The following is a 72,089-nucleotide window of genomic DNA, read 5'->3' as shown; positions in this document are numbered from 1 at the left end:
GTAATGTATACAAATCCACTTCTTGTGGTTTAAATATACAGCAGAAGCCAGCTATTTTAGTCTTTGTTATAGTAAAAAATAAATGAACCATTGGAAAATAATTATTTATTAGCTATTATACCACATTTCTTAAAAGTACAATATAGTTTTAAAGTAATTACACTTTTGTAATTTAAAACGAAGCTTAGAAACCAATTAATATTTATCGTTACTGTAAATTTTTTTAGCGTTTTTCTCATTGTTAAAGAAAATATAAATACTCATCATCATGTAAGTTCATCTTTTATCGAAGTATTTGTAATCTAGGTTATGCATGCCATAATAAACAAAATTCAGCTACTTTATGAGGGTTTGTTTTGGTTATTTTTTTGACAACTGTAATTTCTTTAATCGTGATCAAAAGTGATACTCAAATTGAATATTTTTTTCCAACAAAAGACCACAAATAAAAATTGTATTATTCAAAATTTTTTAAAGTAGAGGCATTTTCATTGGTAGAATATTTTTAACTGAATATTTTGCTTAAATATTTTATTTAAATATATTTCAAGTAACTATTATATTAACTATTTTGATCGTTCTGGTAGAAATAAATTTGCAACTGTGTCATAAGAAGAATATAGGTAAAAAAAGCTTAATTATTATAGTATAAATATTATTTTTTACATATAATTATTATGCATGCACAAGTGGCAGCCTGACCCTTCAGTGCAGCAGGCGGGATCAGACGGTTATATCAAGATTTCGAAGCGGTCACCTAAGAACTATGTTGTTCAGTAATGGTTCAAGAGTTTTCCCTGCTTGTACTAAGTGTAACGACCAACAAGCTACTCCTGAACATATACTTCAATGCCTAAATATCTCTAAAGTGGACCTCTTTTCAGATCCACTTTTTGTTACAGACTTGCTCAGAGTCTCTGGAGTCATGGACTTGGTTTAGCTCCGCTAACCGTGTGGGCCAGCAACAACAACATGCATGCACAAATATATAAGTGCAATTAAATGCAATTTATTGAAAAAAATAAAGTGTAATTCATAAAGTAAACTTATTCTAATTAATGATCTAATTAGTAACTGGAAATTTTTTTTGAGAGATTTGAAAAATATGTTTCTTTTGCCTCACAAAAATGTTTTTAAAATAAGGGTTTATGTAACCTTATACTTGACAATACTTTTTCAATATTGCCTTAGTGAAACAGGTAAGCGTGATTTTCTCTTCTCTTATTCAAGCCTAGAGATACCAAAGCTTTATAAACTTTTTATTTACAAGCATTTTAAATTTACTAAACTTCTTTCACAATTATATGCATTTTTGAACATTTATGAAATAGCTGAGATTCGTTGTGCATTAATTGCTTCATATTTGAATCCAAAACATAAGACATGATAAATCACGTCTTAGCTCAGTAACATAATTTTAGGCAAGATAGTTAATTTGTAAATATCGAATGTGCGTTACATGAGGTGAAACTAGATTAAGTCAACAATTGTCAATTCAGCACTAATCAGGTTGTTCCACCTGCGATCAGCACAAACAATTACCATCATTCTTAGATACTTTGCTTCTCTTTCTTATTCACCTTTTTAGGATCTCCATTTTGCCAGTTTTTTCGAACCCACTTTTATCGATCGATGAACGTGTTTTCAACTGAGTGATAAGGTTTAATTTCAATTGCTCAAACTGATGAATTCAGTTATTTCTGTTCAATAAAAGAGATTTTTTATGGGTTCTTGAGTGCGCAAACGTTAGAATCTTGGAAAAAAATTTAAAAAATCCTATCCTAAAGATGTTTATGCATCTTGATTGTATTTTTTGTATCTTAATAGTAGCTTTTCATTGAGGAATTAAGAATTAAGTAAATAATTTAAAATCACTGGTAATTAAAATGAAAATGTATATTAAAATAAATGGTAATTTAAATATTAAAATAAATGGTAAATTAAATATTTGAAAGCTGTGCAATAGTAGAAAATATACTAATATAGGCATATAGTATTATATTGATATAGTTGTTAATTATTAAAACTGCACCTAGACTGAGAAGTTTCAATACCGATACTGTAGAAATAAGTATCTTATGGCCCCTCGAATGGGAGATGCATGTACCGTAGAAATTTTCGAGAATTATTAGTAGACCGTGAGCAGTAGCCTCAATCCCAGTGATGCTGAATACAGTTAATCTCTTTTCTGATGCGATGGACTACAGAAAACGCTTTTTGCTTAATTTAATAACGTAAAGACACAAGGATGGGTGACAAATAATAATAATTAAAGAATTAAGCGAAATGATTTTAGTTTTATTAATTGTGTCGCTACATGCCGTTTACTTTTGAGCTTGATTTTGTTGCGTTGTTCAGTAGCGATTTATTGATTCTTTCCTTTGTTTTATTCAACTCGTACGGAGAACAGTACTGGTTGACAGCTATACAGCTGGTAAAAAAATAAAATAAATTGAAATAAATAAAATAACAAAATTAATTATTAATATTTATAAATATTGATATTAGTTAATATTAATTATTAATATAATTATTAATTATTAATAATAATTAAAAAAATTAATCGAAATCATCTTAGTTTTATTAATTGTGTCGTTACATGCCGTTAACTTTTGTGCTTGATTTTGTTGTGTTGTTCAGTAGCGATTTATTGATTCTTTCATTTGTTTTATTCAACTCGTGCGAAGAACAGTGCAGGTTTACAGCTATACAGCTGGTAAAAAATAAAGTAAATAAAGTAACAAAATTAATAATTAATATTTATTAATATTAATACTATATAATATTAATATAATTATTAATCATTAATAATACTTAACTAATTAATCGAAATGATTTTAGTTTTATTAATTGTGTCGTTACATGCCGTTCACTTTTGTGCTTGACTTTTTTGTGTTGTTCAGTAGCGATTTATAGATTCTTTCCTTTGTTTTATTCAACTCGTGCGAAGAACAGTACAGGTTTACAGCTATACAGCTGGTAAAAAAATAAAATAAATAAAATAACAAAATTAATTATTTATAGCTTATTAATAACATAGATTCGTCAAATAGTTTAAAATTTGTTAGAGTAAGTAAAATATGAATTTGTGTGTCATTTTCTAGTATTTTTTTCAATTTTAAGTGATGCGTAAGCAGTAAAATATTTTGAAGTGGTTTCTTTAATAACGCTATTAAGCTGAAAATCAATCAGAATAGTATTGAGTTTTTGAAGTATAAAGAAAATAAAAAAGAGAAATTCAGTTTTAAACTCAAACATTTATTTCAATAGTACTTAAAATAATTCCTGCTAAGTCTCATTAAAAATAATAAAAAAAAACTTTACTCTCTTTTGGGTAATAAAGCAAACATGCACTTGATAGGATTAAAAACTTTGAAAAATATCTCCTTCGAAAAAAAAATTAAAAAAAGATGGTCGTACTTCTTACTACTTTTCAAAGTATAATTAAAGTTTGAGAATTTCTAAAACTCTTATTGCGATTCTCTTTGAAAATTAATCTTTAGTAAATTAAGACAGAATTAAATCGAGAAAAAAATGGAAACTAAAGACTAAAACTCTCGATGCATTATTATTTAATATAAGTAATCAGAAGAGAATAAATCGTGTTGTTCTTTAAAACTTGATTATCTTTGAAGGAAATTGCTTGACTTCAAAGTTTTTAAATTATAAAAATAAATTAAAAAACTTTTCTGTATCAAAACAGAGAAGGAAATTGATGTAAACGTATCGAATAAATTAATTATTAAATTGAGTGAATCTTATTTTTTAATGCTATAATTGAGTGAAACTTATTATTTAATATTACGCGTTAAAAGTATATGTAATTTATTATTTTCAATTAAATTATTTCTAATATTGTCTAACTTCATTGATACAACGAAATGTATTTTAATCTTTAATAAACAATAGGGTGCATAGTATACATTCATGAACACACTATGCGGAGAAAGAAAATCTGATAAAACTATCGTACTGTATGGTAAAAACATTTCTGCTAAAAAAGCCTCCCCACCCGTCATTCTGGTAATAAAACCAATATATACGGTATTTAAACTATTCATTTGGAAATTTTTCTGTTCGTAAGGCAACGGTTTACCGGAAATTCTGATTTCTAAAATTATAGTTCTTATTACAACATCAAGCTCAGTAATGTTTACCAAACCCTTTGGCAATAGTTTTGGTAAAATTAACAATAAAATATTGTTTTATAATTTATGATAAAATTTGGTAAATGAAATGAAATTTGGTAATTTCATCATAATACCTTAAAGCATGTCATAAATATCTATTTGGACTAATTTTCTTTTCCATTTTGTATTTTTACTAAATATGTGGTAATAAGAACTATAATTTTGAAGACCAGAATTTTCAACACACCGTTACCATATGGACTAAAAAATTACTGAATGAATGGTTTAAATACGACATATTTTGAGTTTTATTTATCAGAAATATTATTACCATACAATACAGCAATTTTTACATGGACGTTCTTTTTGCCCGTTATTAAATCAATCATGGACCGTGATGTTTAATAATTAAATGTTAATCCATATGCACGCACAGCGATTTCAGATATCTTCAGCTTTGTTTTAATACAAAATTTGCAATTTTGATTTACAATCACAAAATTTTTGGACAAAAAATAAGTTACCCTGACAAAAAGCAGCTGCTCTTCTGAACCTAATAAGTGGCTTCGGTTACAGAATGATCTCACAAAGTTTAGTAAGTACTTGAAAATCAGTTTAAGTCACTAGTAGAGGACGTGATCACACGAATCAGGTGATTTTCTTATGTCAGATATCTTCAGCTTTGTTTTAATGCAAAATGGTCTGTAATTGTTGATAAAATGAGTCACATATTATTTCATCTCGATGAACTTAGCTTGTATCATGATAAAAAGTAAGTGCATTTACAGTATATTCATTATGAAGATGATAAATAAAAGGCAATATATATTTATCTAATTGTTAAAATAAGCATGCGATCCCATGTTATTTCCGAAAAACATTATTTAAGAATGATAATACAAACCCAAATTATGATTTCCCTAGGGGTCACTTATGTTTTGTCTGTTAAGATTGTAATACCAATATGAAAAAAAGTTCTTCCCCATTTAAGGAAACTTGAAAACGAAAAAAAAATAATTCGTATAAATAAACTATTATGTATGTTTTTAAAAAAATGCATTAAAAATTGCTCTTTTAGAGCCGAAAATGCAAGTTTCAATTTTTTTTCTCTTTTGTTCTTAGAATCGATTTGTGATCGAGTACTGAATAATTTACTTTTATACAATTTTTATTATTTTATATAATTTATTTATACATGTGTGATAAAGAGTCGTTATTTGAAATATTTTGTTTTCCTCCTTTATTCTAAGATTCAATGATAAATTTAAATATATAAAGGACATGATTATGAAAAAAGCTGGGTATTTTTAATTAAAATCACTACAAAAATTATCGAATAACGATACTTCAAATTAAATAGCAAATTTTTAAGTGGAAATCACGTACTTGAAAATTTAATCATTTACTGCAGATTCAAATATTCTCTATATGAAAGGTTCCTTTAGCGATCCATTTCTGAAATGACAATGAAAGCAGTCCGCATTTCTTCCATCTGGACTATTTTCAATTAAAATCAACATAAAAATTATCGAATAGCATTGCTTTAAATTAAATAGCAAATATTTAAGTAGAAATCACGTACTTGAAAATTTAATCATTTACTACAGACTCAAATATTCTCTATATGAAAGGTTCTTTTAGCGATCCATTTCTAAAATGACAATGAAAGCAGTCTGCATTTCTTCCATCTGGACTGTGTAATTTAAAACTTCAGTATTATTCCGAGGAATTCAAGAGTTAAAATTTGAATAAACGGCTTCTTTTATGTATTCTTTCATTGGCGAGAAAGGCTGGAATATATCAAAGAAAGGAGTGACAACTTGTGACAATTTGTGTCACATCTTTTTTGCAAGATTTCCTGTTCTTTCTCATGGTGTGAAAAGCAAAATAATATAAAGGGGGCTTTACAACTGCATTTTGCTTTGAATATGAAATTTATGCTGCACTGCTACAGTTGTATATTTATCTAAAATATTTTAATACCACAGAAAAAGCTGAAAAGCGCAAATTTCAAGAATCTAAACAATCAAGATTAAAGAAATTGCTTGTTTACATTGCAAACAATTTCGGGAAAAAAGGTTACATATTATTAAATTTTATCTGAAATATATTATACTGTATGTATATTGCTTTTAAAATACATTAAATCAGAAATATAGTGCATCTATATTTAGTCTATATTGTGTACAAAATATTTAATATGGACGAAAAACTGGAAACTGCAAATTAAGACAATCTTCATTTCCGGAATTAAAGAAATAATATGTTCAGTTATTTATAGAATATATTTATATAAAAATGGTTACATTATATAAAATTTTGTCAATAATGTTTACATTAAGTTATTAAGACCAAGATTTGTTTTGGATAAAGATATTATTTTTTATGATGATAGCTAATCGTAACAGCTTTTGAATAGTCTTTAACGGAGCATTTTATTTTATATTATAACTGGTGCTGAACAGTCAACCCGATTCTCAATTTAGGATTATCAATATTCAAATCCGTAACCTAACCAATTTTAAACCTAACCCAGAAGACAATGAATCTCCTGGATCTAGCATTGGAACAAACTGGCCTACGTTGAGAACGTTTAGATTGAACTAATCAGCATTTGCTTTACATGGAGAAGAAAACCACAAACACCTCATCTGATGTGCAAGAAGGCAATGGATTCTAACACATGATCACGCTACCACTGAGGATATTTTATGTCAGCATTGTGATCGGTGCAAGCTGGGTGCAGTATAAAAATATCTTTGTGTTAATATTAAAAAGAGTCTTCTTAAAAAAATATTTTATCATTGTTTTTTAGCACACGTGCATTATTTTGCTTCATATTCCAGATTAAAATTGCTTAAAATTTATACTTAAAAGTCATATAAAAACATTGATAGCTGCTAGATAGCTGTATAGAATTTTATCATAAAAACATGCAAAATTTTTTAAATATATTTTTTAGCATGCATACAATAAACATAACTTGCATAACTTAACTAACCCTAATTAATTTATTTAATGCATTGTACAGGGTTAGCTAAACTTGGATTCAATATTAACATCTCTAAAACTATACTACAAAGCTTCATGAAAAGGTTTTTTTATCTCTCACGTAGAAAAAAATTCTGTAAAACTACCAAACTGTATGGTAATGACAGTTCTGGTAAAGGAAAAGAAAATCTGGTTAATAAAAACAAAGTATACGGACAGTATTTAAATCATTCATTTGTAAATTGTTTCGTTCATGTGGTAAAGGTTTACCAAACATTCTAAATTTCAAAGTTATGTAAAAACTATCACACATTTAAGGACAAAAATTCAAAACTGAAAATTAAATTTAACCGAATGAATGGCTTTTATGCCAGGCTCTGAATAATCATGATAAATTACTAAATTTTATCACATTTACGAAACTTAATCTCATATTTAAAACCATAATTTATTGTTAATTTTATCAATATCATTAACAAAGTCCTTCGGTAAAAATTACCGCGATTTTTGGTGTTCTCATTGGGCAAGAAATGCGACAAATTTTAGTATTTTGGGTAGTCCAGACCAAACTTTTTTTCTTAGTCTATGTTATCAAAATAAAAAAAAAAAACAAAAAAAAAGGGTTTTTTTTCCGAGAAATTATATATTTTTTGTTTTAAAAAAATTCCACACAGAACTTTTAATCCCATAAGCTTTTCAACTATCCCCACAGGGAATTGTGCATCTTTTAAGCAATGAATGCTTTTTATTTAGAGAATGAATATACCATTATTGAACTAAAAATTATATTTGTTGATTTCTTTTCTCTATTACTTAAAATGTTTCCAAATTTTGTAACTGAAACCTTATTTTAGGCGATAAAATAATTCTTATTGATGTGATTCTGCCAACTGGGATATCAAGGAAAATCCAAAAATTAGTCTTATTTAAAAATATCAATGGTTTTTGTGGCCACTCAATTGGAATTAAGTTACTCAGTTAGGATTAATTGTCCACTATATTTCTTGATAATTTTCTGTCAATTTTGATTGATTAAAACTAGGATATTAATTCCTCTTTTATGATCAGAAAGGATATAGTGTTAAACCCACTGTCAGTCAGAACTTAGCCAGTGACAAATGAGGCATAGGCATTTATCGACAATACATTACTTTGTCTTCTTGTTTAGTTATCAGAGTAGAGGGAGAAATGATGGAAGCTCGAGATAATGAAGTGGTCACTTATCACAAATTACTCTCCTAGTCATCCGTAAGGTAGTAGCTAAGGCGATAAGTAATAGGCCATTATTAATGACTCGTATCTAGGTAGGCTCATGTGAGAATGTGAGAAAATTAAGAAAGTGACTACCAAACATTGTAAGGGTCGTAATATTTGCCGAAAAATATAAATCCTTATAAGCTAAATACACTGGCGTTAGAAATTAAGAGAACTTGGTCGATTATCTCTAGATCTACTGGACCGATTTTAATGAAATTTGATGTGTACATACATTTATACAATAAAAAACAAATAATCATTTAATAATTGTAATACACAATCATGATCGTGAGTAACATTCGTTGGAGTCAGAAGGTATGAAACAGCGGTTGCAGAATAAGCAAAAACAATCTTAACTCATTTGTCTTTCGTTAAATTAAAATTTTGGTTAAAAAAAAGGATTAAATTAAAATTTTGATTTTATGTTTGGTAAACAGGGTTTTTAAAATTGTAAAATTAAAGTCTAAAAACTTATAAAATATTTTTAAAATAAATTGAGCTTAAAGACTACAAATTTCTCCTCGTACGCTTACAGCTCTACAAAAAATTATAATGCATAAATTTCAAAAAGAATTTTTTACTTGATCAATAATGTGATTACCTATATTTTAAATTTAAATCGTGAAAAAAATTTAAAAAGAGCAAACAATTAAATAAAACTTAAAAGAATTAAAATCGAACTCTTAAAGAAAAATTCTAATGATTATGTAAAGCTCGGTAAAAATAATAAATTCTAACTTATACCTCAGTTCAGAACATAGTTAAACCTATACAAAATCTGCATTATAATATTTCAAAGATTGTATAATAAACTTTTTTGTAATGTGTAATAGCGTAAAAATTTTTTCTCGAAATCAACTCTCTTCAGAAAATGCATGGAAATTCTAAAGTGTAAGAAAATTCTGACGAAAAAAATATTAATGAGGCGAACAGGGGGTGGAACCTCCTAGTTTATATACAAATGTAATTAAAATAAATTTACCATATTCTTGCATTTAACATTATATCTAAATTTTTATTTATAAATAATATTCAAGCTCGTGAAGAAAGCGCAAAGAAAAAATGAAAGAATCTAATTATAAATTAATTGGCTTGAAATTATTTAATACAATTACAGTATTAAGGAAACAATTTTATTTTATTAAAGCACACATTCAGTAAAAAATAGAAAGCTGGAAAGTAAATTGAAACTGAATAAATGGTTACTATGCCATACTTTAAGGTATCAAGAAAATATTTTTTCCTCTGTTACCAAATTTATTGTAAAATTAAATTTTATTATTAATTTTAGAAAAAAGAGCTTCGGTAAAAATTACCAAGTTTTTTTGCTGTCCCCATAAAGTCAGAGATACGGTAAATTTTACCACGGTTATTTTCTTGCAGTTTCGATCATATTTTTTCTCAGTGAATTTTTAAGAGTAGAATGCTTTCATATTGCTTAAAAAAAGGAAGTGGAATATGAAGAAATTAATGGCTTTTTGAAAAAAATAGTGAAAGAGGAAGACTTCATTCAGAAAATTAATTTTGCCCGTATCTTCATCTCTTTTATATTTTCTATTAATTTAATTTTATGCCTCAGACAATAAAAATTTGTTTAGTCTGAAATTCTCAAGTCAGAGTTTGCTCTGTATTGCTTAGCAAAAGTCAAAATTAATTAAGATGTTTACAAATGTCATTTGCATAACACTTTTCTCTCATAGACAAATGACTATTAAACTACGCAAGGACTGTTTTACATGCAATAGGGACTACAAATACTTTGCAAAAGAAGACATGATACAATTAATTAATCCTCCTTGTCATCTAAAAATTCTTTAAATTCCTTTTTCTTTTGAAAAAAGATTAAAATAGTTCCGATGAGCTTAATCTGATCTGTCATGTCCATGCTTTTACTCGTTCTAATCTATTTTACTTTGTAATTAGTTTAGGAATCTAAGTGGAAAATATTGAAATTAGTGTAAGCTAAATTTCTTTTTGTTGTTGCGTTAGACATTGATTCACAAGTAAATGGGCACGCATGAATAATGTTTTAATTAAAAAAAATTAAAACTTAACCGTTATATAAAGGATTGTATAAAAATAGAATAAATGAAAAGTTTGCTTGCATAAAGAAGTCCGTACAACAATTAGAATTGTCACTATTCTTTTATTTAGTATGAATGCTTATAATTGCAATGCGCGATGTATTTTTGACAAATCAATTTCTTTTATAGATGCATGTTTTGTTTAAAAATTAGTTCAATAAAACTTTCTTTCAGATGAATAATCCAACTTTCAAACTAATTTCTTAAGTAACTAATTAATGCTTTACTTGAACATATTAAAAAAACGTTCGAAGAAAGATTGCATGAAAAATAGAATACATGAAAATTTTTCTTGCTTAAGTATGTCCTTATAACAATTAGACATTTAACTAATATTTTGTATGAATATTCCTAATTGCAATGATATATTTTTGACAAATCAATAATTTTTTTAGATGCATGTTTTGTATTAAAAATTAGCTGAATAAAACTTTTTCTTCTAACTATTTTGTTTTATGACTAGGCCTGTTTTCGCCGACACATCTTTTCTAAATGATAAAATGCTTATTTGTGTCTCTTCTTTATTTTCACCAATTAAGTCACTTTTAAAAGATTTCACTTTTTAAAGATTTAGTATTGTTTAAAAAATAAAAAAATAAGAATGCTGATTTTTATTTACTATAATGTACTCATGCTTTTAAATTTTTATATTGTTTAATTTAGAAATATTAGAAGTTATCACAAAATGATGAAAATTCTTTTTTTACCAATATTTTGAAAGCCAAACTTTTTTTAAACATAAATTGCAAAAGCCAATTATTTTAAAACAAAATTTATGAGTTTTTTGCACTAAGCAGTACGTTATTCAACTTATTTTTCTAATACTCATGTTTAATAAACATTATAAACTACTAAATTTTACTTTTTTTCTTTATGTTCTTATTCTCCGATTTAATTTGTATAGGGTAAACTAACCAGTGAAGGAACACTTAAGCTCCGCTTGCCTTTTAAGAAATCATATTAATTTCAAAATTCGTAATTTTAGTTAAATGACAGCGTCAACATATTTGTTACTAATCGCAAATTACGTAAAAAAATTGTAGAGAACTTACATAATATTGTTTTAAAGTTTTGGAGGTTCAAATAGCAAGTAGTAAGAAGACCAAGTGAAGGAACAGCTCTTACCTGTGAATGAACACCCAGTAAAGGAACACTTAATTTTGGTTATTTTTTAATGCTCTTTATGAATTTATAAGCCATGCAAATATTTAAAAGCAAGCCCATTCTTGAAATTATAACATACAAATACTTGGAAAATGTTAACTTTTTTTTGTAATCATGAATTGAAAATTAAAGTGTCAACATATTAACACATACTGTTCATTCACTGGGAAATCTATGTAAAGGTATGTATGTATCTACCAGTAAAGGAACATGCTTGATCCCTCACTGGTTAGAAGTTGTTTTTCGTATTTTTAACATACTTTTGATGTGAAACATCACATACATTTTCTTGTATGTGAAACATCACATACAAGAAAATTAAAGTTTATCTTTTATTTTCATTAACTTAGAACAAAACTCAGTAAAGGAACACTTGTTCCTTCACTGGTTTTTCATCGTTTGGTGATCACCCCTTATCTCAGTACTTTATTATGCTATGATGCCTAAAAGAATAAAACGTAACTTCAATAACTATATTTTTAATTCTCTTTTCAACAGTGAGAAAAATAAAACTATTATATGCAATTAATTCCACTTCAAACATATAAATACAAACACTCACCTTATAATTTTTTCAAAGAAACAAGGTGTTGCAGAGATAATAATAAATTCAAAATTTTTTGCAGAGAAGTCTATTTGACCAGGTAATCCAAAACATTGCTAGATGACTTCCTATTGTTTGGCAGTGAGCAATCGTTACCAATCAATCTAAAGAAAAACTTTCAAATTCTTATTTTTAATCAATATATATGAAATTTTCCTTCACTGGGTAGTGTTCCCTCACTGGTTTGTTTACCCTACACTGTTTAATTTTCTACTTTGGTTGAGTGATATCTTATAAAATTGACAGAGTTTAACACGTTATAGCCGCATTCGGGTCTTACAACATTAATATTAACTAATTTGACTCACCTCAGAAGGATTTACATTAAACAACCATAGTCCAAAATCTAGTTTAAACTCATAAAAATTCTTAACAGCACAATACAGTTATTGGATGATTAAGCTTTGACAGAGAACCTGAAGCTAATGATCCTGGATCAAAATTTTTTTAATATTAGGACGTGTTTTCACATTGAGAATTTTGCGTGACTGTAATCTCTTTCTCTTAAAAGCAAAAAAAAAAAAAAAAANAAAAAAAAAAAAAAAAAAAAAAAAAAAAAAAAAAAAAAGCGATTTAATACTAGTGAACACGTTTGCTGCAATTTTAAGTAGATGTTTTATTGTAACAGTTTCTGTTTAAATTAAACCATAAAATTGATTTATCAGGTTCTTGAAGATGAAATAGCCAACTTGGTTGAATACCAACAATACAGTAAAATTGAGCAAAATATTATCTGTTAGTACAGATGTTTATCATAAAGCCCAACCCCAACAGAGTGTCAAACAAGCTTCAAACTGATTTCTAACATAGCTCATCCCCTTGAATTTTACGATAGCTAAAAGTTAATATACTAATAATTAATTGTGCTATTGCGTCAACCAGATCATTCTCTGTCCAATTCAGTTACTTAAATATACTTAAATAAGTATTTTAACGTAACCCGAGACATAAGACATATGGCAGTTAAAACATATGTCGGTTCAATTCTCTTTCTTTTGCACTGTTAGAATTTTCATTCTAAAATTACGGTGAAATAACCAGCAGCAGTCTGTCAATCTGATTAACCGTAAAGTTTAAGGTAAAAAACGTTTTTTAAATTTACGGTTTTGAAACTGTTTACAACTAATTTGGCTATAAAATCGTGAATACGAAACTATACAGTTTTTAAGCATTTACATGGTTTCAAAACCGTGGAAAAGAAGTTTAACTAGATATAGGAACTAGGCATTTCGTTAGGTAATGAGTATTGGAGAGTGCAGGATGCAAATTGGGGAGTGCATGACATTGTGCTGAAGGGATGTATTAAATATCGTGGTGTCAGCGCTGAGACTCGAACCCCAGTTCTATCGTTTATGAGACTGACAGATTAGCCATCTTGTTTACATTATGTATGCATTTTCAAGGAATTAAATATCTCCATTAATTGGGCCTAGTTGGTGCGATAAAATCCTGGTTGTTTAACAATATTAAGTAAAAGCTGTTAACAAACGGTTTTTCTCACAGTTTATAGTTTGATTACCATCTTATTTACGGTTATTTGACTGTTTTGTTGGAATATAGTAAACTAATAACAAGGACAATTATATAAATTGTCCTTTAACCATTTTTTTTCAAGCAATTTCTCACAGTGTGTTTGGAATTCTCGTGGGAGGACATGAAATTGCACAGGAATAACTGCATCTATTCTTATTTAGCGTTTCGCAAAATTTCCAATACAGCTTATATAGTTTTAGTCTAGGCAATATGCACATGTTACAAATTAAGAATAAAATTTGACTACGCAGCACTACTTAGGGGTTTGAGCTAGAAGGTTTAAAAACTCTGCTATATTGATCAAACTATTACATTAATTTTATTTTTTTCTCCAAATTCAAGCTCGCAATGGTTTTTCTTAGAAAATAATATTTTTAGAAATAGTGAATTAACCCTGCTGGGTCCATGCATAGAATGTAACTGAAATTTTACATTAGAAGCAGAATGTTTGCAAAACCATCTTGCAACAGTGTCTGTATTATATAAGACTGTTGTTGTCAGTAGACTGTCACTTGTACAATATAAGACAGTGTTCCAGTTGTGTCAATATATTGAACAGGGTTAAATAAATGTAATAAAGGTAGTTAACGATGATAGAAGAAATTTTCTGCATAATTATAATATTGCGACTTAATGTACAGAAACATATTAAAAAAAAGTCAAATCAGCAACTTACTTCTGTTTCGACTAAATTCTACAATTATCATGCAATAAAAAAGGTTATTAAAACATCTTTAAAAGGTAAGTAATTCTTGCTTATGCTTCATATTGCTAAATTATGACGAAAAACAAAATTATTATAATGACCTGGTAAATACTGCATTCAAAATAAAAAAGAGTTGATAATAAGAGCAATGAAAGAAGTAGAAAAACATTAATTTGTTTTAAATTGATTGTATGCCTAGGAGTTGTGATGATTTTAAGAATTTCCTTACTTTACTTCAAAATAAAACAAGAACATCTAAAAAAGCCTTAAAATAATGCCAGCTAAATCTAACTGAGAAGCAGAAAATTCAGTGTGATAAACACTCATTCAATAAAAGCAAGAAAAAGAATGCATACATAATAAAGACAAAAAACAAAAACTATTGTTATCGAAAAAATAAGCTGAACGCAAAGAAATCGTTTAGAGAGATGCATGAATGGCCTTTTCTTTGTTGAAAATAATGTGATTTGTATAAGCTATTGATGATGTGACCTACTTTGCATGGGGTGGAAAAATATGACAAGCAAAAGTTTCTGTCATAGAATATTTTTATTTTCAAAAGGGCAAAAAGTTTGTTCTGATTAGATTGAAAATGTACTATTGAGCTTCAAATTTTTTAAAAATATGTCTGAGATGATTTAGAATTATTTTAAAAGCTACATATTTCTTAAAAATAGAAAAAATGTCCGATGAGGTACGATTGCAAATTACGCTTAAATCTGTCGGCAAAATATTGAAATTTAAGTACTTTATTATTCATGGTTCTTGAAATTTAGGGAATTTGGAAATTTATGGTCTGTGTATGTATCTGGAAATAACGATGGAATAACCCTGTAGTGTTGTTGTTGTTGTTCCTAATGAAACTTGGACAAGCCTAGCTCGCCAGTCATTGACCTATTTGCGAATTGAATCAGGGAGGTGCGCCTTGCTTTTGATAAGAGAGAACCGCAAGGGTGAAAATACGTCTTAGCTCAGAAACCTAAGAATAGATGGTAGCCCCACTTCCCAATTTACAAGTAGATCTGAAGAAGAAGGAAATTTTCTCCAGAATCCTGTACCCATGATTTTGCTCAGGGACCGAAAACTGGTTTTTCGATCCCACAGATTTTACGAGGCTTGGAGTCTGATTCTCAGTCCTTTGGGTGACCACGGCTCACATTAGACTGTAGTAGTATGGAATAGGCTAGTGATGCTATTAAATACTACATGATTATTTTACTATGCTGTGAGTTCGTGTGATTAGCTATACCATTTTAAAAGTAACAATAGAACTGCTGTAATGATAAAAATACCAAACAAACACCCACATGATCCTATTTTAGAAAGATCTTGTCTCAAATAATATTCAAACTTTTAAGCTAAATAAAGAACATTTATTATCCTTTTATATTAAAAAAAACTCTCTAGAATTCAGAAAAAATTACAAACAATTGCTGATACAGTCTTTAAAATATTTTGGTAGAGTTCTTAAAAGAATTAAAAAACAACAACTATGGGACTTCTAAAGACAACGTTTGTCTAAATTAGTTTCAGTGCTTTCCCATCAACTACGATCATAGAGGAAAGTTTGACAGTGATACTGGTACAAAGAGTGAGTTATGTCAGATTTATATAATTCTTTCTGCGTCTAGGCTGGAAAAGTGAGCAAAAGAACAAAACATCCGACGGGATGAGAGCCTTGATAAAGTATTATAAGGTTTGTTGTGTTTATATATAATAAAAAAAATCATACTCATCGAACTTCAAAAAATAGTTTCAAGGTTCGTAAAAGCATAGTGCTTCTGACAGAAAAACTACAAAACTATGTATTCCTCAGCAAGTCAGAGCATTCTGATTGAAATAACTGTATATGGATGGTCATAGGCTTCCAATAGTAGTTATTTTTCAGACGTTATTCTCTGTCTTTTCCAGTCAGCAACAAAATTTGTTGATACAATTTATAAGCCAAATTTATAACTTGTTGAGAATATATTCCTTAATTTAATGATCTACCAAATACAACCAACTGTACAATTCCACCTGCTTCCATTTTTCTTTAATTGATTCATCAGTTCAAATTCTTCAAATTCTTCTTTTTAAAAAAAATTCAAATTCTTTCTTTTTAAAAAAAAGGTTTTCTATTCTATATAAAAAAACTACTAGATAAATTTCGTAGATGGAAAAAGAACGTTTTAAGAAGCGATGCCTTATCTTGTAAATTTATTTTAAAACATGCAAATTTTATAATTTTAAAAGTGAAATTCAGTTTCATAATTTTAAAAATGATGGGGAGGTAACTTAATAGGTACTAAATCATTATAGCTCAAAACATTTTCATTTTCGTCTTCAATTTTATTTTTATCCTTAATTGCCCCAAATGCTATTTTAGACTTCAAGAATTTACTTACCTTTATTTATAAGAAAAAAAAAATAATCTGGGATAAATAAATCTACTTAGTACCGCTTCAAATATTTTTTTTAAATAAATAATTAGAATTTTGTATGACACGGTTTCAATAAAATAATCTCTAACTGCATTTAGGTTTTCCATTTCATCAAATTTCACATCAGGTGCAGATGATGTTAAGTGAGCTTTCAAATGATTTAGTACTTCCAGAAAAGTCATATCTAAGTGGCTGACCCTCTTCGCTTACGCTGCATTTCCGACTTCTGCCGATCAAAACAATAAATAAAGCTTTAATGAGTCTATTGATTTAATGTGTAGAAGTCTTGGAGTCGAGAAGTGCTTTGGTAGGAGTCTTATAAGCTTGAATCAATGGTCGATAAATCTAATTCAATAATGGGTTAAGTAATGCGTTGTAACCGATTTAATGCTCTGGGAAATTGAAGGTTGAATAATCACTTTATCTATAATTAAATATCAGAAGTTTTAAAGATGCCATCTCTGGATGGAGATATCTATCTCTAAGTTATTTATATTTAAAAAATTCTTTATATAGGCTTCTTTAAGGGCCTATATTCAGTAAAAAAAGTTTAAATATATGCCTACCTCATTAAAAAAATGCACAACTCTTTTATATGCATATGTCCCTCATGAACGGCGAAAAAAATTCTAGTAAAACTATGATAGCGTTTGTTATCGACAATTTCTAGTAAAAGAATGTAAATTTGGGTAATAAAACCAGAAATAAACAGTATTTAAGCCATGTATTTGGTATTTTTTCCCTTTCATATGGTAACAGTTTACCGGAAGTTCTGGTTTTTGAAATGATAGTTCTTATTACCAAACATTTGGTACAGAATATTAAAAATAAATTTAATTATAATCAAATAACTGATTTTAAGCTATACTTTAAAGCATCATAATAAAATTAGTGAATTTTATCACATATCACAAAAATTTTATCTCATTTTATCACTAAATTTCATCACATATTATGAAATAATATTTTATCAAAATCCCTACCGAAGCTTTTCGGTAAAAATTGCTTTGTACCTTGCTTTTTGGTGTTCCCATTGAGAAAAAAACACTGCAAACTTCACCCCATTCTAATAGTTTTGGTTACACTTTTCTTATCAGTGTATAAACAAAAATGAAGATATGACATGAAGAATTAAACATCTGTCTAATCGGTACAGGAATAACAAAATTGTCGGAATTGTTAGTAATAATGAAACATAAATGGTAAAATAATAAATGGTTATGCCCTGATCTAAGATATCATGATATAGTTATAAACATTTTATAACATTTACCAGATTTTAACCCATATTATAAAACCATGTTTTATTGCTAATTTTACCAAAAATCTTTACTAAAGCATTTCGGTAAGAATTACTGAGATTTTTGGTGTTCCCATAGAGCCAGAAAAACGGTAAATTTTACCATATTCTGATCATGCCTTTCCTCTTAGTGTGTGATTTGAATGTCAAACTGCTGAAGAAAAGATATTTGCAACTGTAACCTATTTATCTATAAATCAGAATCAAGTCTCTATGTAGATATGAAAACAATTACGATTTTCTAAAACGATTTAAACCATTGCCAAGTTCGAAGAGTGGCTCTAAAGTATGCATGTTAAATAAAGTAAAATAAATCATGTGAGTTGATAGCATTAACCACCTATACCCTCTGTAAGGGGTAGTAATTATTTATTAATTTATTTTAAAAGTACTATTTGTTGCTGATTATTTCATTATCTGTACTTCGACAAGTTAGAATTAAATGCAAGACTGAATTATTATTAGAGGTATCTTAGTGAATCTTTTTTTTGAAAATTATGGTAATTAGAAAAATTACAATAAAACCAATTAATGTTTGATTTATTTAATGCGTTATAACAAATTTATTCAGCAAGCTTTTCCACAAGTTTTACATAATCAGCCTATGAAGTATAGTGCAATTAAAATATTATCTTCTGCTTAAATAAGTGCCATAAACACAATATTTAACTGTTGTTTTTTTATGCAATGTTTAGAGAATTATAATTTATGAATAAAAATCTGTTTAACCTTTTCAGTCACACATTTTGTGCTTGGGTTTTAATTTGTCGAATTATATAATTATAATATTTATATTTTAATCTCTCTGTAAATTGCACGATAAAATTTAACAGTCAAAATAATTATTTTAATGCTAAAAAAATCTCGTACAATTGATTTTTTTGTAAATAAATTTATCAAATGAAACTAAATTTTAAAATGACGGTTTATAATTAGAGAAAAAATTAAAAAAAAAAACGGTTATGTAAGTTAAATTTTTTATTATTTTAGTTTAATATTTTTACTTCTTTTCAAATAAAGCAAACATTGTTGTGAGGTAATTATTTGTATTAATATTGATTTACAAAGTCAATTTAATTCATAAAAAGGGCATAATTGTACAAACATATATGCAAATTTAAGTATGAATTCGAATATTTAGTTTTAAAGTTTTAATTATAGGTTTTGAAAGTAAGAGAAAGAAATATAGAAATATTAAAAATGGATTCGCATTGTAAATCCCATAAAAAATACAATAAAATAAAAAAATTGCTTTTTTTCGAGATCTTTTGAAAATTTAATTACAGATCCTTAAAGAGAAAACGTTAATTCTATTTATTTCTTAGTTAGTATTCCTTTGTTTTTGCTTTTTTTTGCATTTCTCTACGTTTTCTTTTTCATTTTCTCTTTCAAAATGTAATTTAAAACTCATTTGCATTTATATTCAATAAATATGCATTGTAGAAATAATTTAAATTACCTTTCTCTTCATTTTGAGAATGCAAATTTTATATAATTGTCATGTATTTGGAAAAATAAAATGTGTATTGGGAAATTTATTTCATGTAAAAGCAACAAGAAGATTTCGACAACGCTCTTTTGAATAGAAACTTGATTTGATCTGAATTTTTATTTTGAATTTTGAAATGTGTCTCGAGAGCTATGATTTTGAAATTCAACAACTAATTTATAAAGACTCATTTTTTACTTTTTTTTGTAATTTTAATTCGAGTATTTAAACCCAAATTAAAGTTACAAAATTTTTTTTTCTACTAAAAAGGCTCTTTTGAATGGAAAACGAGTATTTATACCAATATTAAAATTATTTTCACCCAAGACACTTAGAAAAATATTAAAATTAACAGTTACGTCAAAATTATTTTTTCATCTAAAATAATTGACATTTTATATTAAAGAACAAAAATTTAAGATTAACAAAAATAAAAAGAAAAAACTCTCGTATGCTTTTTTTAAAACGAGGAATAGTAAAATTTTTTGTTTAAAGTTCTTTCTCAATTTTTGATTCTGTTATACTTTATTTTTAATAAAGTGATATGCATTAAAAACTCTTCAGAAAAAATGTCTAACAGTTTTATTTTTTTCGGAATTCTTTGTTTCTAATACAGAAAAAAAAGCTGAAATGTGTAAAGGAAAGAAACCAAATTTGCGATGAAAGATTTTGAGGTTTGACGTTACCAATTTTTTTTCATAATAAATTGGGTCACGACACATGCCTGGTGTGAATATCGGTGTGTATCTTTGTTAGAGAAAAATTAAGCCTTAATGGGTAGAAAAAAACCCAATTTGGGTTGAAAAATTCTTAGGTATGCGACTACCTTATTTGGGTTCATACTAAATTGAATCATGGCCCATGTCTGTTTTGGCTATCAGTCTGTTTTGGCCATCACTTTAGTTACCATTTTGGGTCTCTTGTGTAAAGGAAGGAAACCAAATTTGCGTTGAAAGATTTTGAGGTTTGAGGTTACTAATTTTTGTTCATAATAAATTTGATCCATTTTGGGACTCATTTTGGGTACCATTTTGGGTCTCTCAAGACCCATTTTGGACGCCACTGGGAATCTATTTTAGGCAGTGTGTAATATCCAATTTGGACACTTTAACACATCGGAATAACAGTTAGAACCTATTTTGGAGAATACTCAATACACACTTTAGCTATGTTGACATCTGCTTTGCGCAATCCCAAGCATCTTTTTTTTGACCCAATAAATCTCAATTTGGATGCCTTGAAGAACGTGTTTTAGGATGAAATCCACATACAGTTTTTATGGATTTAAATATATTCTTTAGAACATTTAGTATTTAAGAATTTATTATAAATATCAATTAACTTAACGTTTAATTCACTTATTGCTCTTATTAAAACATTACAATGAAGTTTTAATACTAGTATGCGCAAAAAAAGGATGACCCTGAATAACTTTGGACCTAATGATCGGATCTTCACGTTCTACGACCCAATCTTAATGGTTTGAAAGGGTGATCTCAAATATGCTAGTTAGCTTGATCATACAATATTTTAAAATACGAAATCAGACAGAAAAATGTAACTTTCTCTGAAAAAAACATACCCTTTTTATAATGAATTCAGATTTCTGATAACCACAATTTAGGTCGAAATCTGGTAAATATCTGGAAATATGGTGCCCTCGTATCCGTTAATTATGCTAAATAAAAAGTGAAGACAATAATTTAAGTTACGAAATCAGATAAAAAACGTACTTTCTCTGAATAAACATACCTTTTTTTTGATGGATTCGGTTTTCTGACCCCCAAATTATAAAGGGTAGCAGTAATTTGGGAAGTATGGCCCCATAGTTCGGTCAGGAGATTCCTACAAAGATTGGACCGCTTAATTTTGATTTTTCTTTTTGCGTAATTCGCTTTATCTCCAAAACGTTTTAAACGAATTGAAAAATCTTCGCTCATAATTATAAAATTTGTTAATCCAAAGATAATTCCATGCAAAAAATAAATTTTTGTAAGCATTTATTATTGTTTATTATTTCCTATAATAATTTTAAAAATCGAAAAATTTTTAATTGCAAAGTATGCAGTTTGCCGCATTATTTTAATGAATGCCTGTATACTTACATAAAAAATTGCAAAATTTGAGCGAAATCGGTGAAATAGTTACTCAGAAATAAATTTTTTAAAAAGTCGTAAGTTTAAAGTTCGATTTCTCCGGAACTACTCGACCGATTTCACCCAAACTTTGCATTTTGTTGTTGAAAATTGCTTTCGTTAAAAAAATGTAATTGATGTAAGAAATTTTTAAACCTTCAAAAGTTTTTCTACTATTGCTAAGTAAAATAATAAAAAAGTAGTAAATATTTACTAAACGTTATATTTTACATGGAATATCTTTGGACAAACAAATTTTATAATTGTGAGCAAAATTTTTTCAATTCGCTTTAAGGATTAGCGTGGTATGATGAAATATGCAAAACGTGAAATTAGCATTAAAGAGGTCCGAAACTATTTCCCAGATTGTGGTTATTCTCCTTATTTTTGTGAACAGAATATCAAATAATTCTATCATTTCTCAAATGATTCTCAAATTTCTATTTAAAATTAAATATTTATTTTAAATTTAGCTATATTAAATATTTCTGTTAATTCTTAAGATTTTTCGATTCGCGTGAAAAGTTCTCGAGATATGGTGAAATCCAAACTTAGGATCGCTCTCCTGCCCAAACTATGGGGACCATATTTCCCAGACTACGGCTACCCGCTGTATTTTGGGCGTCAAACCTCCAAATCCATCTAAATAAAGGTATGTTTATTCAGAAAAAGTGCGTTTTTGTGTCATTATTTAGTAAGGTAAAATATAGTTTGCACTAATCAATTAGTATAATTAAGATCATCTCCTCAAACCAGTAAGTTTGAGTCTTAGAACGTGAAGATCCGATTATTAGATCAAAAGCTATTCAAAGTGGTCCATTTTTTATTTTGCGCATCGTACCTAGTGATAAGCAAGACAGACATGGAATCATGATCCAATTAAGAGGAATGAATTCAAATTGAGTAACCTCATACCCAACAATCTTTCAACCCAATTTTTTTTTACAAAATTTAGGTTTTATTTTGTTTTTAAAATGGGTTCACAGCGATATTTAAACCAGGCATGGGTCATGACCCAATTTAATGAGAGCAAAAATCGGTAACCTCACATCTAGGAATCTTTCAACCCACATTAGGTTCTTTTTAAAACAATTTTAGCTTTTAATATTTTCTGTATAATAGCTAAAATGTCTATATTAAATTGTTCTTATTGCTTAAAGTGATGAAGTAAATAATGTACATTTTAGGGGCATTTATTCGTGGATCAAGTTATTTATAAATAAAATATTTTTGCACATTTTTAAAATTTTATTGAGTTTGCACCTCATTTTTCGGATTTGCTTAATATGCATTTAATAAATTATTTCAAAAATTCTGGTTCGTAAAGCAAAGGCTTTAAACACTGATATTGTATACATTCTCATTTTCGACAATGACGATTCTACAATTCTGAGCTGTATCATTAATTTGTAACAAAACGTGAACTCTCAAATCTGTGACAAAAATGTTACCGTAACTCGGAATCACATCGTAGTGCATTGTGGAAGATGCTTAACGAGAATGATAAAACTGGAATGAAAGATTGAATGTTTAAACTGGAATGATAAACAGTGTTCCATGTGATAAAGTGATAATTAGAAAATCAAGATAAAGTAATTATTAGAAAAGTTAGATACGTTAGGCGCCACGAATATCTCGTTCATATTTTTTGGAAAAAGATAAAATGACAAAATATTTCTTTAATTTTGACAAAATTTGTTTCCCGGAAGAAGAGAAGACAGTTGTTTCGTCACTTTGACGAAAGTTTTGCTTGAAGCATATACCAAGTAACGGTTTAATCAAAACTAAAAGTTTCGTTAAATTTCAGCATCCATTTTTTTACAGTGATTGTCTCTATTCTTAAGGACCAACTTAAAAATATAAATCAAAAATCAATATAAGGAAATCTGTTCAAAATATAATTATAAAAATACGCCAGTTTAATGATAGCTCCAATTTATGAACTTCTTGAAAGATTTAAAGAGTTTTCTATCCATACATTAAGTGAGCTACCTAACCATCATGAGCTGATATATCAAAGAAGAATGACGATTTATTTTGAACGAATGCGAGAAAAAGAAAAGAAGATAATCTTAATGTTTGCTACTTTTATTTATGACTCTGTTTGTTTCAATTTTTTCCTTTCTAAGTTTCTCAAAATAAAAACCATGAGATAAGCTTTTCTTGATTTAAGGCCTCATATTTCTCGTTATATATCGAGGTATTTGTCTTGCCCTCAATCCATCAACAATTAAATACAGCGAATATAAAAGAAAATATTTTTATTTTTGAAACTTATGCTTCTTTATATTTCAAAAACTTTTTTTTAGTTTTTTATTTCTAAGTTAACAATTGCAGCATCACTCTTTACCAAATAAGCATAACTCCTTACAGCAGAATCATTATCTTCCGCTTTTCTTTTTGTATCTTCTTCCAGTGAGTTTTAAAAAACCAGGGGCAAAAATCAATACTTTTAGAAATATATGCCATTTCTACTAAAGCTTAAAGATATGAATAGCATTCCAGGAAAAAAGCAAGAAAAAGAGATAGCCTCTCCAGATATGCTCTGCTCAGTTAATTGCCATCCGAATCGGGATCACAAATATATGTTTCTTTTCCAGAAAAACGCCATTTTTTCCCCTGTCTTTGTTTTCTTTTTGATTGAAATTGTTTTGAAAACTGAGAAATGGGGGGAAAGGCCAGATTTGGTCTTTTTTCTCGGATGAAGATATTTCGGTCTTTCTTTGCTGGCGGCTGTATGTATGTATTTAAGGGAAATTTTAATATGTAAATTACATCATTAAGTTAGAAAGAAAAACGGAATAGAGTATATTTTCTCATGTAAAACGTGTCTTTTAAAATGAGGAAAATATGAATATCTGTTTAGCATATTTTTACGCAGATGGCGTTGTTGAAACTGTGGTATTAGCATTAAAACCCATTTTGTTTTGACTTGACTGTTTTATTTCAATTCGGCTGAGTAGTTTGTGTTAAAGAAGACCAATTGTTCTTCTTAAAAATAAAGGAATTTAACTAAATTTGAAGCGAAGAATTTGTTTTAAGGAAAAACGTTAGAACATGTTCAATCAATTATATTTAAATCATTTGATTTTTGTTAAAACTCTTTCAAACAATCATTTCAAACTCTTTTATATTATTAGCTATTAAATGTTAATAGCTATAAAATATAATTAGCTATTTTTATATAACTTATTATCATCTGAATATAAACAATGAAATTAAGGAAACAGAAACTTTTTTTAAATTATTTTGATAGTTTATATCTTTAAAGTAATGCCAAATAAAAAAATATGGTTAAAAATATTCATTACAAGGATTATAATGATTGTTTATAATGATTATATATTGATTGTGTGTATAGTTATTTTAACGATATACTTAAAATGTAGTAAAGAGGATATTTTCAAAATTGTTGCTATTCAAAGCGAAAACCAATTCTAAATTTTTACTATTCATTTAGTCGCCGTAACTTTTATATGGGTAGAAATTATGCAATTTTTAAAACGTTTACAATAATGGTCAACGTTTACTATAATGGACCATGGTCAAACAGAATATTTTCAAAAAAATTTTTCTGTTTGTAGAAATTTGTTATAATGGAATTATAATGGTCGAGTTTTTTCATTAGTTAATGGAGATTATATATAGAAATAAAAATTAAAATTAAGTATATAAATGGCAAAATTTAAAGTTTCTTCTCCAAAAAATAAATTTTTTTGTCTTCAATGAAATATTTGTAACCCTTTCTTTTAATTCAATTTTCGAATTTTGAAAAAAAAGAATCAAGCTATTGCAAGACTAAAGGGCATAAAATATACACTTCTTAATTTTGTAACTTTGATAAATATTTAATTTTTTTATTTCACCAGTCAATAAAGTGTTAAGATTTTTTATAAAACATCTACCTAAGATACTGTCAGTGTTATCTATGACATTAAAGCGGATGGTTAAGTTTTATATTTTTGAAACCGCTTTTTATTTTTGTTCTTTTTTTTAAAAAACAACAAGAAATGTGTCCAAAATGAAGATAGGTTATACGTTGACGGAAGCGAAAAAAAAAAACTTGAATAAGGCACAAATATGGTACCGACGTAGAGTTAAAGTTAAAATTCTCTAAAAAGAACCTTCCTCAGTGTATAAATATTAAAAGACATTTAGGAGAATTCTTATTTAGAGAACTGAAACTATAGTATGTCCATTTATGTTCTTTGTTTGTTCCTTATTCACGTTGTTTTTGCTTCAATCAGGAAAATTGATTTGAAAATGGATGTGCAGTTTAAAACAAAACAGCTTGAATCTTATCATAGGCATACATTTTTAAAAGGAAATGTAAAAATTTATCAGACCTTAGAGTGGACAATGTGATCATTCTTCTTTTATACCCCAAAAAGTCATGTAAAGTAGACGGAGCTAGTTTGGAAATATGTAGAAATTCTTCAACGGCCATGTCGTATGATTATGCGGCATGTAAAAGATCCCTGGAGTGCCTTATTGGCTCTTGGCATTTCCCGCAAAATTAAATTTCTAGTGCACTTTAGCATCCAAATAGAGTCTCGGTGCTGCCATCTAGTGTGGCAGAAACTAGATGTCCAAATCAACATGGCCAACGGTATCTCACTCATTGTGGTGGTCCTGAAAGAGTGGATACCACTTCTGGAGAACGCACTAGGTCTGCTCATCGGGAAGACTGATTGTGCAGCTCAAAGGAGATAAAAAAAAAGTTTGGACATGGGGCTAATGTTGAAATCTAGAATATGTCTATTATTCAAAGCTTAAAATTTCTCTTGACAGATAGGAAAAAGTTTAATTCAGTTTTATATACGGTTGCATTACACCTTATTTGATTGTTGAGAACTAAATTAAAAAGCAATATTTTTATGGTAGGGAAAGTAGAATCTCATTTAGCAAACTTTTTGAAACTTTAGATCATTTTCATTCTCAGATTTTAATAATGAAAATATTTTGTTAATGAACATGCTTACTAAATATTTTAACAGTTACTTTCGGTTTATTGTTTTAAGTTATCTTATTGTTAAATTAATAATTGCCTCCGTGAGGCAAGTGTGGATACATAGTTGTGAGAATTTGTCAATATTAATCTTTTTGTGATATTGATGAGAGACAATTTCTAACACACCACTTATCAGCAAATTTCTCACTAAATAAAACTGGTTTTGATAAGCACTTATTTTATTAAATTTTTTCCTCAATTTTGGCTTTCATTTATTAAACTCAATTTAATCTTGTTAAGTTTGGAGAAATGTTGTTTACCATTGAATTTTTTTTACTTCCGTAATTCTTTTAAGCCTTTATTTTTCGCCTAATACACTAATCGACGCACCAAGAAGGAGTTGTCCGATTGAAACGAAAACTGGTGGATAGGAAGACACTGTACAGAATAGTAAATTATTAAAATTTCAGAACAGTTGAATAATTTATTGGAGAGTTACAGTAACAAGTTCAATAAGGTGCTGACCCGCCTCTAGCCCGGATACAAGCTGCCACACGGCGTGGCATTGACCGATAAAGCTCCCGGATGGCCTCTTGCGGTATTTCCTGCCAAATTTGATCCAATTGTCGAACGAGGTCATCAACATTCCGTGACAGATGCAATCGTCTTCCCATCATATCCCATACATGCTCGATGGGAGAGAGATCTGGAAATCTGGCTGGCCAAGGAAGAGTTTGACAAGCTTGCAGACAGTTCATAGCAACACGTGCCGTATGTGGTCTGGCATTGCCCTGCTGAAAACTAGCCTAGGGCGCTGCAAAAGGAACGGTAGCAAAACAGGTCTTAGGATGTCGTCGACGTACCGCTGTGCAGTAAGTGCACCTCTAATGACGACCAAAGGGGTCCGGCTGTCAAAAGAAATGGCATCCCAGACCATAATTCCTTGTTGAAGGCCAGTGTGGCGAGCAATAGTGAAGGCAGGATCGCCACTCTGCCTTGTGCGTCTCCAAACACGTCTTCGATGATCGTCAGGACACAGTTGGAAGCGGGATTCGTCGCTAAAGACTAAACGTTCCCAGACAGCATCATTCCAGCCATATTTGTTCAGGGCATTCATGCATACGGAATTTCAAAGCAATCGGATGATTGCTTCTTGGTGAGTCGATTTTTTTTGCTATAGAGTGTATTTATTATTAACTTATTAAATTACGTTAAAAACAGCAAATACTAAACTAGGTTGAGTAAATAAAATAATATTTTTTCTACAAAATGAACTGTAAAAATGAACGTTTAATGTTGTATCTTGTCTTTGAAAGAGTAAGGAGGCAATTTTTAAATTATAAATGAATACTTATTAGGTTTTAATATGAATCAAAATAGTTATCATTGAAATTATTTATTTAATATTGTAATTTTAGATAAAAACTAGTTCAAATTTGTTTTGATTTGCCTTTTTTAAGCAAAAAACAATTAAATAATCAATTTTTCGCCTTGCTCACATTAACCCCATTAAGATAGGGTTAACATGAGCATAAATTCGAATGTTTTTTTTTCTGTTTTCTCATACAAAAACAAAAAAACATTCAAACTAGTCTCAAAATGAAAAAAAATGCTAACATTGTTTTAAAAAAACTACTACATGCGTTTAAATGACTATATATTTTTTTTGGTAGACTTATAAATATTGTCAACATTATTCTATGGATTGTTTTGTACCCATCTAAACATCAAACCAAATAATTTAACTAAATATTGAGGGAAGGAAATTTAATTTAAATTAGTGATAAATGTCAAATTTAAATAGCTATTGTTAGTTTTTGTATATACAATTATTATTATTACAATTATTAGTATTTTGTATATACAATTATATATTTTAAGACAATTATTCATACTTANACATCAAACCAAATAATTTAACTAAATATTGAGGGAAGGAAATTTAATTTAAATTAGTGATAAATGTCAAATTTAAATAGCTATTGTTAGTTTTTGTATATAAACGTTGAATTTTAAGACAATTATTCATACTTAGTTAAGAACTTAAATACTTCCTTGAAAGTCATTTTTGGAAAATAAAAAAACAAATGATAAAAAAGTAAAATAGAAATCCTCATTAAGGTTGTATACAGAATTTGAAGATTTCTCTAATAATCTATTTTTAGTTTTTCGATAACTTATTAAAAAGTACTCGATATATATATTTTTTTCTTTGTATTATTTTATTACTTTACTTTTCTTTAGAATATTACTTTGAAGCATTTGATTTTGCAACAAAAAATCCCCGTACTGGCTAACAAATCTTATTTCTAAATGAAAATACCGTACTAATAATTTGTTAAACTGGCATTGCAGTATTTTATTTCTTCCCTTTTTTAAAGGTTAAATATATAATACAAAACCTTCTCGAATAAAAATACTTACCGAAAATTTTCTTGAACAACATACGAATCAATATTTTTTTGCTGGAAAAGATAACTAATTTAAATGAGGCATGAGTTTTCTTTATAAAAGAAGTAAATATACCGTAACTATATTTCAATGGACATTAAAAAATAGATTATCATAATAAGAAGAGTATATCAGAGTAAATATGGCATATATTTTCGATTTTTGAAATCAAATTTTATAAATCATGCAATTAAGGGGAGTGGGTGGGTTATATATCAATAATGCTATAACTGACCTTTCTTGGTGTACATTTCTCAGCATCTAAATAAGCTATTGCTTCGGTTGTTTTTTTTTCAGAATAATTACATACACATGTTCACACTGTGATAACACATTGTGATTAAAAAAAATTAATTCACACTGTGATTAAAAAAATTATGAACTGAGAACTTTTAATTTCTTAAAGAGTTTCATCAAGAATCGTTTATAACTCAAAAAGTATTCCTGTAACCCTATAACATTATCACAGCTTACAGCTGATATAATCTCAAATATTCCCCAAAAATCTCGAAGCCATATCATAAGTAGTTTCTTAGAAAAGGTACATTGAAAAAGGCTAGTTTTAGCATTATTGATGTATGCCCTACTGACTCCTCTTAATAAAATGAAGTTAAAAATGACTATGAACGAAAAAATTAAATCAGTTATCCTCTAAAAAATGTTCTTCAGCATTTCGCGAGTCAAACATTTTGTTTTTACTTCAATTAAAAAGGCTATCACTGTTAGACTATCAATAATTTTTTAAGTAGTTGCTGTAAATTTTATTTTATATTCATGAAATTATTATCTTCTTTGATTTACACGCAGTTAGCGATTAATAAAGAATTATTTTATATTCTTTCAGAAATCTATGCTTTTTGTTTCATCAATTTCTTTTCCTGACCTCAAGGAAAAAGAGTTTTTCTGTTGCTGTTATATTTAAAAACTGGACGAGTAAAAGCAAGAGCTTTTTAATTCATATTTATTATTTCCAGAGGGTGGAAACCTGATGTACCTTGGTAGCTTTGTCATTCATTAGAGCTTCGATTTATAGTTCTAGAAATTTCTCGGAAAAAATGGTTAAATGCCAATTTATTTAATTGTTATATCATCACATTCAGTAAAAGCAATCAAATAACTACGGGAAGATGGAATGCAAACTGGTAACTGTAAGAAAATAGTTTATTGACATTCAGTATTTTATTCATGTCTACTAGGCCCAAAGCTAATGAGAATATGAATGAGCTAATGAGTGGCGTACATAGTCATAGTAGCATTTCTCTGCAAGATTTATTAGTGCTCTTTCTCTTAGACTTACCAAACAACTTTTTAAATTATAATATGGACCAAAAACATTCTGGTGTAGAGATTTTTATAATCATTATGTTTATTTTAATTTAAGAAAATTAAAATCATTAAATGCAACGGAAAGGCGGAATTAAGACAAGTTACTGAATTGAAACATTGTATAATTTAGCCACATCGAAATGAAAATAAACTAATACAAGAAAATAGCACCCTATCTTACACTGTAAAAAATTTTGGTGAATGGTTGCTTCCATATTTGGTGTTGAGGTAACCTAAATACATATTTATGTACAGAACTGTGGTTATCGAGCAAAAAATTATATAATATTGCTAAAATAGCAAGTATTTGGAAGAGTTAATGCAAATATATTACTAAAAATATATTTGTTTTTTAACGAAACGTTTGAAATTAAGCCATAAATTGATTCTAATCAGCGTAAAATTACGTGTTGCCAGTTAAGAAAGCTAAGTCACCTGATAAAGTTTACGAATTCATATTTGCATTCTCCATCACGGAGTGTCTAATAATCTTATAGAAATAAGTGTGCGATGAAGCCACTTAGTTTCACTACACCTAATGAAGCCACTTAGTTCCTCACAGCTGGGTGTATAAAATAGCTGAGACGGCTAATCGTCAATCTCATGCCTGAATGGAAGGGCGAGAGAATCTCAGCGTTAACACTACAATATTTCCACCATTCCTTCAGTATACGAGGAGTTCCCAGTGTCTTGTGTGAAACACTCATTGGCGATTAGATGGAGTGAGAGATATAGAGCTGCTTAACTAAGAAAGCCTTGTCTCTCTCATTTCTCAAAACAGATGGTATCACTAAATAAACTAATTATACCACAACTTGTCTGCAAAACACAACTAAATCACAACGTAACTCCAATGATCATTACCTATCAAAAAGCCTAACATAACCTATCTCTAATATTCAGTAAAAATAAATTTTTTACAGTTTTCAAACCATTATAGTTGTAAATGGTTGCAAAATCGCATAGCTTTGTATTTACGTTTTTTTTAACTATACCAGTACCTATATGGTTTCAAACCCATAAAAATAAAGCACCGAACTAATAATAACCGTAAACTTTACGAGTAGGCCAGACTGCTTCTGGTTATTTTACCGTAAATTTAGAGCGCAAATTCTAGCTGTGTACACTTTCTAAGTACCTAAAATAACAAAAATCTATGTTTCAAAAAATTTCCGTCTGTTCCTGTCTTAAGACAAAGTTTTCAATAGAATTTTGTTGATAATTGCTTTTAGTAGATTCCAATCTTTCTCTAACCTTTTATCTAATGTTTTTAGGGAAATGATGTAAGAAATTTTCTTACTATTTTTTATCTATCGATGATTAAATAACGAACGCTTGCTCCGAAATTTTATAATCTACTGATATTGCTAAGTATCACGTTCTTACATTTTTTATGGTAGTGTAGTTTTTCTCATATTTTGTGCATTTCTTGCGCAAAAGAGTGAATTTAGACATCCCGCAGACAAGAAAGGGTGAAAAGATCAAATGTATGATGTTGGAGATGAAACTTTAATTTCATGGCTTCACTTTATGTAAAAATTTGCTTTGATGAGAATTGCTTCCATGATCTCTTTTAAATTCTACATAAATAGAATGCAAAAAGAAATTCTAAATGTCTCCTGAAAAAAATATTAAATATATTGAAAACTTATGACTTATAGTATTTAGCCAAGTACGAGTTAAGCTATATTAATATAAAAGTTCAAAAAATGTCTATGAATATGACATTAACGAAATTTTATCTTAAAGTAAGAAAGGAAAAAGCCGATATTGGTTAGAACGATTCCAGGTATCGTATTTTCAAATGCCCAACTTTAAAATTAGTCACATGAAATCAATAAAAAAGTAATCAAACATTGGGACAGATTAAAAAAATATTCTTATATATTTTAGTAATAATTTATAGTTCAACCCTTTGACACAGAATTTTTATTAACTGTAATTTTTCATACTTCTTCCCTTATTTTGTATTAATTTAGGTTTAAATAATCGAAAATATTATATTTAGCATTTTAATAATTTATGGTTAAAAAATACTGTGTCTATCTTTTTCTGCATTAATGGTAAAATCTTCCAAACACAGCTCACTTCCGAACTACAATTTTTCAAATTTACACTTATTTACAGATATTTGGATCTAAGAAAAACAATTATTCCGTATTGAAATTTCTTTAATTTACAAAATCAATTAATGAGAAATTTTTGAATATGAATGAAAAAGAAATTTCCTAACTACCGTTATTTTTGATTTTATATTTTAGTACAAATATTATTCCGTTAATCTAACATATTCTTTAAGTAAGTATTAGACCATTTTTATAATGAAAAAAAATACCAAAATGTATTTTTGTTCGCACTTACAGCGTCAGAAAAATATACAAAAGGGACACCGGTTTTCTCTCTGCGTTAAAGGGTTAAAAATGATTTATAATTTAAATGACTTTAAATACATATTTTGTAATTAAAGCAATAAAAAACAATAATTTTTACCATACATAAGCTTTTTCCAATACTTATTTGCTCATTTTAACACAAAAACTTAAGCTAATCGTCATATGCAAATTGAGTTAAACAAAACATTTTAATTCTAATGTATGGTAATTATAATTAGTAAGGAAAACACTCATTAGTAGAAATCCTATTAGGATGATACTTAGGAAGAACGTTATGCAGCCCATTTATTCTTCAAACAATTCAGATAAATTGGAGTCAGGCTCGCTAAATACATAAACTTAAAAAGTTTTTATTATTAATTTAAAGATCTTATTCAAATTTGAAATTAACATCTCGCTCAAGGTTTCTTAAATATCATGAAGAGTAAATGAGTTTTTCAGAAAAATAACTATTTTTTTTCTTTAAGAAAAGTATTAATTCAAGCTTGAAAAAATACTTGATATCACCTCTAACTTTTTATTTCATTAACTGGATTTGATGAATAATACCTTAGAAAGTATCAAATATTATTATTTACTGCAAATAAATAATAGTTATTCATTAAAAATATAAATATATGTAATCACATTGTTTTTCAATAAGCCTGATTTTTAATTACATTTGGTGATAAGTTTAAGTTTATTGTAGCTCTAATTACCTAGTTAAAACATAAGTAAGATCCTATTAAGTACACTAAATAATGATTGTAAATGATGTTAGCTAAGAGTCCTTAAAGTTATCTGACGATAGCTTTTTGTTTTTTAGTTGTTTCAAGCAAATATTTGCACGTGTTTAATGTTATCAAACAAGTATTTGTTGCTAACATTTGACTACGTGATATAATGAAGGAAAGAATAGCGTGTACTTAGTCGCACTGACCTTGCAGAAACGTTTAATGCCAGTTATGCTAAATATTAAGTTCTAGGAATAAATGGTCCTGCTAAAATACTCCCATTCGGTGTCATTGAAGACATTGTTAACTAAAGCTATTTAGTTGGGTACATATTGCATCTGGAATTTTAAAAACAGTTTGGAGTATGGTTTTAGTTTTTATGACATTAGGTTGCCTGTTCCGTTAAGTTCTGAATATCTATTACTATACCTTGTTTGTTTTTAAGGTAATGCATAAATCTTTATTTATATTTAGCGTAAATTTACATTAATGCGATTCATAATTTTAATCACTCAACTCACAGTTTTGACTTATTACCCTAAACATTTTTAAACATAATCTTAAACCGTACTTTTACGGTTCTTATATGATTATATTTATATTCATTTTTTCAATATGTTAAATCCATTGTTGGTTAACAAAGGATTTAAAACTTTTCTCACTAAACTATGTATTTGTGTTTTATATAATTAGTCACTACTATGCAACTTAAAATAACAACTCCATTAAAGCATGCTTATCTCTAGCGTGGGATTGTTGTTGCTTCAACTATAATTTGAGTTGATATTTCCAATTCAAATAATTTATAACTAGGATTTATTGATCTAAATGGTAAAACTTTTTAGACCTATGATGTATAATTTAAAGAAGTAAAGTTAAAATATTGCTGAAATCATGAATTTTTTTCTAGTTTATTTAGATAAGAAAGGCCGTGGTTTTTGCCCTTGATTTATTTGCTTGCAAATTATGATGGTGAATTAATTTTAAAGTGTTATTTTGAAATATAAAGTTATAAATAGAATTTGTAAATATCGTATTTTAAATTTTTTGTGTAGTTTAAAATTTGTTCATTTGTTGATGATCTTGCATTTTTCTTTATAAATCTTATGAAAAAATATAAATCTTATGATTTTCAGTAATAGAGTCATTATATAACTACAATTTGAATTTTGAAACATTTGATTAAATCCCTTTGGAACGTAATCTCATCTTTAAGAATTTTTTCAAACTGGAAGACTCCATCTAGAAAAATTCACTATAATAACTTAAGTAATCTTAATAATTAATCTAGTAAAAGAAAAAATTGTACATTTTGGTACATGATAAAGAATTGGTACATAATAACAATTCGTAAGAGATTCAAATAATAAACATTTAAAAATAATTAATCGTTGAAAAATATAAACGTTATAATTTTCAGTATTAGAGTCAAAATCCTTAAAAAGTCATTTTTAATGACTTAAAATGACATAAAATTCATTTTAATGACATAAAATGAATTTTATGCAATATAATTAATTTATATTGCATACAATTTATTTTATGCTTAAGAAATCCAAATTTATTTTATCTATAAACTCTAAACTTTTTCTTGCAAAATATATAACATCTGATTATTTTGAAAGATAAACACAGAAATTAAATTATGGCCCTGATAAGAGAAATGAATAGTTAAACATAGTTCAATTCTTATTCTACGTATATGAATTTATTTCAAAATAATTTCAAGAAACTAAGAGTTAAAAAGAGAGTTTTTAAGACATTCAAGTTAAGAGTATTTCTCATAACAGAATGCCAATAGAGAGTGAAGCAAGCTGAACTGCTCTTTCCGAGCTCTAGCACAAAGGTGAAATTTTTTTTTAACTAAGCTGCTTTGGATTTCTTATTTCTGCAACTTATACTACACTTGCTATTTATTACGTAGTACAAAATCTTATGTGTATTACAAATTAACAAGCTTATTGAACAATTTGCAGTTACAAGCAACGGGATGATGCAAAATCGTCCAATTTGTTCAAAAATACAGAAGATAAAGAAAATTTAAGTTTATTCAATAAGCTTATTTTATGTTTATGATTGTAATTCCTTCAAATTTACTGCAACGATTTTTGGTTAAGTTAAAAATATACTATATTTCAGTTAAAATTCAGTTAGTAAAGAGTCGACATAGAATCGGTGTGGTATAACAAATTAAAAAAATCAAAATCCACAGAAAACTTAGTTTTATTCAAGAAGCAATTGGGAGTTCCAAATCTTAACCCCTGTAAAAAATAACAAATATTTATAAGTAAAATAACATTAGAAGAAATTTCAGTTAACAGTTATTTAGTGGAGAAATAACATCAACTCAAATATAACTAAACAAAATCAGAAGAATTATTATTTGAAGAACCATATTGAGTTCCTGACTGCAATCCTTGCAACTTACAACAAACATTTGTGGTTAAATTATCTATAAACTTCTCTTAATAAACCTACTGTAGTAAAAGGTTTCCAATACACTCGTATTTATTTAATCTAAACAACATTTGAAACCTTTTCCTTAAAATACATTTTATATACTTTCGATGAAACCGGAAGCTTTCAGGAGATTAAATGTTATCCATTATCTGCAAGAAAAAGACACATAGTGACGATATACACAAACAGCAATTTAATAAGCTCGTTGAACAATTTACAGTTATCGAGCAACGGAAAGATATAGAATCGACCTATTAGATCAAAGACACAGAAGATAAGGAAATTTAAGTTTATTTAACAAACTATTTTAAGTTTATAATTGCAATTCTTTCAAATTAACGATAATGGAAACTTAAGTAAAAGTTATCTTGAAACGAAATAACATCGAATTGCTCAAATAAAACTTAGCGAAATTAAAGAAAAATTAGGCTTATTCGATGAGCCATTTTGAGTTTCTGATTACAATCCCAGTCGCTTACAACAAAGATTTGTGGTTAAATTAACAATAAACTTCTTTTAATAAACCAACTGTGATAAAAAGTTTTCACGATTTCAAAAAATACATTCGCATTTATTTAATCTATACAACATTGGAAACCTTTTTCGTAAAAGACATTTTATATACTTTTGATAAACCGGGAGCTTTCAAGAGATTAAAAGTTATCCATTATCTGCAAGAAAAAGACATATAGTGACGATGTACACCAACGGCTTACGAAGATGAAGTTCCGAAGATATGTTTCAAACTTCATTTTAGAAAATGCAGTTTACGAAGACATAAGCTGTTGCTGTCATCAAAACGAAAGTCAAAAGTAATCTTTGAGGAAAAGAAAAAAGCAGTTGACTAGACTAGATGGGTATTTAAAAACTAAAAAAAAACGAAGCAAAGAATGGTTGCTTGAATATTTTCTTTCATGATTACTTCAAAGAGAAATAGCGACAGTACTTTGAAAGCCTTAGTTTAGTTGAAAAAGAAGGATTATTATCAGTGCTAAAAATAAAAGTAAGATTTTTGTTGTATTTATATCCTACTAATACTTCATCAGTATATTTTGAATTGATATACGAGTTTAAAGAAGAGATAAAAAATGTAAAAAATGCTTTTCTAATGTGCTGCATAATTAACCATCTTGATTGAATAATAAATATGCAGCAATATTATCAATAGGGCCATGCAAATTACGTGCAAATATTTTTAAAATTCTTTTTGCAATTTTTGTAAAATTATGCGGATGGGATGGGTAAAACTTAAAAAAAATCATAATTTGATAAAAATGTATTCTTCATTTTCTTCTTTGATTTAATTACAATGCTTCAATTACAACAAGGAATATTTTAATTAAATTACCTTATATCCATATTCAACATGACAGTGGTTACTAAATTTTCTTAAAGTAAAGTAAATTTAGTTTAGAAGTTAAACATTTTATAACCGTCGTTGAACAGCCTACCCAATTTTTTGGGTTTACGACTTCTTTATGTTCAATTGCGTAGCCTTGCAATTTTGAACCCTATCCGGAAGACAAGGGAACTCCTGGATCAAGTATTGGGAGAAATTTGCCTTCATGACTTTTTGATGGAGCTAACCCGCATTTGCGTTACATGGAGAAGGAAACGACGAAACCCTCCTTAGCCTGACGGCAAGGGGATTCTAACCAATGATCCGTCTACCACTGAGGATATAATACGTCAGCACTGTGGGCAATGCAAACCGGATGCGAAATTCGTATCGACCAGCCATCCCAGTGATTCGAACTCGGTTCACCTCATTGTAAGGAGAATTAAGCTCTATCCCCTGAGCCATTGTGGCCATTAATGATAGACGAAAATATTTTTAATTGTTAGATATACAATTTTTACTTCATTTTTAAGAATGTAATTTACCATGGCAAAATACAAAATTTGTACGAAATCGCGCTATTCTATACTATTCTATACTATACTATGCTAAATACTATACTAAATACTATATTATACTAAATACTATACTATACTAAATACTATACTATACTAAATACTATACTATACTAAATACTATACTATGCTATACTATACTATACTAAATACTATACTATACTAAATACTATACAATACTAAGTACTATACTATACTATACTATACTATACTATACTATACTATACTATACTATACTACCCAACAAGTACACGACTTTTGGGCCAGTGAAGGGACAATGTCGGCTCACCTAAAGTGCCATTACGGCGGGCTTTTCATTGCGTCAATACGTCAATACTTCAAATACGTCCTAAGAAATCAAATTTTAAATATACGTCTTTTTTAAAATTCACTTTGTCAGGAACTAAACGTCTAATATTTCACTCAAATTTTGTATTTTTTCCATGTAACATTAAACTCCTTAAAAATGGTGTAAAAAATCATGTACCGTTCATGCAGATTCTTTCAAATATTGCAAAATAAAAGATACAATATTGTAAAATAATAAATATTTACTAAAGGTTAATTTTTTGCAAGGAGAAGCAAAATTTCTAATTGTGAACAAAAATTTTCTCATTCGCTTAAAAAGTTCTCGAGATTTGCAAAAAAATATGTAGAAGTAAAATTAACATTAAGGGGTCTAAATTTTGGATTACTCTCCTGGCCAAAGTATGAGAATTACATTTCCCGAATTGCGGCTACTCACCATATTTTGGGGACCAGAAGTCAAAATCCATCGAAAAAGGGTATTTTTATTCAGATAAAAAACGTTTTTGTGTCCGATTTCAAACGTAAAATATCGTCTGCACAAATTAACATATTTGAGGTTTTCCCCCTCGAACTATTAAGGTTGAGTCCTAAAACGAGCTGAACTTGTAGATCTAAAGATATAAAGGGTGGTCAAGTGTTTTTGAGCACTATAAATTAAGATGAAAAATGAAATTATTATTTACAGGAAAATTATGGTAAGAACTTCATTCAAAGTTCAGTAATTAATCATGATGTGCTATCTAGTTGAGGCAATATGAAAAATTTATCTATTAATATTGATTTGGTAATATTTGTGTAAATTAAATATTATATTTCAGCGGCTTCAGGTAAGGTTAATTTTCACCAAGAAACGAGTCTAAATGGTGATGCCTTTTCCAACTATAATTCGTGGGGTGGCATGACGGCATTGACGATTATAATTCTGTGTTTAAATATAATTACAATATTATTCGTTCATTGGATTTAAATTTGAGCTCAGTTCTCTTGGAGAAAAATGTTCTGGTAAACTACAGTACTAAAATTTATGGTAAGTAAGCAATAGTTCCGGGAATAAAATCATAAAACATATATGGTATTTAAATTATTCACTTGGTAATCTTTTCATTCGTACGGTAACGGAATAACGGACATTTCATATCGCAAAATTATAGTTCTTACTCCCATACATAAGTGAAGATAATAAAAACTGAAAAGAAAATTTAACCGAATAAATGGTTTTTATGCTAAACTTTAAGAAATCACGATGATATTATCAAATTTTATCTCATTTACCAAATTTCATCACATGTTATAGAATCAAATTTTATTGTTATTTTACCAAAACCAATGCCAAAGAGCTTCAGTCAAAATTATCAAGCTTTTTTGTGCTTTTATCGAGCCAGAAACACGGTAAATTGTATCATAATCTGGTAGTTTTGACTATACTTATTTTTTCAGTGCAGTTCAATGTACAATGAAATTCGAAATTAAGCTTTTGATAAAAAGTTTGATAATAATGATCTTGGTTTATTAAAAATTGATTTTCTTTTTGTTGAGAACAATGGGAAATTGTAAATTAAACCTTTCGAAAATAGTATTGCACAACACGTGAAGTAAAATATTAAGTTTTATGTTATGTTTGATATTTTTGTAACAAATTACTAGATTGCAAAATCTGAAAAATAAAATATTATTTATGGAATAAACTGTGTTGAAATGTAAATACTTTTAATCTGCAAAAAAATATAAAAAGTTTTTACAAAAGCGAATTTCAAACAGCCAATAACACATTTCTGAAATTTCTCTTTGCACTTTAATTTTCTCATTCAAAAAGATACAAATTCTTCTAAAACATCAACACCAGAATACATAGCTTATATGTTAAAACTTAGACCTGCAGAAAATCTCATACCCGCAACTCTGTTACTCAAAACTAGAAAATAACATTGATAAATGTAAAAACAACTACTACGATTTTAGAAATAACCCGCAAAAACTCAGTAGATTTAAAAACTCTTTCTGAATTTAAATTGAATCTGTCTTTTACAGAAAACAGTATGCTTAGTTTCATTTTGAACACAATGGGTAGTTTACTAAAAAAATATTTGGTATTGGAAATTTGGAAACATAAAAATGAACCAAAACTATTCACGTTTAAGAAAAATTTAGCCATGCCTGGCAGGAAAAATCGTTCATAAGATTTTTAATCCGCGTATGATTAATGAGTATTGTATTGGAGAGAATTTGGATTTCTTTTACAAAAATGTTTTTTAAAGAAAAATAATCCGATAAAAATCCTTTTTTGAATATGGTGAAATAGTTTATAAGCTAATTTATGCATTAAAGCACCTTTTCTTTTGTTCACAATTAGTTTTTTCAGATTAATTTCAATTTCAAATTGAGTGTTCTATGAAACAAATTTATTCAATTCAGTGAAATATTGTTCTTCTCGAAAACAATTGAGACCTATACATATTAATTATTTGCTAAATCTTAAAGAGAAAAAAATGATATGTTAGTTTATTCTTAATTATTTTAAAGACATTTTGAATATTCATTAGTAATTAAATAACTAATCTTAGTAATAGTAATTAAATAATTGTAATTAAATAACATTAGTTGGGGCACATTTCTTTCAGAAAAAAATTATGCATTTTAAAATTAAATGAAACAATATAAAATGCATAAATTATACAATACAATATTAAAATTTATAAAATAGCATTCAAATATAAAAGTCTATATCTATGATTAACCTAAATATTAATTTTTAGAATATTTCTAAAAACGATGAAAAAATATTTGTATAGGGCAATTTGAAGTTAATAATCAGAAGAAACATTGTTATCGAAATCTCACAAATCAATTTTGAAAATATTGGATGTAGAAATTAACTTTTGCGGAAAAAAATTCAAAAAAAGATAATTGAAAACACCAGTAAGAAACTGGTTAAAGTTTGGCAAAGTTTTATCCAACTAATTTCGATGTCTTGTACCTCACTCTTTTTTAACAGTGATTTGTCAGATTTTATTAACGTTTTTTCCCCAGCTTAAATATGGACCCTTTTTTTTTTCTTTATTTTTAACAAGGATGCTTACAATATTAGGAGTGAGTTTTAAATTCACACACTTCAAACTTTACAAATTCGTAAAAGTACCTGCTCAATAAATGAAATGAAAGTATTGCGTCATAGTAATTAGTTAACTTTTACTTTTAGGAGATAAAACTTTATATATTAAAACAAATGCACATGAGTTTTTGCTGAAAATATTGCCATTTTTTTTCGCTTTTGGTCGGCAATTGCGGAATCTTCGGTTTAACTTCTCTAATTTTTTTCCTCGTTCAATATATTACGTACGTTCCATATATATATATATATGGACTTAGTGATGTTTAATTTCATTTTGTTGAATAAAATGCTTTTCTTTATTTTATCGATTTTTAAATTTTATCTCTATCTGTCTTGTATCCCATCATTTCGTGACGTAGCATGCTTCGTGCTCTAGTGCCTTACGACTTGCGTACAGACCATGGATTGTATGGTGATTTATGCTTTTCCAGTTGTCTTCTATCAATCCCTTACATATTTATCATTAGTTTTGCAATCATTATCATTAGTATAAGCAAGCTGACTAATAAATTATGCACCTTTTCTTTTAACCTCACACATAATTACGCCAAAGGAAAAATAATAGTACAAATATGTGAGAAAAACAAAAAATGAATGAATAAATAAATAAATAAGAATCGATCTTTTTTAAATAAAATTATTCAAGCAAATAAAACTTATATAGAGAATATAATGTATCGAGAAGAGATATTGTTATTTCATGAGTACATAAAACTAACATAAACATTTGCTCATTCATAAAAATAATGCATAAATATCAACCAATTAAATATTCTAAGTGTTGGAAAGTTGCACACATTAATAGTAATTTTTTAAAACTAGTAGAGTATTGTTATTTTATTTATATATGAACTCGAAAATATTCTTATTATCAATATAAATTTAAATGAAAATACCATATATTTCAATGTACTTTTAAACATTCGAATAACCCAAAGTTATTAAAAGTTTAAATACTTAAAAACGCATTAGTCTGTTTTTAATTTCGATTATATGTTGATTTTACTTTATAGTACGGAAATTAATAAAAAATTTATTATTTTGAAGCAAAACATGGGCTTCATATCTAATTATTGCATTAAAATTTTTTAAAATTAAAAGTGTTCAGCTATTTGATGCACTTCTAAACTCAAAAACATTTTTCACAAAGAAATGAATATATTTAAAGGAAAATTAAATTCCATACATTTTATTTAAATTACAACTTAGGAAACGTTTATTCTGTAACTAGAGTCATAACTTTCGATATTAGAGATGAAATTAAGAAAGGATTAAATGCTTGACTATGTCTTTAAATATTTTTACGCTTCAAAAATTATTCGGTAACTTAAAACGATTCCAAATATTTAAAGAGTAAAAAACGCTAAATCAAAATATTATTTTCCCATCCAAAGTTTATTCAAGATACAGTTTCTGAAAATAAGCAAATATTCTCTTAAGCTTATCTTCTAACAAAAATATTTCTCCATGCTGCTTATTTTACTGATATTTTTGGAACAGAATATTGTTTAAATTACAGAGCTATGAATAGATTTTACAAACTTAAAAAAATATGCTTTTACTTTTAATTATTTTAATTGTATCGTTTTCATGCTTTTAATTTTATAAACTGAAAAGTACTACAATGGCGAATAGATTTGTTAATAAAGTTGGAAATTTGTTTTTCTGGCCCGTTTTCTTTTACCATGAGAATATAACTTATGGCAAATCAAGAAAAAAAATTGACTTTGTTAAATTGTTCATATCATTTTTATTTACAGTATGTAACTTGTATTTTTTTGCGTCGGAAATTATCATAAAATAAATTTGTCTAGGGGAAATGCTTTTCAATGGTTTTATTATTGATCATAATACTTGCAAAAAAGCGATATGATAACTTTCGCTTTTGGAAAAGCGATATGATATGAAAAAATTATTAAAGAAATATTAGACAATTCAGTCTCAGAAGTGAAATTCTCAATTTTGACGATTCAGAAATCTTTGAGCTTTGCTTTGTAAATTTTGAAAACCATTTTGTCACAAATGAGGTGAACTCGTGACGAAATCTCAAATATATGACGGAAATGTTTCCTCAACTCAAAAACCTTATCATAGTGCATTATAGAAGATTAACTAGATTGACGAAACTAGGATGAAGATTATATGATCGAAAATGAAATGGCGATGGTGGTCAAGAAGTTGGCCTCGTGACAGAAAAGCCCGGGTTTGAATCCCTCTCCGGGCATGGGTGTAATTTTGTCTCTCTGTTCTATCTGTCTTTTTTGTGCTCTTAAGGCGGCATTTATTGAGCTATATGGTTCCCACGATAAAGTAGTTATCGGAAAAGTTAGATAAATTAGGCATTATAAGGTTTTTTATTTAAAAAAAACTAGAATAACGAAATGTTTCTTTATTATTGACAAAATTCATTTCCGAGAAGAAGTGAGGATACTTATTTTGTTACTGTGAAGAAACATTGCTCGGAGCATATATCAGGAAACGGTTTCGTCAAAAACGAAGAAAGTTTTGTAAAATTTGAGAATCCACTTTTTACAGTGTTGTAACATACGCAATATTTCTATTTGCGCACTAGCTGTTTCTAGTTAAATGAAACTAATTAAACGACGCCCGGTGGCTGAGTCGTAGCGCTTCGCGCTCCCGAGCCGCAGGTCCTGGGTTCGATCCTCGGGCCGGGCAAGGTTGACTCAGCCTTTCATTCCTTCAGTTGGTCGATAAATGAGTACCAAGCATGCTGGGGAACTGAACACTGGGGGTTTCGCGTTCGGCTGACCTCCTAATCGGAACATCTGCTTCTGCACTCCAGAGTCCAAGGTCAAGAAAACTGAGATAGGCACAGTAGGCTTTGGCCCTCTTTGGGCTGTCGCGCCACTGAGTTTAGTTTAAAACTAACTAAACAGATAATTTTTTTTAACAAAAAGGAAAAATCATATACGCTATGAGTGTGTTTTTTCTCCTCTCATGCACTTTAAAACTGCTTTGCTTTATTGGAAGAACCGTTTCTGTAACGCGTCTATTCTAACAGCCATGAATTTTGCACAAGGAGTATCTCTACAACTAATTAGTGCAACTTGAATCTTGCGTATTTTTCACGCTCCACAGAGAATGCTGGAGCGTGAAAAGACTGAGATTTTTTTATGGATGTGTGCCAAAATGGCAACAGCTTGGCCCAAACGGTTTTTGCGCCATGCTGCGGTGGAAAGCTTAACTATCAGTTAGATTGATAATTTTATAGTTTCAATTAAATTCATAAGGTTATTTATAAACGTTTGGTTATTTATTTTATTTTAGTTCCATAAAATGCTGAGATGTTGATTCGCTAAGGTTGTCGTTTGTTAACGGAGACAAAAACCCATTTTTCAAAGTAAATCAGGATTAAATATTTTAATTTCTCCCCATTTTTTCTTGTTCTTAAATTTATCTTTGGTGAATAAAATACACAGTTATCTGAAGGAAATGCAACATTTATCCTTTTAAACTAAAAAGTAAAATTGCGAAAAGTGTTCTAAATGTAGATTTCTTTTTTTTTATTTTCTCTGTTTACAGTTGGGTATATACTGAATCAAATAACTGTTTCTTTAAGTATCGCTAGAAGTCGCTGTAGGCAGTTGCACCAGGAGAAACTTCAGGAAAACCGTCATGAGGACGTCAAAGTAGATAGTATTTAAGTATTATAGTTCATGTCATAATCAAAAGAAGTTCAGAAAAATTTCATCTAAAAATATTTACACGTCATCAGAACACAAGAAGACATAACCTAATTTCACGCAGAATTAATTTTACTAGGAAATTCGAAGAGATGAAATCTTGGTTGGATATAAGCTCACATAAACGGAATCTGGCATGAAGTTTATGAAATGTTATAAAAATAAGGATTCAAGTTAGGTAAGATCAAATATAAAATAAAATTTAAAGATATAATATAAAACATGGCAGAGTGGTGGTGGCTCAGGAAATAGAGAGCTCACCTTTCAATGAGATGAATCCCAGCGATGGCTAGTCAATTCGAATCCCACACCCGGCTTGAACTGATCACAGTGCTGACATAAAATATCCTCAGTGGTAGACGGATCATGGGTTAGAGTCTCCTTGCCGTCAGGCTAACCATGGGAGGTTTTCGTGGGTTACCTCACTGTGTAACGCAAATGGGGGGTTAGTTCCATCAAAAAGTCCTACATGAAGACAAGTTTCTGCAAATACTTGATCCAGGTCCCCCGTCTTCTGAATTGGGTTCAAAATTACAAGGTTACGGAGTTGAACTTTGGTAGTCGAAAACCCGAAATTGGGTCGGCTGTTCAACGACTATTATAAAATAAAATAGAATAAACATTGCAATGTAGTATAAAATATGGAATCTAATCTAATATAATCTAATATAATATAATATAATATAATATGACATGACATGACATGACATGACATGACATGACATGACATGACATGACATGACATGACATAATATAATATAATATAATATAATATAATATAATATAATATAATATAATATAACATAATAAATGGAGGCAAGTTAGTTAAGATTTAAGTGATTAATAAGGGTAATAATGTGCAACTTTTCAGTCAGAAATTCTAATACCATATTTAAATTCTATTAAAAATCAGACTGCTTTGCATTTTTTACCAAAAAAACACACAGTCACTTTAGTTGAAAAAGGGAACTGCTAAGCATAAAATACTTGTTTCCACATTTATTTAATTATTCAAAAAAAATTAACATTATTTAAGGACTATTTACCAACGTTTTGGTAAATGATGCAAAAAGTTACGGATGCAGTTAAATCACAAAAGTAAAGGAAACTTTCGTGATTAATAACGGTTAATAGAGTGCAACTTTTCAGAGGGAAATTCTAACATCTTATTAAAATGCTATAAATCAGATATAGACTGCTATAAATTTTCCCCTCATAAGAACACACACCCATCACCGTTGCAAAAACGAACCGCAAAACATGAAATAATTTTTCAAAATTTATTTAATTATTCAAAAAACAAACCAACATTATTTAAGAACCATTTACCTACATTTGGGTAAATGATACAGAAGCGTTACGGATGCAGTTAAATCATAAAAGTAAAGGAAACTTACTGGCTTATCTTGCAAAACCAGGTAGCGACTTAAGGGAAAAGCGGAAATTAAATATTCCCTTTTGCCCTTAGTACATAGAGAGCAATTTCTAAAAGGATGAGTAAACCTCCTCATAGGGAGTTTTATACTAGGAAATTGAAAATTTACCTTCTTCTTAATTTGGTTATGGCCTTTAGGGGCTGTTAGGTTTTATGAAAGTATATGAAATTTTCTCCAAAGTGGAAGAAAAAAGTTCTTGAATGCACTCAAGATATATGACAATGTCGAGACTTTATCACTGAAAAACAGACTTTGCGAACGCTGCAGTAATTGAGGAATAGTGTTTTATTTCAAAATTATATTCTGAAAGAGTGGCTAGGTTTTATGTTTGGTATTTACTATGGGAATAAAACTTTGCATTATAGTTTATAGTTAGAACAAATTAGTTAAATGGTTTGAAAAGGTTCTAGTGTCTTGGCTAAATGTAAGTTTTAGACTTTTGACATGTTTTCATACTCTTAAGTTGAATTTTTTTTAGGAGTTTAAGATATTTTGCTTTTTTCCTGAAAACGTTCGAAATTATTATTTTTTATGAAGTTTGAAATTTGCTTGTTCATATTTAGAGTTTGGTGGAAGAGCATGTAAGAAACAATTTAGATAATTAAGAATACCGTGTTTTGTAATAAGAGACGTACTTCTGCCTTAGTTAACCTACAAGCAGAAGCAAGTATGTTGAAATATATAAGAGCGGAGAGCTTTCTTGCATTCTTAATCTTAATTGCTCTTTGATTACTGGTCCTTGGCTCTTCCTACGCATCCCTTTACTTTATTTTTAATCGTCGTCACGGTCTGCTTTGACATCGTCAAATATCACTCAAATTTCATATGTTTTGAGAACTCTAATTTGCTTTGATTGCAATTCTAAAAGGAAATATCTACTGAAATAATTTCTAATTATATCTTATTTTTTAATTATATCTAATTTCAAATTATATCTTATTTCTAATCATATCTAATTTCTAATCATCTGATTTCTAATTATATTTCTTTCACATTACGTTTTCAGTTAAAAGATGGAACTAATAAGTACTTGAATTGCAGAAACTATGGTTCTGATTCAGAACTAAGTTATAAAAGAAGTAACGCAACTTTTTACGGAGATATAAAGATGCGCGTGCGGGAACCATGAAAACTTGGTGCACAAATTTTATGTTCTGTAAACTGCAGACCCTAGCATGGTTTTGAATAAAAAAAATAGAAATGTGCTAATTTATTGTTACCATTTTTTAATTATTTTTAATAAGTATTTTATCTAGTAATTTTTCTTGGTAGTTAGTTTTTTTTTCTGTTGTGCAATCTGTACTGAGTCCAATTCAACTTGCATGCAATTAAAGGAAGAGAACTTAAGTTTTCTGATTAAAAATAGATCTAAATCCTGTTTTAATACAAATAAAGACGTTGTAGAAAAGTAGAGAAAATAAAACTTCGTGAAAAAAAGTACGGTATCAAATATTTTATAAAGACAGCACAATAGACAGAAAAATACTAGATAGATAAAATTATTTACTTCATAACTCAAATAAAACACATTAAAAATTATTTAACTCCTATGAAAATAGCTTATGAATTGGTTAGTTCATTTATTAAATTCTTTATTTCAGTAAATTTACCAACTCTAGTGGTTAGAAAATGAATTTCACAATGTTGTAAATTTTTGGTGTGTTCCTACGTACACGTATTCACGTATCACGTATGACACTTATATTCCTTATCATGACAGAGCCGAAATTTATCTTTGATAGGTATGGCAGAAATTCATCTGATATTTCAACCCTAGTACTCTAACCTAGTACTAATGCTTCCAAATTCCCGTACCGTAACTTCCATAATGAATCTGAGTCGTGATATACAAGTGAAACTGTCAACTAGTCCAACACCAAGAACAAACCGCGACCTTTAGTTTTCAACCATGCGTAGGTAGGTTGCACACGAATCTAATTTCGGGCACTCAAAATATGATTGTCATTTTACAAACACTTAAACTTAAAATATGCATGATAAATGTGTTTTAGTTCAGTTATATAATGGGGTATTAATTTTGGGCATGTTTAGCATAACGCTTACCGGACTCTTTCTCAAAAATAACTTAGTTATTTTAACCTAGCATTACCATTAACCCTTATAAACTCATTGTTATTGCTTTAAATAAAAGAGGTTATCATAAATATAAATATTTTTAAATTCTTTTATAGAAGGCTAAAACGAGGGAACACTAGAAAAAACTATTCTGCCAAGATATATTTAATGACTATGTTCAAATTCCAACATAAAGTGCAACTTTTTTCCCTATGAGTTAGCTGAGTTAGTTGAACCCCAGAACTGAACTGAAAAAAACCAGTTTTTTACCAGGTATGTGGGTTCACTTTAATCCAATGTGTGACACTTTGTAATCTTTAATTTTCAAGCATCCAAAGTAAATAAAATAAATAAATAAATTAATTAATGAATAAATAAATAAATAAGTAAGTAGATAAATGATCTAAACAAGGTCATTTTAAAGATCAGATTCATAATGTGATATTATTTTAGTACATATCTCATATATACCTCCTGATCTTTTTCTGTAAAATAATTAATTATTTGACAACCTATTATTATCAATATCAACTATAATTTTTCACGCAATTATTATTATTATTACTTTAGATCGAATGCGTGAGCATAAATATAATTATTTTTGAGAGCAATTACCTGCAATTTTGAAGGCATAAAAATTATCTGCATTATTTCATTATTTTAAAAATACAAGTCACACTGAGTGTTGTTTTTGACTATATATGTATANCCTGACTCATTTTGTTGAAGTTACAATGTCAAAAAATCTCGGGAAATGAAGATTAGAATAGATAACGAAACATGTAACCTCAAACTAAGACAATCTTCCAAAATAACTTCGTATGCAAATTTTTTCCCGTCCGCCAATCAGGTGTATGCAGACTTTTGCGACTTGATAATTACTATACAAATCACAAAATTACCTAGAAATTATTATTTCTGAATATTTTTATTATGGAAAACAAATTTTTTAGAGAAAACTGAAGGAGTGATATGATTTTTAAAATTGAAATTTAATTGCTTTTTGAGAAACCTTTATTTTGATCAGTGTATGTAGATTTTTGTGACTGACTGTATATATATTATAAATTCTTCAGTTCAGTGCTCAGGGTCGGAAGAAAGGATATCAACGCACCTAGAAGGAATGTTAAAAGTTGTTTGATTTAACGAAGCAAAATCAGATTAGAATAATAATTAGACTTTATTTAAAGTTTTAATTGGATTATATTAATTCAATTTTCCCATTCTAAAAGCATAAAAAAGATTATAATACATTACCATAAGTTTTTTTTTGTCAAAGATTAAAAGCCAATAAAGATTTTCGCAGAGACACGGAAGCTTAAAAAGGAGATTAGGCTTCGAAGTATTCTAAAAGAAATAATATATTCAAATTGAAGTTTTAATTTTATTCCAAGCAAAGATATTATTCCAGCCCAACACAATAGAGCGAAGGAAAAAGGATGGAAAATGTATCTATTTTCATTATAAATTCAAATCTCTTAGAAAGGAAAAAAAATGATCAAATACAATAAAAATTTTAAATCAGGCATTCAAACCGTGATTATCATTAGAGCACCAGACTTTTTTTTGCATGGTATCATTCTTTGGAAGAATGATAAAAAAAAATTTCGAAAAAAAAGTTAAATGATATAAAAATTTGCAATTTCGGTCTTAAAAAGAAGCTTAAAATCGCATTGATAAAACATTAACTCGCATTTTCTTTGGAGTGTAATTCCATTTTAATTTGATTTCAGGGATGGGAAATCTTCCTACTTAAAAGAGATTTTTCTAACCGTTTGCACCCGAAGTCGAGAAGCCTCTTCCATTTACAGATTAGAAAGTTGCTCAGAGCGGCATTTCATCGATTAGCAAGATGTAACGAAATCGATACAGTGCATGCAACAGAAGGTTTCGATTGAAAAAAATACCCCCTAGCGGGTAAATATATAAATCATTTAATGCTAAATGGAGGAATGAAAGCATTTTTTTTTATTTTAATACAAAGTTTCTTTCGAAGTTATTCTCGGATTTGAGTGAAATCTTTCTGGGTAAATTGGTCGATTCTTTCTCTTTTAGAAATTCGATTTTCTAAACTCATTTAAGGACAAACAAAAAGAAACAAAGGTATGAAGTAGATTATGTGGAACTTGAAGTTATTTTTAACTCGATTAGTTTTTTTTCTAATTACATTAGAAGTTTGAAGTTAATAGATATATAACTCTTTTTACGTTAAATATATAATACATGACCTCAAAGCCGTTTTCTTTCAGGACATTTTTTCACAGCTTATTTTGCTTGATCATGACACGGTCAAAACATCATGAAATAATAAACTATGATATCAAAATGATTTAATTGATGATTATTATAAATTTAATAATAATTAACATATGATCAGTTGGGAAACTGATAGATAGTAATGTAAATGAAACACAGAAATTGGAGAAATATCTGAAATTGGAGACATTTAGGATTACCTTTGCAGTCAAAATCGAGAAGTTTTATAGATGTATTGTTTAGAAATTTATTTTGAATAGCATTTCATTGATAGGCAAAGTGCAAACACATAAAGAAGAAGCAGATTATCTAGAGCTAGAAGTTATTTTACTGAAAATTAGAAGTTGTTTTTCTGATGTTAAAATTCTACAGTTAACTATTTTAGAATAGAATTATATTCTTTTTTGTCATTTTTAGAATTATAACTCTTTTACGTTTAATTTATGATTGGTTACCGCAGACAACTTTACAGACACCATTTTGTTTACGTGATGTTTCTCGCACAATTTATTTCTTTTGAACACAATACAGTTAAATTATTAAGTCTTTACCAATCTTATTATCAGTGGATCACATCCTCCAAAAATTAAAAAAAAAAATCGTTGGTTTAATTTTTCGATTGAAAAAAATAATCTGTAGCTAAAAGAACGCAACCCATATTTTCAACTGTAAACCGTTTGCACCTAAAATCGAGAAGCCTCAACCGCTTAGAGATAAGAAAGTTTCCCCAAGTGGCAATCAATAAGTAAGATGCAATGGAATGAATACAAAGCATGCAATAGAAAATTTCAATTGAAAAAAAAAAACCTTCCAGCTGGTTAATACACAAATCATTTAATGCTAGATGATTTTCACTTCGTTTGCATGGAGTTTTTATCTTACAGCTTACCTCACTTAATTTTGTCAAACACATGTCAGAGAATTCAATCTTACTTCACTTCACATCAGTTGGGAAAATAATCTTTAGCAAAATGAAAGCAAATCCCAATTTTCGATTAGAAATAAGAAACGGATAAAATTCCGTTAGCAACCAAAACCGAGAAACCTCAACTATTTAGAGGGTAAAAAGTTTCTCTAAGTAGTGTTTCATAAGTAAGCAAGATGTAATGGAATAGATACAAGGCATGCAATAAAAGATTTCAATTGAAAAAAAAACCCTTCTAACAGGTTAATACATAAATCATTTAATGCTAAATGGAACCGTTTTTGTATGGTATTTTATCTTGCAGCTTACTTCATTTAATTACGCAAAGGTTAATATATCACGTCGTGATAACGTATGATTATCAAAATGATCATATTGTTGAATGATTATGTTGATGATTATTAATTACATTGAGAAATGATCTTTTCAGATAAGATAGATAAGTCATTTCGTTCATAAGATCAGTCAAGAGTGTCTTAGTGACCAATATGAATTTAACCAATATAAACATATTTTTTGTCAAAAACTTGGAACTGTTTAGGATTTCATATATACCCAAAATCAAAAACCCAAATCTATTTGCATAATAGAAAATTGCCCCAAGAAGTATTTTATTGAATTGACAAGATTTATGGAATAAATTGGCGAAAATTTGATTTATTTCGATAAAGTCATCGAAATTTGGAATATTCTTCAGTCAATCGATTATACTGGGGAAAAAATATAGTCAAAACTACTAGAATAGAGTAAAATTCACGCTGTTTCTAGTTCCATGGGAAATCCAAAAAGCTCGATAATCTTTACCGAAGCGATAATACTTTTGGTAAAATTAAGAATTAAATATAGTCTTATAATACATGATAAAATTTTGTAAATGTGATAAAATTTGGAAATTTCAACATGATACCTTAGAGCATGAAAAATAAACAATTTAATCGAATAAATTTACTTTTAAGTTTGCTATTTTTTTCCAAATGTGTAGTATAAGAACTATAATTTTGAAAACAAGAATTTCCGGTAAACCGTGTTACCATATGAACTGAAAATTATCAAATGATTGATTTAAATACCGAATACTTTGATTTCAGTAACCAGAATTATTGTTATTTTCTTACTAGAAATGTCATTACCAAGCAGTTCGATAATTGATAGTTTTACCAGAATTATTTTTCTAGACGTAAGAGCATTTCGAATCAAAATGGTGCTTTCGTTGTTCTATATTGCACCAAATCAAGAAGCAGAACAAAATGGCAACGAAGATAAAACAGAAATAATACAAATTAACAAGTTTAGAACAGAAAATGATATTACTTACTCTGATTTCACTGCTGCTATGATAATTTAACTCTCTGTTTGCTTTGGTAAATCATTTTACTTCTGCTTTGCATTGCGAGAATTATTATCTAACTATTTTGATGGTAAATCATTTTATTTCTATTCTGGTTATTCATCTTATGCTGTATAGGTAATCATCTCGCTGCAGCTCCATATTTTTCGAGCATTGAGAGAACATTTATTGTTTGGCTTGCAATTTTCGATCTCTTTCAACAATCATTTTTTAAATGTTTTAATCGCTTTAATCGTTTTTTCGCTAGTAGGCGGACAATTTCTCTTAACACTTGTCTGGCCATTTTATCTTCATGACAAACGCGCCTCGTGTTACAACAAAACAGGCGTAGGGGTAAGCAAGTAAACGATTTGTGATTTCGCCTTTATTATTACTAATTTCATTTTTCTAATCTTACTTAAATTTTAATTTTATTTTTAATTTATAATTGTCATTTACAATGAGGAATCATTAAGGATAATTACATCGAGGAATCATTATGGTTGATTTATCGGTAATTTTTGTTAATCTGAGATAATAACAACTGAAATTTTGAAAACCAGAATTTTCAGTAAATCATTACTATATGGACGGAAAAATTACCAAATAAATGAAGATTATCAAGGAAAAAAATGGAAATTACACGAATTTTTATTTTTTTTAACCAAAAATGTTATTAATATATACAGGACGGTAATTTTACTAGAATTTTTTTCTCCGAGTAAAAAGTTCCCCTAAGCAATATTTCATCGGTTAGTAAAATGCACCAAAATAAATCAAGAAATCTCAATTTATTTCCAGAAATCAAGAAAAAAAAACTTATATCAAGAAGTCTCATCCAACACCAAATTAGAAAGTTACTTTCAGAAACATTTCATCGATTAGTAATCAAATTAAAAACTGTCTCCAAGAGGGTAAATATGTTAAACTTTTAAGGCTAACTGAAGGAAGCATTTTTTTAATTTCCTAATTATTTTTTCAAGTAGAAGATTTTTAGGAATCTTTATAGGTAGATCCAGAATAGTAAACTATAATAAAAAATGAATATAATATTCAAAATTGAACAAAATATTTCGAACAAAAGTGATGTCAGTTAGAAGACTCAATTAACTCAAATTATGTCATAGAATAAAATATTTTCTATTGTGCTTTTTAAACTCAAATTAAGGATGGAAAATGCAATTTTATGAAATAACAATAGACAGAAATTATGCGAAAGGACACTTAGTCATGTAATAATATAAAAAAATTATTCAATGCAAAAATATGACTAGATGTCAGAAGCAGCTAAATTTTTTTAAAGTATACTTAAAAAAATTTAGATTGCATATGTTAAGTTAGCGGAAAACATCGAGATACATTTTGAAAAGATTTTAAAAATGTTAATTAAGTCTTAAAAAACATATTCTTGCAGTTCTTAAAATTATATCAATTGTTTAAAAGAATTAAAAATATTAAAAAAAAATTGAAACGTGACTTTAACTATGAATAATTGAAAATATTGATACAAATTCTTGAGCTTCTAAGACCTGATAAATTAAAATTATTGATTAAGTTCTATAATAAAAAGAAGTATTCCTTTAAAATAAATAATTTCTTTCTTTCGATTAAGGTTCAGTATACTAAAAAGTTAAAACTTTTATTTTACATTTCATGAACTAAATTTTGAAAAAAAAATGTCAGGTTTAGACGTAGTTCCATATTGCAATTATTTTTTTATGCGTTTCCCTTTTTTTCCCTTTTGTATAAAAAAATTAACATTTTCAAATTGAAAGGATTATAACAGCATTATTAATGCTCAAATTAATGTTGCATTCATTTAACTAAACGTTTTTTCATACATTAAAAAGCTACGGCAGTGCTTTATTTGAATTATTATCGTTAAGTAAACTCATTGAAAACAGATGCAATTTAAATCTTATACGAACTTCCAAAAGGCAATGAAATAAAAATACGAAATATTAAACAATAAAACTAAAAGGAAGTTAATGAAAAAAGCCATATTAACTATTTAAACACTGATCTCACGCTAAAACACAATAACGATTCGTAATGAAAAAAAAGCTATTCCTTTGTTTGTTTAAGTAATTGAGTTGATAGTTTAATGACTTAAAAAAAATAAATTCGTTTATTTTCCTGAAAAATGTTAAATAGCGAATTTTATTGCTTGATATAAAGCATAAGAGACTAAGAAATTTTAAAAAGCGAAATTAAAAAATTACTTAAAAGACGAAGCATCAATGCTTCAAGATACTCCGTGCTTAATATAAATTTATATTAAATTGTTAAAGCTGAAAGGATTTTTAAGCGAAAACAAACAATTTGTGGGCGTTTCTGAAAATATTGAGGATATTGGATATACATATATAGGATATATCTAATATATATATCTGTGGCCGGGATAGCCTGATCGGTAGGGCGCTGGGCCCATATCCAAGAGGTCGTGGGTTCGATCCTCGCCGGCTGAAGACTCCCCGTGTAGTAAATGGTGACTGATGCACGTTAAATCTGTCGAGTCTCAAAGTCCTCCATGTTCCCACAACAAATCAATACCTCTGGGGGTACTGATCCAGGAGTTTCCTTGTCTTCTGGATTGGTTCAAAATTACAAGGCTACGGAGTTGAACGTTTGTAGTCGTAAACCCATGAAATTGGGTCGGCTGCTCAACGACCGTTGTAAAATAAAAGTAAAAAATATATATCTCATTTTATGCCAGATATATTGCTTGAGATTTCTGAAATTTGAATTTTAAAGCTATAAAATTTTTTAAATGAAGGCGAAAAATTCTCCCTGTGCGTTTCTTAAGATAAGAATAATCTATGTTAATTTAACCTTTTTTTCAATCTATAAAAATTTTTAAGGAAAGGCAAACAATTAGTGAGCATTTCTTATAATATAAATAGATCAATTTTATAATATATGCGCTCATGTCCAAAAATTAAGGGTAATTCAGAATCTAATGAAAATTTCACCTGTAGAATATATATCTTTCTGACTTGTAAGTTATAAAAAAACATTTTCGATTTAATAAGTTAATAACTCCTTAGCTTGTACTACTAGCTACATAGATTGTCCACGCAAGCCCCGTGTAGCAGAATTACCTTTTCTTAAAAAAAAATATTATGGAAAAACCAAAAAAATTGTAGTCCCAGATATAGATCAAAATATAGGTTGACATTCAAATTAGTTTTAAAATTTATTTCATGGATTAAAAATTATATTAAATATGGGGTTTTGGCAAATTTGTAAAAATTGTCCACAATAGCCATCTCTTCCCTATATAAGGAATGGTTGCAAATATGTAAAATTTTTCGCAATCATTTTGCTAGCCGCTTAGTGCCATAACCGAATAGTTATGACGCGTGTGGTTGATTTTTTGCTTGATAGAATTTTCGGCAGCCTGGAATAAGGGCATATTTAAGCGGAAGCACCTTAAGAGTCTGAAAATTTCCCAAAGTTTCTTCTTTAGGCTTCGGAATAAACATGATAGAAATGTCAGTCGATGGTATAGTACAGGTCGTCTCAGAATTATAACGTTGAATAAAGACCAATATTTTTCAGTAACCGCTAAAGGAAGAAGACACAGTATTCCACCATTCTCGTTAGCAATTTGTGGAAATGGTTACCACTGTTTCTAGAGTCTAGACAAATCATGCACAGATGCTTGGGAAATATTTGTCTATACGCTCGCAGTTCTGTCAGGTGTGTTTCGATCACGGCAACTCACTATCACCAGCTATTAGCTTGGAGTAAGGAACATGTAATGTGGCTATCTCATAGTGGGCTAATATGATGTTTTCCGTCGAGTCTAGTTATAACTTGCGGTTAGATTCACGTCCAAATTTCATATAGAGAACTTCAGATGTCCGTTACCCCACAGACAACATCATTGAATGACACTGTAACGGTGGTCGTTTGGAGGGGGGGGGATTATACTGGACTCCAGAACAGATCTGTGAGCTCAAAGAGAACTATGACAAGCCAAACTTATTGGTACATCTTTTTGGAACAACATGTACGTTTATTTAGGAATGTCGTGGGCTTACTCAGCATTGAAGAGGACATCATCCGTATGGACTGGCCATCATTCTCAACTAACTTGAATCCAATAGAGCATGTGTGGGACTTGCCTGGTTGCAGCTCTTCAACTACCTCTTACATATGTACCATAGCTTTGAAGAACATTGCTTGCTGAGTGAAGTGATCTCTCCCAAGATCAGTTCAATTATTTGATACTCAGTATGCCTAGGCGTGTATTTTATCACATAGGAGGCACACAATGTATTAACCATCCTACCAATCATGTAATATTAAGCTATTGTAAAGTACATGTTTTTTATAATTGTTGCAGGGAGCAAATCTCGTAGTTTTTTTAATAGTATCATGCACACACCATTTTTCTTTATATTTTCTTTAAATGGACTTTGTGAATAAGTCATGTTAGTTTTATTTGAAGGAGCTACACTTATCTTTAATTTATGGACATAAGTTTATGTAATTTTTTCATGATAAATGATTGAAATCATTCATATCCTAATTATTTAAAAACTTTTCAAAATATTGGGAAGTGTTTAAGTTCAGCAAAGTGTGCAAAACAAAGTGCACAAGAAAATTTTCAATTAATCATTTTGAAAAATACAGTAAAATATTTGAAGGAATTCATGTTTTACTGAAGTTTAAGAAAAACATCAATACAGTAACTTATCTTAAGGATCAATTTAGTGATCAAATAGCAGAAAATTAGAAATTCCTTGAAAGATCTATTAATCAAATTATAAAATTAAAAATTGAACAATTTAAATTAAAATTATGCAGGAATGAGAGTATATATGCATCTTTGCAAGCATATATATTTTTTTCCTTAACCTCTCGTCAACCGCAGCTGACGTGAAAATCTCTTTAAAAGCGTAATTAGTTAAAGAGACAAAGCTCTCAATTTTCACTAAAACTCTCAGATAGGGAATTTGTTTTAGCTTATGAAATAGTGTCATCGATTATTTAAAACAATTATATGCTAGTAAAGTTTTGAACATATTTGTTCTCATTTTGATCAAAAACGTACACATTTTGATGCAAAAATTAAATTTTGATCTTATAAAAATAACAATATGCTTTCTGAAATTTTTTCTTTAGTTCATTGATGACAGTTTCTATTTTTTACAATTAAAAAAACTAGAAGAATCCAAAGATTATTACAATATTTTTGTTTAAGATACTTAAATATCTTCAAATAGAAAAATCTGATACATTTTGTTTAGAATTCTTTAATTTTAATTTTTGTACGCATTATTTACTAAAGCTTGGTTTTAAGGCATTGATATTTGAAAGAAAATGAAATTGTATAGAAATGAAAAGTGGTCAAAAATCGATAAAAAAAACTTTTTTATAAGCATGTAACTTTGTCACAATTTATGTTATCGTTGAATTTGTTAGCTTCTTAAATTTGGTGATAGTAAATGTTAAACTTAGAAGCTAGATTAAGCTCAATTTAATATTAATTTTTAAATAAATCATAATCGATAATACACTGGTTTTAGCAATACCCCTAGAAATACAATTAATTGATTTTTATTTTATTTTATATAAAATTTAAAACAATAAATTTACAAGTTAGTGGGCAATATATTATTTAGACGTGTTATTCGTCTGAAAGTATATTCATCTAAAATTTTAAATAATCAGAACTAACAAATAAATGAGAGGGTTGGCATCTAGGTAAATGGTGTTTTAGATTATCATGTGTGTGTGTGTGTGTGACTGGTCTATATAAGATATAACCGATTTTCGAAACATTTTTAAAGAGAAGAAAATGAGAATGAAAAATCTAACGTTTGATCAAAATTCTAATTGCTCAAAAAATAAAAAAGGCTAGCTGTGTACCTAAATCAGAGTTACCAGTTTGAAATTTATATTACGTCACCATTGGAAAATATTAACGTTGTATCTTTGTTGATTTTTAGATTAACAGTACAATATCAAAGTAAGGCAAGTATTAATTTTTTAATGTACGGCGAAAAAAATTCGGGTAAAATTGCCGTATGGTAAAAAAAATACCATAGTTCTCTTTCAAAAAATTAAAATATGCCGCATTTAAACCATACATTTCATTTGGCAACGTTAAATTCATATGGTAACGGTTTACCAGAAATTCTGTTTTATAAACTATAATTATTATTACCATATATTTAGCTAAAATGCGAAGCTGGAATATAAATTTAAGCGAATAAATGGTTTTTATGCCGTGCACTATGATATCATGATGAAATTAAGAAATATTACCAAATTTGCCAAATTTTATTGCATTCTATAAAACCATATTTTATGGCTTCTATAAAAATTATAGATTTTTTGATGTTCTATAGAGCAAGGAACACGGTAAGTTTTACCATATTCTGGTATTTTGGGCCATACTTTTTTTCAGGAAATAAAGCATATCATCGTGAAAATGAAAGAATGTAGTTCTATTTGTGCTCTAACCTTGTTTAGTTATATTCAGCACTATTATATAAAATATTCATATTCTTGGATAGTTCAAGTATCGATTTTAGTCATGTTCATAAATATATCCTTATTCCCACTTAATAGCTCAATAACTTTTAGTTATTTACTAAAGATATATAATAAAAGATATATAATTAAAGATTGCGAACATTTTTAGCAGAATATATATCTTAAAACGCATTGTGTATTTGAGTCATAATTATTAGCTTTTTTCTCAACTACTTTAGAAATATAGTATTTCACAAGAAACCAGTATATAAAACAGAACAAATCTTAATGGCTGCAATGATCATTCGTCACTCTAATGCTTTAAAGCAACTTTTTATAACGAAGAAAATCTGACGCATTTTCTGATAAATACTGCTTCTTAGAGCAAGAAATTTAAGTTTTCCTTAAAGATTAATGATGCCGTACTTCAGACGCCAAGTCTTCCCCTTTTCTTATATTACACGAGAAAAATTTAAATTTCTACTTAGTAGTTACTACTTTACAAGTGAAACAGGAATATATTTTTAACAAAACGCGGTAAACTTTTATGAGAAAAACATTTAGCTTCAGAAATTTTTAACTTTTGTAAGTATAATTTAATCTAAAAATATGATGTTTTCAATGAAGGATATTTAGCCTTAATTTTTGAATTTGAAGAATGACTAATCATGCCTTCAGAACTATATAATTAGAGACAATGGTTATTGACGTCTTTTCACCAAAGTGACATGAATATGTTGAATAGAAATTTCCTCTAGGGCTTGTTTAGCAAGGCAGGAAATTAATAACACATGAATTTAGCCAGTAGATATATAATCGATTTCAAGTCGCACACTTTGTAGAAAAAATTAAAATGTGCAAAAAAAATATATATTATTACTCTTTTCAACATCTATAAACAGTATTTGAGCGTGTAAAAATCATTTATTTAAAAATTTACTGTAAGTATAATATAATTTTTTAAAACAAGATTAAAAAAAAACCAAAAAATATTTATTCTTTGCTAGAGTAAAATTGCAATAAATAAATAAAAATAATTAATGCAGTAGAATCTCGATTTTACAACCTGATCACAAACGTCGTTAAAAGCGGAAAATCGCAATATAGAGGTAGGAAAGCTTATATCATTTTGATTTAAAAAAGTCAGATATTTTCACTTTACTTGAGTCCCTAATTTTAATGAATGCAATGATTTTTCATACATCTCAGTTGCATCGATCTCTTTTTCTTGACCATCATATCCTCGAATAAGAACTTTGAGATTTTGTAACATAACCACAGCGTCATTATAGGATGGAGAAGATGACGCAGATTCAGTTACTTCTTCGTCACTGCTTTCACTGGAAGATACCATAATATCCATAATTGAAACGGGATGTGTCTTTCAAATTAAAACATCGTTATCACATTGCGAATATTCTAATAACTCTTCATTATCGGAATCTACCTCTTTCTCCAAAATAACATCAGCGTTAGCGTTTCAAGGGGTTGCACCATCGAAGAAGACGAAAAACCATCTTTTCTAAGACTGTGTGCAACACAGTCTAGAGTAATATTTTCCCAGACAGTTAAGATCAAGTTTACTGCTTCAAAAACGTTTGTTGTCTTCTTTTGTTTCTTTGGAACTAGATTCAGTGCAATAATTCATTTCTGCCAGTGCCACATTTAAAAGCTGCTTTCTGTAAGACACCTTAAACGAATTAATGACACGCAAATCACATGGCTGCAATTTTCTTGTGCAGGTAGGTGGGAAAAATTCAATCGGTACAATTTTTAAATCCACTCTTTTATGAGCACTACGGTGGTTAATAATCAAGATAATCTTGTGTTTTTGTAAACGCATTTTTCAGTCAACCTCTCGTAAATACTCAGTGAATAGAACTTCGGTCATAAACGCCTTTATGTTTGCTTCGTAGGTGGTTGGAAAAGTTTTAACATTTTTGAAGCAACGTGGATTTTCACTTCCATCAGAGTTGCGACATAGAAGAACGGTTAACCTTTCCTTGAACAATTTTCCTTCGTGACTTTGCTTTCCTTTTACGGTATATGTCTTATCTGGCAGAAGATTAAAAAAAGCCAGTTTCATAGGCATTAAAAATGCTCCTTGCAGAATAATTTCAGAATAATGTCGCCAAAGTCTTACTTTTTCACACTTCAAAAATTGTTTCATACGCACTTGCGAGATTCACCACACATAGCACGATATGCCAAATTATTCCTATTATTAAACCTTGTCAAGCCAGTAATTTGATGCAGTAAACCATCCAAATTCAGACTGGATGCGATTTCCAAAGCCTTTTCTTTTAAAATTGATCCTTTAAATGGTAGATTTTCAGAACGTGCTTTCTGAAATCATTCCAGCAAGACCTTCTATAGTTCTGCATAAAGTGCAGATTTTACTGTTTTCACTTTTTTGGCGTTTCTTTCTAAAGTCTGCAATTTCGATTCTATGATATCTTGCTATCGAAGATTTGTTTTGAGAGAAGGTAGTGCAAGTCCTAAAGATGAGGCCAATTCAGTTTTGGTGCCAACAAATTGTTTAGATTTTTAAATAATGCTTGCTTTTTCAGCCAGGGAAAAGCGTTTTCGTCTTTCAACCATTTTTCAGTATGATTTCTCAATAAATGATAAGACAAAGAAGGCCGATTTTAACGTGACGTCAAATTAAACTTCTGCCATTGTTCGATTGATGAACAGACATTGGTGTGAAAGGAGAATAGTATTTGTTTCACTGGTCTGTGCAATACCAGATTCAGAACCTATAGGGGGACGTAGAGTAACATATGCATATAATGGATACCACCTCAATACGCGAAGATGCACTTAACACTTGAAAGAAAAACACCACTTTACTGAAAGGGATGTGATCTTCTTCACTTGTCTGCGTTGAAGGGGAGAAGTTCTTTTGTTACCACTCCAATAGGAGATAAATAAAGAAAACTTGAAATGTAACCATAGTTGAGTGGTAAGGAGATCACGTCGGTATTTCCGGGTAGTAGTTAAGGAAGGTTCTCTTAATACCGGGCTTATTTCGCATTATTGATATAGGAACTATAATGGGATCAAGTTGAAATGACGTTAAAAGTGGGAAGTTTTTATTAGGCGGTAAATCCGGTAGGTTCTACTGTAGTTGGTTGGAAAAACAAAAAGAAAGAGAGAGTAATTAAGTTTTAACATTTGTATTGACGTGTTCAAAAATACAAAAAAAAAAAAATAATTTACGAGATATAAAAACTATTTTAAATTCGAGCATTTATAAATGATATAAGTCTCATAAACGAATAAAATTGCTTCTCATTAGTTATTTCTGAGTAATCATTAATTCTGTATATTCCTGAGTTAAAATCTTTAAGCACAATTAAATATTTTCAAATCCAGGAAATTATTCATTTGCTTACAAGTATTAACAAAATGTTGTTACATAATATCATAATATATACATTTTTTATTAACAAAATATTCTGCATTTGTGGGGAAAATATTGTAATTTAAGGGAAAAAAAATAAGGACGAATGCAAAGCAACCTACCAGTGAAGAAAATAAATTCTTTGGTCAATTCTATTTCATATCATATTTCAATCTCTTGGGCCAAAATTCTGATTATTTTGATTGCAGTTTAAAATTACAATACATAGATGACACAGTAACTATCTTTTTATAATTCTTAAAAATTGTTTATCTTATTTTTGTAGATTATTATGGATAAATATATTCGTCATAAAACAAATTTTATGATAAAATTAAAACGTTACTCAAATATTACATTTTCATTATTCATATAATCAACGCATTATATTTTTAAGAGAAATTCTCAGAAACAGTTGTTAGAAAACACAAAATTCGTATTATGGCTTCAGGAAGTAAGAAATCAAAACAATACACATATATTGCATATTATTACTACGTTACATTTTCATTTTCATTACATTCTCAGAAAGAATTGTTAGAATGCACAAATTTACGTTAGGGATTCAGGGGAAAAAATTCTTTTGAAGTGTGAATGAAATAAGTTGTCTTGTATGAATATTAACCTATCACGCATATTCTACCAAACAAAATGTAATCATACATTCTCAATATTGTCTGAATCAAAATTTTACTCAGATTTTTGATTTTTATTAAGTCATTATTTATATATTTGAAGATTTTTCGATACTTTTTTCGTAATCGGCGAAACATTCTACGAAAGAAATATATCACTTTTTGAGGGAAGAATATTTATTCGTAGGCAAGAAAAAAAAAGGTGAGTATATAACTGAATTTTGTTACATACTCTATAATCGTACTATCCCTGAAAAAATGAAGCTGTTATTCATCTATCAAACCTGACAGGAAGCAAATTTGAATTGCAAGTAAGAGTTGATTGATGATTGGTGCTGCTATAGCAGTGGCATATCAACGAATGCAAATATCAGAGGGAAATGCATCAACAGAAATCTCGCAATAATACACAAATAAGAATTATTTTCAGTAATATATAACAAATTCAATCTTATCTACTGTCTAAGCATAAAATATTTTTTTTCTGTGTATAGAAATTTCCAATCCATTCGCTTGTTTACTTTGAAAGGAAACGATTATTTATTCTTTGATAAATTGCCGAAAAGTCACTTAGGGAATGTTTGATGCAGTTTTGGATTGGTTGAACTTATAACTAAGATCACTGGACAAAAAATTAATCATCCTAGAGAAATCCTGAAAAGCATACTTTAACGCAACGTAAATCCGTTTATGGACTTGATAACCACATAGATCTGGTTATGAAGTGAGTCCATAAGGTTTATCATTTTAGAAAAATCATGAAAAGCACACTTTAACACAGCTTAAATTTACTTATGGACTTGATAACCACATAGATCTGGTTATGAAGTGAGTCCATATGGTTTATCATTTTAGAAAAATCACGAAAAGCACACTTTAACACAGCTTAAATTTACTTATGGACTTGATAACCACATAGATCTGGTTATGAAGTGAGTTCATAAGGTTTATTAAGTACGTTGCACCCAGATTCCTTATTTCGACGTCTTACTTGCTTTTCCTAAGTGTCCCGCATATTTTAAATGGTGTTTATGTCAGGTGATATCACAGGGCACCTGAAGACAGGATGTGGTGTGTTCTGGCTTCTTAAACGTGCCACATATCCTTAGAGCTTGATGAATGTTCTGTTATCCTCTTGGAAAAGAAGCATATCAACATGATGCTCCTCTAGAAGATTCTCCCTAAAAATGATCATTCAGAATGTTAAATTAGACATGGTTTACGTTAGTAATTGTTTAGTGACAGGTCTAATCCAGGATAAGAAACTCTCAGAAATAGTTGGACTACACTGTTTTAAGTTATGTTTTTCAAGATTTTGTTAGGGATCATGAATTTTTTCCGGTTATATGAATACAGTTAATTACTCAAATAAAAAGTAATTTGTTATAAACTTGCGTAAGACATTGGATTTACTTTCAATAATAACTGGTATTAACTATAGTATCTTAGTTTTGTATGCACTTAGACGTAGGTTTAACGTAGAACAACAATATCGGTTCCTTGAGCTATAATATTTGCACTTTGAAGCATAATATCAATACCTTGAATCATGATATTAGGAACAATTTGCTACAACTTTCATAATGCGTTAAACTGAACCATGTTTCAATTTAAATTGAAAAGTAGTTTTGTGTAATAAAGTTTCAGTTGAGCTATGGTTCAAATTCGAACTTTATTAAGCTCACCTCAAAGTTTAATATTTTAATTCAACGCAGTCAAGAATTTCTCATATCGTAGAAATATTAGGTTATAAATTGACACTTTAGGAGCATACACATTTAATTAAATCTCTTCAATCCTAAACTAAGAGTTAAAAATTAAAGCATCAAAAGCATTAATAAATCTTAAAATATTCTTAAAATAATCACTGTATTTAAGCCAACCGAAACAATTTTAAACATTTAACACTTCCCGTGATGAAAGAAACCTAGCAATTAAAGCCTTAATCCCCATAAGCTTTTCACTTAAATATCCTCCATTAAAATCTATATTGAAGTTCACCAAACTTAACATGAGTGACAGTTACAGTGAAGTATTTAATCCCATCTCTGATGACCGTCACTCCATGTTTTGAATAATAAATGAAACCCATCCCCAGGGATTGTCCACTTTTCGAAGTCCATAGAGGACTGGATCTTTGGAAGAAAAGCGCCACGTTGACATGCAAAACACTTCCTCGGGGCTATATTTCGACGTGGCTTCAGGGTCTTTGATAAATGGAATGTCGCTGGCATCTGCCTGGAAGGATGAGTTGTCGCCGGAAAACGGAGCAGAATGTGATAAGTTATGGGTTTAGCACCCTGTATATGGTATATACTGAGAGTGTATGAGAATGTAAATTGAGGATTTAAGCAGTGCGGCGAATGGAGATGATATAATGCAAAGATTGAATAGGAAATGACGTTTATTTTAGTATTTATTGTGGAAGTGCGCAGACATTTAGAGTTTCGGTGAGTGATTTGTAGTAGAAAGAAAGAAGTTTTATGAAAAATGGGTGCTTTATTAAAATTTTAAGTGTTGTGAAGGATTATTGTTTTGGAATTTTGATGACATGTTTTTTTTTGCAAAAAAATGCTAATTATTTTCCTTATTATGCTTTTGTTAACAATTTTTTTGGTGGACAAAAACTCAAACTAAAAGATTTTATATTTCAGTTTTGAATGAAGTAAAAATCACTAAGAAGAGAAATACTGAACAGAAAATGCCGGCTTAGTATTTATTGTGGAGAAGAGCAGAAATTTTGAATTTTGGTCTTTGATTAGAAGTAGAAAGAAAGAAGTTTCATGAAAAATGGGTGCTTTATTAAAACTTTAAGTGTTCTGAAGAAGTATTGTTTTGAAGCTTTTTGATTATATGCTTTTTTTTGCAAAAAAAAAAAATAATAATTATTTACCCTATTATGCTTTGTTAACAATTTTCTTGATGGACAAAACTCAAATTAAAAGATTTTTAACTTTAGTTTTGAATGAAGAAAAATTACTAAGAGAAATACTGAATAGGAAATGCCGGCTTAGTATTTATTGTGGAAAAGAGCAGATATTTAGAATTTCGGTGTTTGATTTGTAGTAGAAAGAAAGAAGTTTCATAAAAAATGGGTGCTTTTTAAAATTTTAAGTGTTCTGAAGGATTATTGTTTTGGAATTTTGTTGATATAATTTTTTTCTATGGAAAATGTTAACTATTTTCGTCATGATGCTTTGCAAAATATTTTCCTGATGACCAAAAACTTTAGCTAGGAAATAATTAACTTCAGCTCTGAACGACGTGATGATCACAAAGAAGACAAATACTGAATAAGAAATTCCGGTTAAGTATTTATTGTGAAAAAGCACAGTCGTTTAGAATTTTAGTGAGTGTTTAGAGTGAAATTAGAAAAAAGTTTTATGAGAAATGGGTGCTTTATTGAAACCTAAGTGTTTTGAAGAAAAATTTGCTTTGGATTTTTGTTGATGTAGCTTTTTTGGAGAAAAAATACTAATTATTTTCCCCATTATGCTTTGTAACAATTTTCTTGAATACTGAAAAGTCAAACTAGGAAATATTCAACTATAGTTTTAAATGATGTAAAGAACACAAAATGGAAGACAAAGGTTGAATAACAATTCATATTTACTGGGAAAAAGCATAGGCATTTTGAATCTTAGTGAATGAGTTGTATTTACAAGAAAATAATCTTTTAAAAAAACTGGGTGCTTTATTAGAATTTTTAGTTTTTCAGTGGATTCCTTTTTTTGGACTTTTTATCACATGATGCATTGTAAAAAATTGCTAATTACTCATGCATTATGCTTTGTTAACAAATTTTCTTAATAATCAAATACTCTAGCTAAGAAATATTTAGTTTCAGATTATAAGAAGAATACAAAGAAGACCAATATTGCATTGGAAATGGTGTTTGTTTTAGTATTTATGGATCAAGAAGGAGATACTTTAAGTAGAAAGAGATTTCATGAAAAACGGGTGCTTATTTGAATTTTTACTTTTTTTTGAAGTGTTGTTGCTTTGGAGTTTTTGTAAGAAATGTTAATTATTTTACTCATTACGTTCTCTTAACAATATTTTTGATAAGCAAAGCCTCAACCAGTAAAATGTTTAAATGTAATTTTAAACAATATGAGGGTTTTATACTTGTGGTGAAACAAGTCCACTTTGCTCATATTGAGATATGGAGTATTTAAATGTGAAAAGTGTCTTGTCTTTCGTTTATGATTTTGACTGACTTTACGTTCAGAAATGGAATGGAGTTGTAGCTGTAGTAAAATAAGACACAAATGGTATGCAGTAGAGAGCAAAAGTTTTTGGTCAACTAGGGGAAGACACCTTCTTGTATGTTTTTCATAGAGTTTGTACCTATTGGTCTTAATCGGGTGAACCTACATGTTACAATTGATTTTGCAATTTTTCTTATCTTCTTACTATTTAATCATCTTATGATTTCATCTGAAATGTAACCTTTTTCGTATAAAATTTAAATATTTGCTCGTAACTCAGTTTAATATTTCTTTCTTTTTTCACATTCTGGGTCATGCAAGAGCGAATTCCATTTCAAAAATAAATACCGATCTTAAATAAGTAGTAGACATATACAATTACAATTAAGACTTAATAAATGCATATTAAAATTATTATTAGTTAAAATAGTATTGTAATGAAATGATATTATTATAAATAAAGAATCTCATCCAATACTTGTTTTGATGTACGAAAACCGGCAAATTCAAAACACACTATTCATTTAATACCTAGCTGATATGAAAATCGTATTTAATTCGAAGCAACTTTCAAAGCGCTCATTTTGCTTTCCTGTTGATCAACATACTAAGTAAGTTTAGACAGGTTAAATTAATTCTAGAAAACTTTTTCTTCAATATGCGTGATTTCCCTCCTTAAAAGCTTTAATTTTTCTCTTTAATAACTCCTGTTCAATACAGTTCAGATAACGTTTCATGAAATTAGGCGGAACCATTTGAGAACAGTAGAATGGGTAATTCTTAATTAAAGAAACTTTTAAAGACAGAATTGGCCAGCAAAAGGCTGTAGAGCTACAGAAGAAGAAGCTTATTTTGCTATAATGTAAAGACTACATCTTGGGAAGAGACTTAAGACGTTCGTGATCATTAGAGAGTAAAGTACTTTATTTATCTTCAAAAGTTGAACCTATATTTACTATAAGAAACTTATAACTACCACGAAAAACTTTGAACTTATATTTACTATAAAAATTGATTTTTATAGTCTGAAATGGTCACAAAAATGAACAAAATTTTGAAAACCAACAAAACGAGGAAAACGAAATACAGTTGAAATTTTAGACGTTAAATAATATGTGAAAAATATAAACAATACGTAATTTTTTTTACTCAAACAGAAAATAGTACAAAAGCCTTTAGTCCAATAATTAATTAAAACTTTATGTGCAAATTGAAAACCCCTTTTTTTTCAAAGATAAAACAAGTTTGCTTTTATCTAAATTTTACGTGAAAGCCAAATACTCTCAACATAGTATGTTTAAAGTACAGTTTATAAAGAAAAATACACCCTACGAAGTTATTTGTATTGGATTTGAAAGGAGTAAAAAGGAGAACTTTAAATATTTAATATCTTGAGCGTGTACAGGATTTATTTTATCAAATTTCAGAAAAATAAATTCAACAGAAAATATTTGGAAGTAAAAAAAACTTCACAACTGTCCTGACTGTTTGACACAAATGTAAATATTTAGTAGGCAGTCTAGGAACTTTTTCGGTCACGTATTGTCTATGCTGGATTGGTATATGTCCCAAATACGTGACCTGTTAAGTACCAAAAACATGTTTTTTTTGGTTCTGAAATTTTTGTCTCTGTCAGTCAAGTTGTTTTTTTAAAAAAATATTCTACTTTCTTTATAAATAACGAGAAAATTTAACTTACATTAGGTATTTTAATGGAAAGGTGTTGAAATAGGAGAACTATTTCTATTTTTCTAAATTTTGCCATAGAAGATAAAAATAGAAATATGAATTCCTGAATCATGTAGTATTTTATTCTTACATAAAAAATAACGAGTTTCTGTGGATAGAATAATTAAGGGGCCTTTTTTAAGAAATTAATGATCCATTCGATATATTTTTAAGCAATACAAGTGTTAACAGAAACAATTCAAGGGAATTAAAAACCCTGCCAGCTGATTGAAAGCCAAGTAAAATGTAAAGTGTAGCAGCAAGTAAAAAAAACTTTGTTTAAACTGCAGCAATGAGTAGTAATAATTTCGTAAAAAAAAATCATTTTTTACAAGTGACTTACAAGCAGACAAAATAAAAATTATGAATACTGTTAAAGATTGGGTGCTAAAATTTCCTTTTTGAAATCATTGTTCAAATTTCAGATTTGGACAATGATTTCAAAAGGAAAGGAAAATGGTTTTAGATTTATGTGGCATATATTCACAAACTCTTCCAATAATTATTGCAGACTAAGTGACTACACTGTAGAAAATACCAAATCAAATTACGGTATGAAGTACCGGCACTTTGGGTGCATTATTCGTGAAATCAATTTATCGTAAATTCCTTTTATACCTTAAAATATTATATCGAAATTTTTACTGTAATATTTATTAGAGTGATTATGGTAATTATTACAGTAAAAATTACTGTTTATCAGAATTTTTGTTTCAGAACAGGTTCCGATAAAAAAGGATTTTACTGTAAGTACCAACACACTGAGTGCTAGTTCTTTTTACCATAATTTGATAGGGAATTTTTTTTATAGAGTATCCGTTTTTCGTACGCAGCAAAAAAATTTTTAGTAATGAATAATACTGAATAGTTCATACCGTCTCAATTAAAAATTTAAAATAACTTATATTTTTGTTATTTTTAATTTTTGGTGGCTTTACATTGTTACATTAAGCAAAACACTTGTGCAGAAGTTCATATTCTCGAGAAAAAGATGAACGATTATCGTACCAGATTAAAAAACAAGGTAAGATATTTTGATTTATGTAAGTTTTTCTACAAATAAATCTATCTTTTTAAGTAATCAGATACAAAATTTTCTCGTTTGATTTATTATTTCAAAATGTATTCTTTCCCATCTCATTAAAAATAATTCTAAATCTCTTTATTTATTTAAATTATATCTTTGTTTTTATTAGTTTTATTGCTATACTAACAATCAATGTCAAAGGAAGTAAAATTTTAAATTTAAATATAATTCCGACATAAATGTAATATTTGTTTACGATTTTGCTTTTTTTACGGAAATGCAGATGCTTTTCGAAATCCTACGTCTACGACAGCCAACATTACAGATCCAAGTGCTTTGAGAGGGCTTAAAACGTAGTCTCTTTACTACAATTTGCATTTACATTATCATTAATTATATTGAAAACAACTGTAGTTAGCGTTCTATTGCTTCGGTATTGGGGAACATCCTTTGAAACTAATAACGATCTCAAATATTTTAAAGGTGCTATAGGTTATTTGCTGAATAATTTTGACTCGCGTTGGAAATTCAATAAAATGCAAATTCTAATCTCTTTGCTAATTACAGAGAATTATATAAACTTTCGGTGCATTAATTTTGGGAAAAACAAGGAATTTAATAATTGAACATGATGTATTGATAGTAATTCTTAGGGAACTAACACTGAAACACTTCCCAGGGAACTGACACTAATATAACCAATAATAAATAGCTTAAACATTATACTATGTTGACTAAACTTTAAAATTTTCAAAAGAGCATATGTTAATTTCTTCAGCATAGAGGTAATTTATAGATATTTATTATTTTATGTCATTAAATTCATAATATTATCATTATATTATGAATTTTATGTCATCAAAATAATTTATAAAAAATTAACCCCATCTACATTAGGAAATAATTTTGTGTGGTGTTAAAAAGTTTTTTTTTGGAACATAGTTTCTAATGGTAGGTTGGAGCATCGATCTAAACATGTTTGCAGCTAGCTCTCCGAGTTTAGTTGCTTGTTCACGGAATGCTTTGATCAATTTTCCAACTGTGACTGTGAAAATCTTATTGCTCACCAGAGAGCGTTGTAGGTTATTTAGGCTAAGCTCTCGTCAGCTCGGGAAAAGTTTTCTTTCTTTTTTTTTGGATTTTAATTTGCTCGGGTCAAGTCCTGCTTTAGATGTTGAAAGTATGGTTGAATTCTGGCTTTTCCTAACTCTACGTTCTGGTCTCATAGACTTTCTTGATCCTGGTGAATTCAAAAGCACTAACTAATATAGTAAACTTAGTATTTAGAGGAACCTCAATTGTGCTTTGGTAATTTTCTTGAGAATTCCAATAAATTGTTTCGCAGTATTTATACCTTAAAAGTGTTATACCTTATAAGTATATTACGATTATACCTAATAATCGTTAGTTTTATTTGCATTGAATTC

This window comes from Parasteatoda tepidariorum, chromosome 1 (assembly GCF_043381705.1).
Source record: "Parasteatoda tepidariorum isolate YZ-2023 chromosome 1, CAS_Ptep_4.0, whole genome shotgun sequence".
Taxonomy (NCBI): Eukaryota; Metazoa; Arthropoda; class Arachnida; order Araneae; family Theridiidae; genus Parasteatoda; species Parasteatoda tepidariorum.
The sequence above is the reverse complement of the archived record's forward strand: the minus strand, read 5'-3'. Positions refer to the sequence as shown.